We start from the raw sequence: 63,963 nt of genomic DNA on the forward strand, positions 1-63,963 counted from the left end.
CCACAAACAAACATTACATTTTTATATAGATAGATAGATTCTAATCTAATACAATATGGTTTAGGTTCCCAGGAGTTTTGGACTACAATTCCCACAATCCTCAGCTGCCTTGGCCAATGATGAGGGATCCTGGGAGCTGAAGTCCAAAATTCCTAAACGGCCAAAGCTTTCTATATTAGATTAATATACTATACATTATCATTCAAATAACCTTATATTATAGTATTTCTTACTGGTTTATACCTAAGGAAAAAAAGATTCCTCCGCCTTCCTTTGCTCACCATCACTTCCAACTTTGAAAAGCCACAGAAAGTGGGACTAAGCCCTGCCCATTTCTCGCCACGCCCAATCCCAGGCGCCAGGCACGCGCCGTCTCCATCCTCCGCGCAAGCGCACAAGGGTGGCGCCGTAGAGGAGGGGAAAAGAATAGACGCCTCGACGAATTACGAGCGGCGCCTCCAAACCCACGTGACGCAGCCTGGTGCTCGACAGGGAGCGTTGCCTTTTCTCGCGCCGCCCTCACAGAAAAGGGGCGGGGCTTGGGTTTAAAAAGGCGGGAAAGCGGCCGTTGGTGACAGTTGGTTAGATGCGCGCGCAGCTTGGGAAGGCGCGAGGTTTCCTGAGGCGAAGAAATTAGATGTTTCAAGCATGTGACAGTGGAAGTTAAAGCAAGGCACTGATATGGAAACACAGTTCAGTCAGTTATAGCATAAATATATATAAAATTATACATATAGATCTTATATATAAATACAATGTAATGTTCGTTTGTGGGATTCACATAACTCAAAAACCACTGGACGAATTGCCACCAAATTTGGACACAAGGCACCTAACAACCCAATGTATGTCCTTCACTCAAAAAAATTGATTTTGTCATTTGGGAGTTGCAGTTGCTGGGATTTATAGTTCACCTACAATCAAAAAGCATTCTGAACCCCACCAATGATGGAATTGAACCAATCGTAGCACACAGAACTCCCATGACCAATAGAAAACACTGGAAGGGTTTGATGTGCATTGACCTTGAGTCTGGGAGTTGTAGTTCACCAACATCCAGAGAGCACTGTGGACTCAAACGATGAATCTGGACCAAACTTGGCACAAATACTCCACATGCCCAAATATGAGAGCGGCTAAAATTATCAAGGGAAAACAAGCCCCATGAGGAGTGGCTTAAAGAGCTGGGCATGTTTAGCTTGAAGAAGAGAAGGTTGAGAGGAGACATGATAGCCACATATAAATATGTGAGAGGAAGTCATAGGGAGGAGGGAGCAAACTTGTTTTCTGCTGCCCTGCAGACTAGGACGCGGGACAATGGCTTCTGGCCACAGTGGCCCACGCTCTTGTTACATCCCGGACAGATTACTGCAACGCACTCTACGTGGGGTTGGCTTTAAAGACTGTTCGGAAACTTCAATTAGTCCAGTGGGAGGCAGCCAGATTGCTCCCCAGAGCATCATACAGGGAGCATACCACCCCCCTGCTGTGTCAGCTCCACTGGCTGCCGATCCAGTTCCGAGCACAATTCAAAGTGCTGGTTTTGACCCACAAAACCCTATACGGTTCCGGCCCAGCGTACCTGTTCGAACGGATCTCCCTCTACGTCCCATCTCGGAGTTTAAGATCTTCCGGGGAGGCCCTGCTCTCGCCCCCAACTCTATCACAAGTGAGATTGGCAGGGATGAGGAGCAGGGCCTTCTCAGTGGTGGCCCCTCACCTGTGGAATTCACTCCCTGGGGAAATTAGATCATCGTCATCCTGGGGACCTACAGGTTGAGGAAGATGTTGTACAGCCCTGAAAGGCCCAGTACAGAACCCAAATAGTCACTTCTTTCCATTGGAGAGAAGCACCCTTTGGGTTCAGTCGCTTAACCAATTACAAATCCACCTAACTGTAGTATTGTCTAGGCCACACTTTACTAGTTTGTTTGCATATGAATGAGGAAAATGAAAGCTACTTTGTTTAGGAGCACTGAAAGGCGTTGTGTTGAGCTGACCCTCTGAGAGATCTGCCACAAGGAACTTTCTTGACATTGAGCATGAAATAAAAGGGCAAGCTAAATCTTGATCAGGCACAGGAAAATTCAGCCCTCCAGGTGTTTTGGAGTTCAAGTCCAAAACACCTGGAGCGCTGAAGCTTGCCCATGCCTAATCTAGATGAACAGCTAGTCAATACACCACTCCATTAAACTACAGCCCCAAGCTAATTTCGCCAGCATTTAGGGTGGTGAGGAATGCTGGGAGATGCAGTACAGCAACACTCAGGGTGCCATACATTGCCCACCTGAAGACACTATTTCAGAATCAGTAGCCGTTGTTCAATTTGAATGGGAAGAAAGGGATACAGTTTACATCTCCCCAAAGCAGGTTTGTCAGAAAAGTCGGTTAAGTCCATAATGTGCTCCATGCCTTCCTGATCAAAATTTGACCCCAAACACAGGCTTTTGCACAAGAGGCATTGGCAGTGAGTAAAAATGGAAAGCCTCTCTTAGGAACCTGGTAAAAAGTCAGAAAGAAGGCAATCGGTGGTTAAAGTGAGCTAGACATGAGGCCAGTCCTGGGATGGGGCATACCAATTGAGAAATAGAGGCTAGTGAGCACTGAAGTGCTCTTGGAGCTAGGCTGCTTTCCAGTTTATTCTTTGAGAGAAGCAAAATCTTCCAGATAAGAGGCATATAAGTCTTTCCATCCAGTCTCTATGTCATGAACTGCCTTTGTGGAACCTGCCTATCCAGCCTACATTGGGAAAGTTCTGCCAAATGCCTTTACAGAACTGAATCTATAGGCAACACTGATTATGTCTGAAATATCCACCACCATATTATTTGGGCACCAGAGAACTAAAAAGTCACTCATTTTAATGGCCCAGAATCCTCAGATGTATGAAGGTCACAAAGAATTCCTCTCCCCATTGAGATCATGGAGCGTTTGTGTATGAATTGAAAGATGCTTGAAGTTGCCACTTGGTTAAGAAAAGAATGTTACGCTTACTGATAGCACCCTCTCCTAACTGTTAGCTGTAAACTGGACATATGGACACCACCTATTTCTATGAGCATCCGGGACTGTGGCACAGCTGTCTGAGTGTCAGCTGCATTAAGATCACTTCTGACCACAAGGTCATGAGTTCGAATCCAGCCCGGGTCGGAGTGAGCTTCTGACCAGTTGTGTAGCTTGTTGTCAACCTTTGCAACCTGAAAGATTTATTATTATTTATTTCGAACATTTTTACCCTGCCCTTCTCAACCCCTAGGGGGACTCAGGGCGGCTTACAATTGGCAACAATTCAATGCCGCTTCATAAAATACAATAAAATAGCAAAGATAACGATTAAAACCATGAACATTAAAATTAAATAGTATACTTACGATCCATTTATCTACTGCCAGTCTGGTGGCTATTTATCTAGCCATATACTAATGATTACTCCGCTTCACTTATCCAAATCCACTTCCAAGCCATAGTCAAATGTTTTCCATTGTCCTTTAACCTGACTGCCCGAAGGCTGGTCCCACAACCACGATTTTACCTTCTTCTGAAGGTGAGGAGGGATGATGATTATCTAATTTCTCTGGGAAGCGTATTCCACAGGCGGGGGGCTACCACCGAGAAGGCCCTGTCCCTCATCCCCGCCAAATGTGTTTGAGACAACAGCAAGGACGAGAGCAGGGCCTCCCCAGAGGATCTTAAGCTCCGAGGTGGGACATAGAAGGAGATACATTCGGAAAGGTACGCTGGACTGGAGCCGTATAGGGTTTTATAGGTCAAAACCAGTATTTTGAATTGTGCTCAGAATTGGATCGGCAGCCAGTGGAGCTGACACAACAAGGGGGTGTTATGCTCCCTGTATGATGCTCCAGTGAGTAATCTAGCTGCCGCCCGTTGGACTAATTGCAGTTTCTGAACAGTCTTCAAAGGCAACCCCACGTAGAGCACGTTGCAGTAATCTATTCGGGATGTAACAAGAACGTGGACCACCGTGGCCAGAACCAACTTCCCAAGGTACGGGCACAGCTGGTGCACAAGTTTTAACTGTGCAAAAGCTCTCCCAACCACCGCCGAGACCTGGGGTTCCAGGCTCAGCGATGAGTCCAGGATCACTCCCAAGCTGCGAACCTGCATCTTCAGGGGGAGTGTAATCCCATCCAACACAGGCTGTAACCCTATGCCCTGTTCGGCCTTACAACTGACCAGTAGGACCTCTGTCTTGTCTGGATTCAATTTCAATTTGTTAGCTCTCATCCAGTCTGACACAGCAAGCCAAGCACCGGTTTAAGGTTTGGAAAGCCTCTTTAGTAACAGGTGGAAAGGAGTGACAGATTTGGACATCATCCGCATAGAGATAACACCTCATTCTGAAACTCCGGATGATCTCTCCCAGCGACTTCATGTATATGTTAAACAACATAAGGGACAGTATAGAACCCTGTGGGACTCCACACAACAATGGTTGTGGGGTCAAACAGGTGTCACCCAGTAACACCTTCTGGGACCGTCCCTCAAGGAAGGACTGGAGCCATTGCAGAACAGTACCCCCAAGTCCCATATCCTTGAGGCGTTGCATCTGTCAAGTAGGAAAATTAGGTACCACCTATGTGTGGGGAGGCTAATTTAACAAAATTTATGAGGCCATAAAAAAGACTCCAGCAAAGTACTCCAGCAAAAGCATGCGGGGAATGCGGAAGTACTTCATCAGCGTCGCAGATGGACGATGAAAGCGACAGCTCCCCTGGCAGCCAGAAAAAGTTAAATAGCCTCTGACTGTGTGTATTTCTGTTGTGTATCTTTGGCATTGAATGTTTGCCATATATGTGTACATTGTAATCCGCCCTGAGTCCCCTGCGGGGTGAGAAGGGCGGAATATAAATACTGTAAATAATAAATAATATATTGAGCATTAGGCTGCCACTGCTCATGTACAACTAGAATGACTCCATTTTAATTCTGCCTGACGGTTTCCAGCAAAAGCAAATAGAATTAACTTAATACAGCACTAAAGGAATTCCCCTCCAACATGACACTGTCTGCACAGCCCAAATACTCTGCTTTTCCTTGAAACATAAAATTGACTTTATTAATTTCTCTCCAAAAAAGTTAAAAATACAGAAGGTTCATGGAACTTTTGTCTCTTGGCAGGTGATCAGAACTGCAACATGAGAAGACAATCCTTCACTGAAATGTTGTAATTTTATTATTATTATTATTATTATTATTATTATTATTATTATTATTATTTATCACAATCATCATCATTTAGGACCAAGGCTGAGGAGCAGCAACTCCACTATGGGAAAGGAGGTCATCTCCTTCCAGAATTATGTTTCCAGGTTCCACAAGTCCAGAAAGACCTCCACAAAGAGGGGGCTCCTGCTTTACTGCACAATGCAGTGGCCGTTGGCGTCCCGGAAGCGTAACCGCATCTTCGGCCGGTATTTCTCCAGGTAAAGCAGCTGTTTGGAGTTGAACGCTCCCCTCCTTTTCCTGAAAGGGAAGCACAGGCATCCAGAGAATGAAGTTACTACCCACATGAAGCACACATCTCAAACAGAATAGCTATGATCTGGCTTCCCAGGACCAGAAGCACACACACACAAGAGAGGATGAATGGACTATCTTTGGGTTTTAATTGGCAGATCAACTCAAACTGGTAAATCAACTCAGCGTTTTCACTATCAAGAACTCACTTCTTGCATTACAGGCAGTCCCCAAGTTACAAACATCTGACTTACAAACAACCCATAGTTAAGAAAGGGGATGAGACAACAGGAAGCGAGAGAAATCTACCCTTCAGAAGGGAAAGTCATCCTGGAAGAGTTGTTACCATGTCTAGATCCAGGGAAGTCATGCTACCCCTCTATTCTGCCTTGATCAGACCATACCTGGAATCACGCTGTGTCCAATTCTGGACACCACAATTGAAGGGAGATGTTGGCAAGCTGGAAAGTGTCCAGAGGAGGGTGACTAATATGATCAAGGGGTCTGGAGAACAAGCCCTATGAGGAGCGACTTAAAGAGACAGGCATGTTTAGCCTTCAGAAGAGAAGGTTGAGAGATCTGATGAGGGCCATGTATAAATATGTGAGGGAAAGTCATAGGGAGGAAGGAGCAAGCTTGTTTTCTGCTGCCATGGAGACTAGGACGTGGAACAATATTTTCAAACTACAGAAAAGGAGATTCCACCTAAACATTAGGAAGAACTTCCTGACTTTGAGAGATGTTCAGCAGCGGAACTCTCTACCCCAGCGTGTGGTTGAGGCTCCTTCTTTGGAGGCTTTTAAACAGAGGCTGGATGGCCATATGTCGGGGTGCTTTGAATGCAATTTTCCTGATTCTTGGCAGGGGGTTGGACTGGCAGGCCCATGAGGTCTCTTTCAACTCAAGAATTCTATGATTCTATGGGGAAAAGTAGTCTCCACTAAAGCTTTATCAGCAATCCTTTTTCTACAACAAGCCACATTTTCCAAAATCTAATGAACACAGGGACTAAAGTAAGATAAAATCTTCTGAACAGGATCATAGACGGCAAAATAAACTCCACAGGGGTACTAACCCTTCCCTTTGCTATCCTAAGCTAAAAGATATTTAGATTAGCTTATTTTTGGCTGGATTTACACTTTAAAATGTACCTGTTCTGACTTACATAAAGATTCAACTTAAGAGCAAACCTACACAACCATTCTTGTGAATAAGTTGGGGGCTTAGAGAAGTACTTCTGTCCCAAACCATGCTTCGAAATGTTCTGGAACTTCTTGTGTTAGTGTCTGCCTTGGGAAACTGGACCAAAGAGGGAGAGACAGGCCACAAACAGGCTCACAACTTATGAGCGCACTTGCCATCCTGTTCAAAAGCCACAGCCCTTATGCCAAACCTTGGGAAACCTTACAAAGCTTATGAGCGGCTTCTTACAGCTCTGGGCTTACATGACAAATGGGCATCTGGGCATTTGGGGCTCCAAGTCACACACAGGTCAAAACTGCTTATTATCCCCTTTGCTCATGGGATCAAACTCTTGCCACCTTGGCTAATCCTTGCAGTTGCTGGGAGCCATTGTAGTGAAGACTCACTGGCAACTACACTAGAGATAATTCATGGGTTCCTCTCCTGTCATCATGATTATTTTTGTGTTTCCTTATAGTGTGATAGAGTGGCTTTACTCTACCTAGAGAGGCTTATTTGAGAACCCAATCTGTGTAGAAGCATTCTCCCTTAACATGAGAAGGGAGGTGGGGAATGCACCATGGCCTCATGATAGAAAATGTTAAAGCATCTTTCTCTTTAATAATGAGTACCTGCTAAACTGCACAGTCTCTCTCACACTTCCTTCAGATCTCAAAGATGCACCTCCCCTGAAGTGTACATAATATGCAAATTTAATTAGGCAAGTAGTCAGAAAAAGAACAGATGATTAGCCAAAGCATTTAATGTATTGGCAGCCTCAGTTACGGCAAAAGCCTTGGTTCTTTAAGTAAGGCAGTGAGCTGAAACTCTGGACCATGCCAGAAGCTTTCCTGTGTCTATTGTGCGGAGAAATCTTCCTGAAGTACAACCCTCCAAAAGCTGTTGAAATGCAACTCTTCAAATTCTTTACTGGGAGTTGCACTTCAACAATCCCTGGAAAGCCACCCAAATTTTCTCTCCAGTATGAAAGCTTAGGGTGGCAACTTCGAAGGCCAAGATGCCGAAACTAGTGAGGGATAGATTAACTTCACAGCAGGGCTGTCTTTGCCTATATGGCTAATTATATTTTCACTCCAGAGGCACAGGAATCAAAAATGGTCTCCATTTTATCCACAATCCACTTTCCTGAGCCACAAGGAGATTGCAACTCATGCCAGGAAATAGTGTTCCTAACTGCTTGAAGCTTTCCTCTTGCCAGAGAGTGCATCATAATGAACTCAGGGCTGCATGCTGCATTAGGTTGCATTAAGACCTCACACAAAGCCTGGCTTCCATGGGAACTGGGGCTTATCAGGGATGAGCATCTTTGCTAGTGCAGCAGCTTTCCGTGAAATCGGGCTTAACAAGCCCAAGGCTTTCAAGGCCAGAGTTCCTTTATCACCATGCCCACAGGTGGAAAGAGCTGGCACCTCTCTCTTTCCCTCCCCCTCACAACAAGCAAGTATATTGCAGGGTGACGTTTGTAGTTTGTCAAAGCAGAAAAGGAAACAAGACTGCCAGCTTCTAGTGAAGGCAGGTGCCAAAATGAACAGATCAGAGACAGGTCTGCAGGTTGTTTAGCCACTCTTGACAGAAAGGAAAGCCATTCTTTAAAGGACTTACAAAGGCATCCCACTGTGCTCAAGTATACCATGGCCACATACAGACCTGACAGGAAAGTGTAGTTCTTCAAGAATAAGACTACATTTTGGGTTCTTACTTTCTATTCCTATATACACATAATAATGTAATACAATATAATACTAATAATAATACAATATAATAATTGCATATTATATATTACATGTAATATTACTAATAATATTACAGTGTAGTGGTATAGTACAATATAGTAATAAATACTTTATTGTGCTATGCTAATAATTATAATATATTGTATGCACATATAATATTGATCATAATATTGTAATACAATATAATAATAATAAAATATAATAATTATATATTTTATATTACATGTAATATTACTAATAATATTGCAGTATAGTGGTATAGTACAGTATAGTAATATATAATACTAATATTGTGCTATGCTAATAACACAATACATTGTATGTACCTATAACTTGTAAGCCGCTTTGAGTCCCCTTCGAGGTGAGATGGGCGGGATATAAATATTGTAAATACATAAATAATAAATAAATATCTTTGGGAATGGAGTGAGAAGGCTAAACATTCCCCAGACTTAAATAAAGCAGAACCATGGTCTGATATTAACTAAGATTTTGGCAAACCAGCTTTCCATATTTGGGCAGGAACGGAAACAAATTTATCCCAAAGTGCAACCTGGGATTCATGTTTCCTGTTCTGGCAGACCAAATGGAAAGTGCACATATATTGGCATCATACTTGATGAGATTGCTAGGAGAAAGGGAGAAAAAGGAGACCATGGTCTTAATTCTCTTTTTTGACTGGGATGCCAGGGTTGTAAGAGATGGGACACAATACAACACTGTGAGAGAGGAGCATTATGCTTTCCTTGCTTGATGTATGACCTCAGCCCACATCATGCTGTTCTGTGCACCTTCAGTAGGAACAGGAGTATTTAAACATGTAAATAAGTAAATACTGTGCAAGCGAGTGTGTCTCTGGATAATTCCATCAGGCTATACAGCAGTTCTGAGAAAAACAGATAGTATCTGCTCTCCTTATGAAAGGCAGAAGGATGCGAGATCCATCAGGAGAAGGCCGCTGCATGGCAAGCTACTCTGGATTTCTTTGGAAAGGCTGCCTCCTACCAACACAGCCAGGAATAGCAAAGTAATGTTTCTGATAAGCAAAGGAAAGTGACAGTGCCAACCAAAGTAAGTTATAAATATTTTGTGTGCTGAAAAAACTGGTCAGTCTTACAAGGCTGTTCTGGATCTGTCTTTTGCCTGAACTTGCTTGCTCTTACAAGTATTATAATTATACCAGTCAGAAGACTGGCTTTTTAAAGAAGTATAATCACCAGCTAGAAAAAGGAGCAGTCCAGCCCTCAAGCCTAAATACTTGCATCTATCATTTAGGAATGCTATGAGGAAGCTACAAAGCTGAAACAGTCTTGTGATAAGCAAACAATTGCTCAATGCAAAGAAAGACCCAAAATGAAAGAGGAAGGAAGCATCCAATGGCCCTTTGACTTACTGTCTTATAAACTGCACAGCATCCTCATACTTCATTCCACATTCAATGAGTGCGAGGGCAACCAGAACTGGGGCTCTGGGGAGAGAAGGTCGAGACAGGGTTAAAGCAGGTCCAAGATACACCTCAAGAATAATTCTTCTTTTGTCTTCTAAATATAAAACAGTACTAAAGTAAAGGCTTTGCAAGCGCACAAGATAGAATAGCAACCCAGAAAGTTTGCGGGGAAAGTCTACTGCCAAACAATGGGGCAGGATGGACCCAGCCATCTGCAGCTTTGTAAAGAGGGTTTTAAAGTCTTCCCACAATTCATCAGGGGCACCTTTTCAGTCAAACAGTTTTTGATTAATTGGATTATCAGCTCAACATTACAGCTCTGGCTATGAGCAGAATGAAGGGGACGAGGGCCAAAGTTGTTGGCCTCCCATCTCATCCAGACTGTTCCCTTACAATGTAGAACATGCTCAGGAGAGCAAGGGAAGAGAGCAAGACAGGAGGAGCGATCACGACAGAAGCTGGGATCACCAGGATACCACATTTTCAAAAGCAGCAGCACACACCAGGCTCATGGCACTAAGGCATATTAGAACCCCCACTTCATAGACATACATCTTTTTCCAAGGCAAGTCAATGTTTGAAGGTGCACAGATGGCATTCTTGTGCTTCAAGTCTAAAAGAAAGTTCACCTGAGGTAACCCCCCTGCCCCCCCCCCCCCAAAAAAGCTGAAACCATTTCCCCAAATCAGGAGTAGGAAAAATGTGCTTCACAGGCCACACAAGTTCCCTTCAGGGCATTTTTGTGACCCTTGGGACAACCTATGAATATTGAAGTGTTTTGGCCTGATTTGCCCCCTCCTGGGCCATTTTAGGACAGGAGAGGCTTTTAAAACCAGAATTAACTTTCAGTTGTGTCCTATTTTGAGAAAAGGAAAACCTGTGGCCCTGCAGATGTTTTGGACATCAGCTTCCAGGATTCCTGACCACTGTAACAAGCTGGCTAGGGCTTCTGGGAGATGGAGGCCCAAAAGTTGTACAGGCTTGTCCTAGAGGACACTGGGGACCTTTAGAAGGCAAAAATGGGGGTTGTGGTGGTGAGAACCTTTCCCTAAGTTCTCCAAGGGACAGAAAGCCCCCTTAGCCTCCCTGCCCTAAACGAAGTGTGTAGGAAGCCTACCTTCCCAGGCCGGCCACACAGTGTACAGCAACGCAGCAGCCGGGTTCTTCACGGAATTTGGTTTTCAACAGATTGAGCCAGTCGTCCACGATTTCACTTGGTGGCGGGGCTCCATCGTCAAATGGCCAGTCCTTTGGAGGAAGGGGAGAGAACGTGTTACTTATACTCAGTGCTCCACCTGGAAAGGGAGCATCGTGCTTCTTCTCAGAAAGAGCTTCAGCTTCTCAATCAGCCAGGGCTTAATCTGCCCTCACAATTTCCTTTTACCTTTCACTTTGGGCACTGCTTCCACTAAATAAAACTATGCAATAAAATTAGAAAAATATTCTGTTCCTGTTGAAAATGTTTTTTGCTATTTAATTGTGCAGTCCTTACTTTGAAAGCAGTTGTTCTATTCCAGACACTTCATATTTGTGGCTGCGACAAACTATGTTGAATTGGTTGAGACTCTATGACAGTGGTTCTCAACCTGTGGGTCCCCAGGTGTTTTGGCCTACCACTCCCAGAAATCCCAGCCAGTTTACCAGCTGTTAGGATTTCTGGGAGTTGAAGGCCAAAACACCTGGGGACCCACAGGTTGAGAACCACTGCTCTATGAGAATAGTCATTGAAACACTATAGCAAAATGTGCTGCAAGATGTCCTGCAAAAACAACATTTTTGCAGTTTTATAAACTTTTTCCATGCTTTTATGTCAGAACAAATTAGGAAATGACATTTATAACCCAGGAAGAAAAACCATGTTACATAGTGTAATTCAGGGTGGCTACAAATCTGTATCAGAAGCCATGAGCAGGTGAATTAAACCAATTAGTCAAAAGCATGAAACGGCTAACTCGATTTCACAGAAACCACACCTTCCCATTTAATGACTGCATTAAGCAGGACGGGAAAGACATGAGCAGACGTCTTTAAAGCAGCATTACAACCTTGAATAATTAGTTCGGTTTTATTGCTTTAGTCATAGCAAATTAGTGTGCATTTTACGGGTGCGATGCGAGCAGAGTCGGCATATTCAAAATCAGAGGGATGCAAAATGTACAGGGAACTGATGCTCTGCTCATCCAGGAGACTCTAAATGCAATTTAATTAATAATGTGGTCACCCACATTCAGACTCAGGAGCTTCTTGGAAAGAGGCAGCTGCTGATTCTATTATATCAATTTTCTTGGTTACAAGAAGGAATTAAATTTAAGATTGGACTGAGAAAGATGGCTTTCAAGAAGTACTTCTTTACCTTTGAGTGAGCCAATAGGCAACATGCATCTTCCAAGGGAATATTGAAAGGGTGGGGAGAGATGATGACCAGGCATAACATAAGTAACATAAAACTGATGATATAGACACTGAGAAAGCTAAAAAATCTTCTACACCTCATCTCAGACATAAATCAAAATTTGTCTGTACTCAAGAAATCAGAAGCAGACTAAGACTTGAAAGGGCCACTATAAAGGAACTAGGTAATATCCTTCAGAATAAAGATATATTACCAAACATCAACTTCAGGACCATCTGTGCCACAGCAGTTTTGATTTTAATGTACAGCTGTGAAAGGAAGGCAGTTAAGGACATTGACAAGAAGAAAATGGGACTCATTCAAAATGTAGTACTGGAGGAAAATTCTATGGATGCTATGGACTGTCAAAAAGACAAATTGCTGGGCCCCAGAGCAAACCCAGCCTGCTCTCTCCCTAGAAGCCAACATGACACAAGAGAGGAGACTGCACTCTGGATGTGTAATGAGACGCATGGCACACTGAAAAAGGCCGTAATGCATTTTGGGACCATCCAAAGGACATTCCTGTCACCTACAATTGGAAAACCCTGCCTAGATGATACTCATGCTTCCTTAGATCTATCTGGAAGAGCCTGAACTGTGTCAGTCACACATTAGAACTAGATCATGAGAGCAAACCGTAAAATAGAGATTGATCAAGATCACAAGTGTGGAAGGAAAGAAATCTCTAGTTTGCTTTGAAGGAACAGGTTTAAAGAGGCATCCAGTGTGACTTAGAGAAAACAGATGATGGACAGGCAAAAGACAATCCTTAGGAAAGAAAGGAAGTGGGACAGAAGGACAAAGCACATTGTCTACTTTGAACATTGAGGGAAACCAAAAGCTTTGACACATTTCTAATGGAAAGGATTCTTTTCAGTCTAACCAAAAACACACAGTGTTATCTTGGCGGAAACAGACAAGATCACAGTTCCTGGAAGAGATCCCCAGCAAGGAAATAAAATACCCAGCACTCAGAATGCAAAGCCTGGGGTTTTTCACAGGTTAACAGCTCCCTAAAGCTGTGGTTGCTATGGTTTATCTGACCAGATGCTGGTGCGAAGCGGTATTTCCAGCTCCCAGATGAAGAGAAGTACAGGAAAGCCACTAAAACTGAGCTTCCCTTCGCATCAGCGCATTTCAGTTTCACCAGATCCAGCAGTGAAAAGCCTTTTTTTCACAAATTGAATCAAACCACAGAAATTTCACAGCTTGTAAGACTGGCTTTTACAGTCAACACAAAAGGTTAGATGCTGAACTTATTTCTGTTGACAACAATGGGTACAGGTTTTTAGGTTTTTGAATTAAGCTGAATTACAGACAGTCCCTGAGTTACAGACATCCAACTTACAAACAACTCAGAGTTAAGAACAGGGTTGTGACCCCAGGAAGTGGGAGAAATCTATCCCTCGGAAGGGAAATCCTGAAAGACTTATGGGGAAAAGAGATCTCCACTGAAGTTTTATCTCCAATCCTTGTTTCCACAACAAGCCACATTTTTCAAAATCCAATGATCACAGGGACAAAAAGTGGGGTGGAATCTTCTGAACAGGGGCACAGACAGAAAAACAACCACAGGGGTGTTCACCCTTCTGTACGCAACCCAAAGTTAGTATTTATGTACATTTGGTTGGAGTTAGGAATAAAAAAGATTCCTGTTCTGATTTACATACAAATTCAACTTAAGAACCTACATCCAGAACCTATCTTGTTCGTAATTTGGGGATGGCCTGTATTTGAATTCCTATGAAACTGGTGATCATTCCTCCCATTTACTGTATTTCTTCTTTTCTAAGACACATTCCCCCCACCTACCTAAACATCCCTAAAAACCAAGTGCATCTGATTATTATTTCCGTTGGTGGGGTGCTTCTTACAATCAATGGCATCTTAGAATCGAAGAAATACATTATCTTACACAAGAGCCTGAACTAACAAGAGCCACCTGGGGCCACAAGATTCTCCCATTAACCAAAGGCTACATCTTCAAGTTTATTTGGGACCAACCCTGAGCCCATAACAGAGGAAAAGCATGTGTTTTCTCCTTACATTGAGCGATTTCTCTGCAGACACCCTATAGTGAACCCAAGCCTCTTCAGAAAAGTGCCCAGCCCTTGCGTTTGCTGTGGATTACCTTCAAGTCACGCCTGCTGTTCAACAGGAGGCTATTTTTGAAAGACACATGAACCTGCAAACGCTTTGGCAGCTGGCAGGGCCTGGTGCCAAGGCCACCCTCCCACCCCCTCACCCTCTACTCCACTTAATCCCTTCACTGCATGCGCTTGTTTACCAACACCGCCAGAGCAAACAAGCTGGGCCGAATGCTGATGTCCTCATCAGCCATCTGCCAGAGGAGGAGTGAGCACTGTAGGCGATTCCCATACACCCCTACAAGTAGCATCTCGAAGGATCACATGTATAGCCTTATCCTCAAGGAGGGTGGACAAAATGGAACTCGTATATATCCCGCAGGATCATCCCGCGCCCTGTACCTCTAGCAACAAGTCGTAATAATGAAATATGCTGGGGAAAAACAGTGAAATTGTTATTTGCTCATCCTAGGGTACATCTACATTGCTGAATTAATGCAGTTTGGCACCACTTCAACTGCTGTGATGCAATACAATGGAATCCTGAGAGGTGTAGTTTGGGGGAGGCACCAGGACTTTTAAGGCAAAGAAGGTTAAAAACTTTGTAAAACTACAACTGTCATGATGCCATAGCATTAAACCATGTCACTTCAAGTGGCTTCAAACTGCATTCATTCTACAGTGTAGATGCATCCTTAGATGCTTACAGATGTAATCTGAAGGAAGGGGGAGATGCTTTCTCAAAGACGCAAAAATTGAAACTGGTAACTGGAAGGGTCTGCATTGGCTCCAATTACAATAAACACTTAGAGAGATAGAAAGAGTAATGGAATGTCCCCAAAAGTTATGGGGAGCAACTCGGCTGCATTTTGGACTCTTACGTCCATTTTAGACCCACTTTTTTCTGCCATTCCAACAGGACACTCAATAGCAGAATAATAATATAATAATAATTATAATAATAATAATAATAATCTTTATTTATACCCCACCACCATCTCCCCCAACAGGGACTCAGGGCGGCTTACATGAGGCCAATACAATAAAATAAGATACAAATTGCAATAAAACAACATAGCATTAAAATATACAACATATAAGCATAGAAACAATATACACAAAACATAAAGAGAAGAAAAAAATACTGTAAACCAAACATAATGACAGTGAGCAGGCCACATGTACATAAAATGATTTAAAAACTCAGGGTGAGATAAAGGAGCAGGATTATTTGTAAGGGTGAAATCATAGAGAGACAGGGAAATAGGGAAATGACATGGTTTGAATCCAAACGTAGCGAAATGTAGGCCATGCCAGCTCAGCAGAGCAAAACTTGAAAAATGAGGCTGGACCCAGAATGATGACCGATGATGGGAAATCCAGAGAGTAGCAAAGATGGATCTGCACACAAATGTGATGCACCTTTTGCTGCCAAGGCAAAAAGAGGGTGAGTGCTAAGAGAAGATCATGCCGTGGCAGAAAAACAGATGCCGGTCAACACAGTGCACATCTCTTCTATGAACGATCGCTTGCAAGTTCATTGTCCGGCTCAAAAAAGTATGAGAAGGGTTCAGCCCCGAGGTCTAGTCTAGAGGCCATGGGCAACCAGAGGAACTGAAAGTAGACAGCCCAAGTTGCTGTGGATAGGCACATGTTGATGTCTTGTTGTGTTGGCTCAACAACTTCGTTGTTGAGCCAACACAACAAGGCATCAACATGCTATCTGGGGGCATGTGCCCATCCTCAGCTGCTTTGACTTAAACCCCTTGACATCCTTCTTTTTTTAACCCTAGTAATGCTCTCCCTGAGAGTGTGTTTAATGAGAACGAGTTCTTCCTGGAAATATAATCCAAGAAGAAACGCAGGACATCCCTCCCTAAGACGACCCAAAGTGAACTTCCTTCTCTCAAAAGAACAAATGCTCTTAAGGCTGTCCTCCAACAGCCCCAGCCTCCACCTTCTTCTCCATAGAGTGAAGAGGGCAGAGACTGCTGCAAAACCCAAAAAGGTATATATGGCTCTGTATTGTAATTTTCTTGAAATATAGTGGAAACTGGATTGCCATCTTACTGGGGAGGGGCTTTGATTATGCTTTTCCTGCAGGGCAGAAGAGGAGTGGATTGGATGGCCCTTGGAAGTCCCTTCCAACTCTATGATTCTCTGATTCTCACATGACGTTATGGCAGTGGTTCTCAACCTTCCTAATGCTGTGACTCCTTGGTACAGTTCATGTTGTGGTGACCCCCAACCATAAAATTATTTTTGTTGCTACCTCATAACTGTCGTTTTGTTACTGTTATGAATCGTAATGTAAATATCCAATATGCAGGAGGTATGTTCATTAACTGGGCCAAATTTGGCACAAATACCTGATATGCCCAAATTTGAATACTGGTGGTGTTGAAGGAAGGATTGATTTTGTCATTTGGGAGTTGTAGTTGCTGGGATTTATAGTTCACCTACAATCACAGAGCATTCTGAATACCAACGATGGAATTAAACCAATCTTGGCACAAAGAACACCCATGACAAACAGAAAATACTGGAAGGGTTTGGTTGGCATTGACCTTGAGTTTTTGAGTTGTAGTTCACTTAGATCCGGAGAGCACGGTGGACTCAAACAATGATGGATCTGGACCAAACTTAGCACAAACACTCAATATGCCCAAATGTGAACACTGGTGGATTTGGGGGAAATAAACCTTGACATTTGGGAGTTGTAGTTGCTGGAATTTATACTTCACCTACAATCAAAGAGCATTCTGAACACCATAACTTTTGGGGATATTCCATTACTCTATCTCACCAACAATCAAAGAGCATTCTGAGCCAAACTTCCCACAGAGGACCCCCATGACCAACAGAAGATACTGTGCTTTCTGATGGTCTTTGGCGACCCCTCTGGCACCCCCCTCATGATCCCCCCAGGTGTCCCGACCCCCGGTTGAGAAAGACTGCTCTATGGTAATATCTGGGGGGAGCATACCACAGAATGGCCTGGAAGATGTAAAAAAAATTTCTAGAGGGGATATATTTGTTAGATAGGTACAAGTCTTGCAGTCATGGAGTCTCCCCAAGGGCAATTCTGAGCTGGGGTGCCTTCCCTACAAGCCTAGATGCATTCGCAAGGCGTTATTTCACTGCATTAGAGAGCAATATATTGTTTTATTAAGCACAGAGCGACACTTGCCGAAAGCACAGGAAGTTGCTGGTGCAAGGCCACAGATCCTAACCGCGTTGTGTCAACAACAGAACAGCTAACACTGAAAAATGGATGCCATTCCAAGGCTGCAGCGAGTGCGCTGAAGAATGAACAATTTTTAGTGGAATTACACCTCATGCCGATTTTGCGCATTATGCTTGATTGTTATAAAATGAAAGAGCGACAGTCTAATCATTTCAGCACTTTCCTCTTCTCTAAAAAACATTTTATTGATTCTCCTTTTATTTGGGGTTTACACTTTACAGAATAAATGCTGGGGCAGATGGAAATGAAGGCATAAGAATGATGAATACTCTTAGCTAAGAAGCAGAACACACAAAGAAGCTGCTCGCAGGTGAATTCGAGACATTTAATCATTCCTCACAAGCTTTTAAAAGAATAACTTCAAAAATTAGGTGGAAATGAAATGACAGATAGACTTCTGAGATAGGTGCAAAGTGAATGATGAACAATTACGCAGAAAACACTGCGCTGAAGAAGCGAAGGGGTATCAAAAGGAAGCGTTTGATTCCCTACAAAGATATTCAAACGCCCGAAGCCCCTGCTTGAAATAATGGAGACAATTATCACTAGATTTGAGGAACGTTTAGAAACTTAAGAATAAAGGAAGCAGGAAATATCTTTTGAGAATTAGAAGCAATTTGGTTAAAGGTTCAGACACACTTTTTGCCTCACCGTCGCAGGCAGAACCCGATTATGCGATTCTGCTCTGATTTAATGAAGCTCAATTTTGTGAACAAAACTTAAATAGCTGTTATCAGGGAGGACAGATAGGAAGGAGTTTTTAACTGGATTATAGAAGGTTTCTTTGGAGTAATTTCAAACTTCTTGATGAACCCTGAAAATGGTGTTTCAAGAGTGGGGAATTAGCAAGGATTTCGGATATCTTCCATATTTACTCGAATCTAATACTCACCAATTTTGGTTAAATTGCCTTCTCAAAATTAGAGCGCACATTAGATTTCCTATAATAATGGTATTCTTAGTGCTGAGCCAAAGCAAAAAGGCAAGATGCTACACCTGGAGCTCCTCATTTCAGGGACCCCATCTTCAAGGACCCGATCTCTCACTGAATGGCCCTGGCTCAAAATTATGCTATCCTGGGATTTGTAGTTTGGTGAGGCATCCGCATTCTTTGGCAGAGAAAGTTCAAGACCTTGTAAAATTACATGATTTCATACCACTGAGCCAGGCAGCATTGCCTCCAAAAATCCTGAAATCTCTTGGGAAGACAGGTAGACAAATGTCAATGTGCTGGAAGAAACAAAGACCATTAGCACTGAAATGATACTCCTACGCCATCACTTCCGCTGGACTGGCAACATTGTCCGAATGCCCGATCACCATCTTCTAAAGCAGTTACTATACTCCCAACTCAAGAACGGGAAACGTAATGTTGATGGACAGGAAATGAGATTTCAAGATGGGCTTAAAGCCAACCTTAAAAACTGTGGCATAGACACTAAGAACTAGGAAGCCTTGGCCCTTGAGCACTCTAACTGGAGGTCAGCTGTAACCAGCATTGCTGCGGAATTCGAAGAGGCACAAATGGAGGGCGAAAGGGAGAAACATGTCAAGAGGAAGGTACCTCAAGCCAATCCTGACCCGGACCACCTTCCACCTGATGTCCTCACTGTGGGAGAACATGCAAATCAAGGATAGGGCTCCACATCCACCTAAATACCCACCGCCAAGACACTACACTTGGAGGACCATCATCCTCGCACTATGAGGGGTTGCCTAAGTAAATAAAAGTAAGTAAGCCAAGGCAGTAAAAGTGGATTCATTCTACAGCACAGATGCACCCCAAGTTTTTCCTTTAATAACAATAACAACATTATTCTTATATCCTGCCTCCAAAGGGACTCGAGGCAGCTTACATAGAGACTAAGCACAATATAAAGAAGGTTGCAAAGTAACACAATTAAAAACATATAACAATCAAACATATTAAAACAATAAAACCAATAAAATCTAAGACATCATAAACATAACCAAACAAGAAACAACCAATGGCTGAGAAAAGTGGGCATGCGCAGATTTGAGACTAATAGGGCAGGACTGGGCTAGTACAGCATTAAGTCCGGGGACTGGGAATAAAGTTCTGGAGATCCTACCAAAAGATGAGGGCCAGGCAGACTTTATCAGTAGTTGAACCACTATTTAAAGGCACATTGGAACATCCAAGTCTTCAGATCTTTCCGAAAGGCGGACAAGGTGGGGGCTAATATAATCTCCCTAAGGAAAGAGTTCCAGAGCCGGGGACCCACCGACCAGAAGGCCCTCTCCCTCATCCCCACCAACCATGCTTGCAAGAGAGGTGGGAACGAGGGAAGGGCCTCACCAGCAGATCTTAGCGCTCGCTATTTCATTTCTGGAAGCTTTGGTCTTCTAAAACTTTTGTTTTTAAAGCAGAAATTATAAACATGTAGTCACTGTAATGCACACAATTTTTGGCCAAATTACAAAAAGTGCACTTTTTGCCACTATGCATGACATTCACCAACAAATACTTTTTTGGAGGGCGGTGGGTCCAGGGTTTTGAAAATTGAGGTGTGCATTAGATTTGATGATGCATGAGACCCTAGTCAAGATGGTATTAAGTATTGTATTTTGGTATTTTGGCACAGTGAAATAATACTTGGGACCCCCATCCCATTCACTATGGGAATGGAGGCATCCTTCCTTTTCGGGCTGTGATCTAACCAAAGAAGTCATAAGGGCAATCTTCCATCCCAAAATACATTATCATGCCATTTGCTGGAAACACAGCACTCATCGTGAATTTAAGACTGGCCTGACTTCTCTCCTGGAGACCTAACTGACAAAAGGCTGGGAAGCTTGTTTTATGGCCCATCTGGCTAGAAGTGGGCAATATATCAGAATTCCCCCTAAACCACCAGATAATAATAAAAATAAACTTTATTTCTACCCCACCACCATCTCCACGATGGGGATCCCATTATGAACGCATTATAGTCCTTTACTCTGTTCCAAGGTGTTCTCAAGCTTATTTGGTAGGACCTTAACAGAGGCCATTCCCAGACTCTGGACAACTCTCACTGAGGAGGCTGGGGTGATGTTGTTCTTACTCTGTCAGAAGGTTCAACATTTTTGAGCCAACAGTAAGGTTTATTATAATTTCGTGTCAAAAGCATTGCATAAAATAGTTTATCTAAAAGTGATAAAATAAAGGGACCACAAGCTGTTGGATAGTTTTAGACCAAAAATGGGCAACAGTGACTGCACTGTCTGCAGCTTTAAAGAATTCTTCCTCTGTGCATGAGGCAGGGAATTGTGGGCAAGCATACAGATGCTGAGTTGTTTGTTCTGTTCCACATAGAATCATAGAATCAAAGAGTTGGAAGAGACCTCATGGGCCATCCAGTCCAACCCCCTGCCAAGAAGCAGGAATGTTGCATTCAAATCACCCCTGACAGATGGCCATCCAGCCTCTGTTTAAAAGCTTCCAAAGAAGGAGCCTCCACCACACTCCGGGGCAGAGAGTTCCACTGCTGAACGGTTCTCACAGTCAGGAAGTTCTTTCTCGTGTTCAGATGGAATCTCCTCTCTTGTAGTTTGAAGCCATTGTTCCACATCCTAGTCTCCAAGGAAGCAGAAAACAAGCTTGCTCCCTCCTCCCTGTGGCTTCCTCTCACATATTTATACATGGCTATCATATCTCCTCTCAGCCTTCTCTTCTTCAGGCTAAACATGCCCAGCTCCTTAAGCCGCTCCTCATAGCGCTTGTTCTCCAGACCCGCACAAGGTGGAGGGTTCTTCTAAGGTAGTGCCATTTGGCCAGGTTGTCTTTTAATCTGCCCATTCCACTTCTGAGTCCCTTCAGGGACTTCCAAGTTGTCCATTCTTGGTTTGCCCCTGGAGGAAGACTCCTGTGGGGGGCAGCCAGTTGGAATTGCCTGATTTTACAAACAGTAGGTTTTCATACTATTTTAAAGGTTTATATTTGTTCTCTTAATGAATGCTAAAGTTTTTGCTGTTTAACCTTTGAAAATAATTCTTTTATTTAAACTTTCATTACATCTTTTGCAGGGTTTCAATCTATTTTGTTAACTATGTAGTTAGCCAGCCTGAATTTCATCACTGAAAGAAAGGCAGGCTATAAATGAATAAAGTCATCATTTGAGTGACTCTTCCCATCTGACAGAACGTCATTCCTCATTATTGGGGATTAGTGCCCCCCCCCCCGAGAAACTCATCAGCAGGGCTTATACTTTTACTTTATACCGTATTTTATATTTTGAAGTCTACTTCTCAAGATGGTGCCATTCTCTAGAGTTGGTATTGTGTGTGTGTTGAACACGCACAATGTCATCACTAGAGAATGGCACCATTTTGGGCAGTAGTCTTCAAAGTGAAAATTGCATGGTGAGGCACAGAGGGCAACTATTGTAAATGACCAACTCCTCCACAAATGCAGTTCTTGCCAAAGACATGGCATAACAAATAGCTACTGCATTAGTCGAATCTAATGTTGACTTTTTTGGGCTAAATGACTTTGCCAAAATTAAGGTGCACATTAGATTCACGTCATATGGTCATCTTCGCACTGAGCCAAAGCAAAAAGGGAAGCTGCTCCAGGAGCGGCACCTGGAGCTCCTCTTTGGGAGATGCCATCTCTAATTTGATGGTCACGGCTCAATGCTATGGGATCCTGGGATTTGTAGTTTGCTGAGGCATCAGCCTTCTTTGAAAAAGAAGGCTCAAGATCTTGTCAAAATACAGCCCCCATGACTCCATAGCATTGAACCAAGGCAGTTAGAGTGGATTCATTCTACAGCACAGATGCACCACAAAGTTTTCCTATCCATTGCTGGAAGCTTTGGTGCTCGAACACTTTTGTTTTTCAAGGAGGAATCCTAAGCAGGGAAAAACTGTAATGCGCACCTTTTTTGGCCAAAAAATAAAGAACACACTTTTTGCTGCTGCTCATTACATTGGGCAGCAAGTACTTTTTTTGGTTTCGAGGTTTTGAAAATTGAGGTGCGCATTAGATTCGATGGTACATGAGACTCACGTCAATATGTGTATTTCAAATATATACTCAGGTAGCTGGGGAGGCAAATACTCACAAGAACTTGGATTCCTTCTTTTTCAACAGGCGCTTTGTCATAGGTGGCATCACAGACTCGCACCAAGGTGGTTACTCCGTACTTCTTCAGCTCCTTTGAGAAGAAAGACAGAAAACATGTCGAGTTGACTTCTCTAAGCAAGACTTAACCACACACAAAGGAAAAGACTCTTTTGCCTTGAAGGCTTGATCGATCCCTGATGACAGACAGCAGTTTACGTCGCCTCCCAAGGGACAACAGCTTTTTTTGTAGTGGAAGCGAGCGACTGCCCAGTGCCATTGTCAACTGTCCAAGAACATCAGGATACAAAGGATGAAGGAGTGGATAATGAAAAGAGGACCTGACAAAGAAAAGGGGCACATGGAAGCTGTCAGTTGTTTCAGCCACAGGAGGCAAGCCTGCATTCACTGTGAAGTAATTGGGGGACATACTAAATGCCAAACATTGACAGCTGCCCCTAAAAGTGTAAGACATCAGCATCAAACTGCCCTATAACAGAAGAAAAAAGACATGGAAAAGCAGTTGAGAGGTGTATTAATATATACAGCAGAATCTTGCTTATCCAACATAAACAGGCCGGCAGAATGTTGGATAAGCAAAAATGTTGGATAAAAAGGAGGGATTATGGAAAAGCTTATTAGACGTCAAATTACGTTATGATTGTACAAATTAAGCACCAAAATTGATAGAAAAAGCAGTTCAATACATGGTAATGTTATGTAGTAATTACTGTATTAACGATTTTAGCAGTAAAACATCACACTATATTGAAACAGCTGTGGATCCAGGCGGGAGACAGACTGCATTGGATAATACAGAACGTCAGATGAGTGAAGGTTGGATAAGCAAGACTCTTATTGTACCACTTACTGGGAGCATAGAATAGGGCCTGTGGGCATAGTTCCAAGGTTACGAACCAACATAACTCCCTACTGAAAACAACATGGAAAAAGAGCCAACCACACAAAAAAAAGGAACCACACTCGTTCTACAGCATTTTCATTCAAGTATAAGAGATGGTCCTTAGACCTTTTTTCCTGTTTATCTTCTGTCAGTCTTTCGCTCAGACCTCACCTGGCATCTTTATGTCCAGTTCTGGGCAACATGATTCAAGAAGGCTATGGACATGACACAAAATATCTAGAGAAAAGGGACTAAAATGGTCAAAGATCTGGAATCCTTCTAAGGACTAGCTTAGGGAGCTAGGCACATTTACTGTGGAGAAAGCAGGCTGAGAGGCAGGGGGACATTAGAGCCACATTTGAACGTGGAAAAGGTTTCCACCTTGAGAGGCCAACCTTGTTTGTTGCTGTTCTGGAGGCTACAACACAATGGAGCAACTGATTCAAACTACAAGAGATGCTACCTAAACATGATGAAGAACTTCCTGAAGGTCAGAGCTGTTTTAACAGCAGAGCATGTCTGATAGAATCTCATTCTCTGGAGGTTTTTAAGCAGAGCCTGGATGACAATCTGTCAGGAGGGCTTTGATTGGGTTCTCTTGCATGGCAGAAGGGGGGTTGGACTGGATAGCCTTTTGGGGTCTCCTTCAAATCCACGGTTCTATTATTCTGCAGCCATGAAGATTTGACATTTTCAGTGGGCAGGGACCTTATGTATGGCTGGACAAAAAGCCAAGGTTGAAATACGGGATAATTAGATACCAATACGCCAACCTGATCTTTGTCTGTACAAATGGTTTTGAAAATTGAGGTGCGCATTAGATTCGATGGTACATGGGACAATGACAATTTCTTGGCCAATGAATAAAGGCCATATAGGTCTCACTTTATGGGTAAAAATCAGAACTATCCCAAGGACCATCATTCCAGCATCTGAATCAGGGACTTACAAAACATATGCTTTGCTTTAGATGTTTCATACAAGCATAGCGAAGATGAAAAAACAGTATATTTCGTTCCACTCTTGCCTCAGAATTCTCAGCAAATAATAAAAATAGGGCGGAGGGAAAGGTGTTCTTGCAATATTCCTCCTGGTGCATAAGTTCTGATGGCCTGCAACAGTTATCAAACAAGCCCCAGGAAAAAATAATAACTCCTTTGATGGCACTAAATGAACAGAAGCTTCAAAATTACACTGATTTTATCACTGTAGAAACCTTTTGTTTTTCAATATTAGTTCTTTGCTATCCTGACAAGGCTCACAAGATATAACAGTGGCATAAAAGAAACCAATTTTTAAAATGAATTTTTAACTGGAAGGAGAGGGAATGTAATATTGTTAAGTGGTAAGCCTCCAGAGCGGGATTAAGAAATGCGGAGGAAATATGGAACCGCAAATAGAACACAAAACACCTCTCTAGCCTTCTTTCAATGGCAGCATGCGGTTGTCTGGTTGACCCAACCCTCAGACAGTTTACGTCTGAAAAAGAGAGAGCCTTGTCTTCTGGCAATGCCCTGAAGGGACAAATTACTATCTGGGTAAGCAAACACTCCAGTTTGGATGCAAAACATGGAAAATAAGTAGTCTTATTATTCCTACCAAGAAAATTGCATCACTATGGCTGATGCATCAAGCTCTCTGTTTACTTTTTAAACCCACGGTTTCTACCAATATTTATACTGAAGGGTACCAACTCTATCAGATGAAGCAGCAAAGGAATGTTCTACCGTATATTCCGGCATATAAGACGACTGGGTGTATAAGACGACCCCCCAAATTTTCCAGTTAAAATATGGAGTTTGTGATATACTCGCCGTATAAGACCACCCCTCTTCCAACGCACACCCAATAAAAATAAAAATAAATCAGATTAGATTTCAATATGGTAATTTTAATGCAAATGCTTATGACATGTAGGCTCTTAGCAGGAAAGCTGTCACTTATAAACTTAAGGCTGCTTGTCATCAAACATGTAAACATAAAACAGTTAAAGTGGATTAAACTTTTCCTAATTCCCTCTAAAATTGAAAGGAAGGATAAGACAATAAACCCATGGGAGCTGCCATGCTGTGTGTTTTCTAAGCTGTCAACCATGTATCTTACCAGCAATTGCCTGATTGTTTTATACAATGCTTGCTTGAATTGGTCAGTTCTTCTTGCCTGCCCAGCCCTCCCTGTCTCCAAGATTTTACCTTACCTAGAGTGAGCCCAGGGCCGGGTCCAATGTCATAAAATCATAGAGTTGGAAGAGACCTCATGGGCCATCCAGTCCAACCCCATTCTGCCAAGAAGCAGGAAAATTGAATTCAAAGCACCCCCAACAGATGGCCATCTAGCCTCTGTTTAAAAGCTTCCAAAGAAGGAGCCTCCACCACACTCCCTCCGGGGCAGAGAGTTCCACTGCTGAACGGCTCTCACAGTCAGGACGTTCTTCCTCATGTTCAGATGGAATCTCCTCTCTTGTAGTTTGAGGCCATTGTTCCATTGTGTCCTAGTCTCCAGGGAGGCAGAAAGGAAGCCTGCTCCCTCCTCCCCGTGACTTCCTCTCACATATTTATACATGGCTATCATGTCTCCTCTCAGCCTTCTCTTCTTCAGGCTAAACATGCCCAGCTTTTTAAGGTGCTCCTCATAGGTCTTGTTCTCCAGACCCCTGATCATTTTAGTCGTCCTCCTCTGGACACATTCCCTACTCACTCCTGTCAGGCAGTAAGACATAATGCAATAGGTGGTCGTCAAGTTTTGCTTGATAATAATAATAATAATAATAATAATAATAATAGTTATTATTATTATTATGGAACCCTTGAGTTGGAAGGAACTCCAATGGCCATCCAGCCCAACCCCACTCACTCCTGTCAGCAGGAAGACACATGCAAGCCCTGCCAACAGGTGGCCATCCAGTTCTGCTTGATAATGATGATGATGATGATTATGGAACCCATCAGTTGGAAGAGACCCCAATGGCCATCCAGTCCAACCCCACTCACTCTCCTTGATAACAACAACAACAACAATGGAAACCCTAATTTTCTGGTTAATCTTATCACATGATTTTGTAATGCTGGCTTTCTCTTTTTGAATTATCTTTCATTCTTGTTGGATATCTCTGACATATTTTTGATTGCCGAGATTTCTTCTTTGATTTCGCTTATTAGTTTCCCTGTCTCGTCTTGGAATGTTTTTTGCAGACTTTCCTGCATTTTTTCTTGGTTATCCTGTATTTTCTGTAATTGTAACATAAGGTCTTTTAGAGATGGTTCCCCTTGTATGGAGAGTCTTCTTGTTAGTGTGGTTATTGTGTCCTATTTTGGGCACCACAATTGAAGAGAGATATTGACAAGCTGGAATGTGTTCAGAAGAGGACGACTAAAATGATCAAGGGTCTGTAGAACAAGCCCTATGAGGAGTGGCTTAAAGAGCTGGGCATGTATAGCCTGAAGAAGAGAAGGCTGAGAGGAAATATGATAGCCATGTATAAATATGTGAGAGGAAGTCACGGGGAGGAGGAGGGAGCAGGCTTCCTTTCTGCCTCCCTGGAGACCAGGACACAATGGCCTCAAACTACAAGAAAGGAGATTCCATCTGAACATGAGGAAGAACTTCCTGAGTGTGAGAGCCGTTCAGCAGTGGAACTCTCTGCCCTGGAGGGAGTGTGGTGGGGGCTTCTTCTTTGGAAGCTTTTAAACAGAGGCTGGATGGCCATCTGTCAGGGGTGCTTTGAATGCAATATTCCTGCTTCTTGGCAGAATGGGGTTGGATTGGATGGCACACCAGGTCTCTTCCAACTCCATGATTCTATGGTTGTAAGGTTTTTGTTCATTTTAGGAGTTGTAAATTTGTCCATATTAATGTGTCTGCCCACTAGCTTGCTTTTAACCTAAAAGCTTTCTTCTGTAATTGTCCCAAGCACCCTCCTAGTAATTGCTCTTTCTTGATTAGGATGTAAAAGGTCCCACCCTGAGGATTCTTCTTTTTGTATGTGATGGACCAGGGGAGTCTCATTAATTAAATTCCCCAGCTGATTTCCTTTATTGTCTTTTCTTCTCCTCACTCCCTCTCTCCTTTTTTGGGCATCTGTATATTCTTTTTACTCATTTTGTTATTTTTTCTTTATTTCTTGCTGTTTATTATTTTATTGTTCTTTTTATTATGTTTATTCTTCAATATCCCTCTCAGGCTCTAGACCCTTTCTCTTCTCCTTTCCTTCTTTCCTTTTTTCTCCTTTCTTGAATTCATCAGTTCTCTCCAGAGCTTATCTCTCCACCTCTTACTTCTGCCCTTACTGACCGTGCTTCTGCCTTTACTGCCTCCCTATTCTGTCTCCTTCCCTTCTTCCATATCCTTTTTGGCTTTGGACTGCCCTTCTTCCGCACTCCTTCGCCTCCCCTCCTCCTCTGGAGTCGCGACTCCTCCCCTTTTGCCTGCGTTTGCCGGCTTCAGCTCCTTCCTGGTTCGGAGCGTCCCTTTTCTCTTAAAGGAGCCACACAATAAGCACAGCACACACAGGAAGCCCATCTCCTTTTTTGCATTTGTATTGCTTCCCTGGTTTACTGCTTCTTTCTCTCCTGTCTCTCTTCGTCTCTCTTTCCAGTAAGCACTATCTGTGCTTTACAGACCTTCTTGGATTGCTTTTTCTCTAGTTCTCTCCTCCTCGGTTCCTTTAAATTCCTTTAATTTTCGTCCCTTTCTGCTGCAAGCTCTCTTCTCTGTTTCCTTTCTCCTTCTTCTGCTGTGGTTTCTAATAATTCCCCCTGTTCTGCTTCTTTTTTAAAAAATGAAGGCGATTGGCTTAGCGAGGCTGTTCAAGCCTCGTTCCCTCCCTCCAGGAGCCTCTTCTGGGGGAAAGCTCCACAGGCGGTTTTGCCGGTCTCCCTGAAGGAGACCCGCTATGAGGTTAGCTTCCCAGTTTGGGGAGTCCCTTTTTGAACTCTGTTCCTTTTGAGGGGAGGAAAGACTCCCCACATTGCCTCCCCCCCCCGCCTCTCTCCCCCCCCCTCCGGCTTCGATTCCCAGCACTCCTCCTCCTTGCCCCCTCCCTTCACCTCAGGCAAGGGAACAACAAGAGTTACAACGGCGGCGAGGTGCTGCCTGGGATGCAAGGAAGGCAGATTCAGTTGATGGAGTGGCAAATGGCATTCCAACACACTGTTATGCTGGTATACCCGGCGTTTAAGACGACCCCCCCATTTTTGAGATGACTTTCTTGGCTTAGAAAGTCGTCCAATACCCCGGTTTTTACGGTAACCACCAGCAAGGAAATCCCTCCGCAAAGAGTAATAAACACATGATTAAGCAAAGGAATTTGGTGCAGCAACTATAATGTATGATGTATGAAAAGGAGCGGTGAGAAATTAGGTCACTTGTGCCAATGCAGGGTGGCATCCGCTTATTTGACACAAAGAGGATGAGGGAGATGACCTTCATGACATTGTCATCCATGCTGCAGGGCCTCACAGACATTGAGGTCACCAGGATCAATAATGGCTGGTTGGCAGGCAATCAACATGGGGGAGGAGGCAGCTCTGGGGATTTCTAAACAGAAAAAGCACTAGACAATGTTAACACGCAGCAGGGAGAAGTTAGCAACCGGGGACTTTGGGTGCAACTACATTTCTCATCCTAAATATGGAAGCTGAACTGCACAGGAAGAAAGGGAAGGAAGGAAGGAAGGAATCCATGGACGCATCAATACTGTAGAAGCCATGTAGTTTAACACTACTTTTAACTGCCATGGCTCAACCCTGTGAGTTGTAGTTTTACATGGCTGTTATAGCCTTATCTGCCAAAGGGTGCTGGTGCCTCACCAAATGACAACTCTCAGGAGAGAAGGAAAAAGAAAACAAAAAAACAGGAAAGGAAGGAAAGCGGTTTGAGAGAAAGAAAAAGAGAAAGGAAGGAAAGGAGACAGAGAAGGAGAAATGAGTAGAGGGAGAGAGGAGAGGGAGGAATGAATAGACGAATAAGGAAAGAAAAAGAGAGGGAGGAAGAGTTACAGGAAGGAAGGAAGGAAGGAAGGAAGGAAGGGAGAGAGGAAGGAGGAAAAAAGAGGAAGAGGGAAAGAAAGAAAGTGGGGGAGGGAGGGAAGGAGAAGGAGGAATAAATAGAGGAAGAGAGAAAGGGAAAAATAGAAAGGGAGGGAAGGAAGCAAACAATAAGAGGAAAAGAGAGGGGGGGGGAAGGAAGCAAGCAAGGAAGAAAGGAAAAGAAAGCAAAGCTAGTAGGACTTGTGCTTTTCAAAGATTTGTTTTTACCACGCTGAAAGAAACGTTAGGAGCCCCTGGTGGTACAGTGGGTTAAACCACTGAGCTGCTGAACTTGCTGATCAAAAGGTCAGCGGTTTGAATCTGGGGAAAAGGGTGAGCTCCTGCTATTAGGTCCAGCTTCTGCCAACCTAGCATTTCGAAAACATGCAAATGTGAATAGATCAATAGGTACCACTTCAGTGGGAAGGTAATGGCACTCCATGCATTCATGCCGGCCACATGACCTTGGAGGCGTCTATGGACAACGGCAGCTCTTCAGCTTAAAAATGGAGCACCAACCCCCAGAGTCGGACATGACTAGACTTAATGTCAAAGGAAACCTTTACCTTTACGAAAGAAATGTAGCAGTGCCTGCTCCAAACCATAGTCAACATTCCTTCACCCTGTGTTTCCTGTACCCATTCCTTACCTCCGTGAACTTGGTGAGGGTGGCGTTGGTTGGGTTGTGGGTGATCAGGAAGCGCATACTCTCGTAGGTGATCTCCACCGGAGCGGGACGGTTCATAGTGGCGAAGGGAGAGGGAATGTGTCAGGAGGGAGGGGAAATCAAATCTTGCAACGTTTCACAGCAGAAAACATTAAAAAAGAGACCACTGAAGTGTCCAGGGATCGATCAGAGCTTTTCCTCGTTGGGTTTGTCCTTCAGGGTGATTCTTCACTTCCAGAAAAGCCGGTTTTCCTTGGGCATCTGCTGGGGTTCGACTTCAGCCTCGGCAACAGCAGGTAATGCTCCCCTTCAGGTTCCTACTACATGCAAACAAACGCAGGAGGCGGCCTTTTCTACATTTAGGCACTGGTGAGGCACAAAGAAAATGTAAGGGCAGGTCTTCTCTCTCCCCTTGGGTTCAGCCAGGCTTGGCTTCTCTAGCGTCACTAAGAGGAAGAGGTTTCCAATGTGCGGGAGATAACCCCATATATTTGAGGCGTGTGTCTCGGTGTCCGGAAGACTTCTTCAAGGCAAAGTTCACTTATGGCACGAAAGACCCTGGTCCCCGGCTTACTTCCCGGCCAGGGAGCGGTGCTGGGCCCGGCAGAAGTCGGCCCGGACTCTCAGAATCGCCATAAATGTGGGGCGGAGACTCAAACGGAAAACCTGAGAAGAGGAGGAAAGAAAACACCCGAGTTTAGAAAAGAAACACACCAAGAACCCATCTACACTGACCACCGAATGCAGTCTCAAACTGTAATTGAAGGAGATGGTTCCAGAGGACATCCTGCAACCATTTTCAGGCCCGGATTGGGATCACATAAACAATGGTGCACTGATGCGCATTAAGGCATTTCTTTTGCATGCTTTTGTGAGAGCATGTTGCAGCTCATAAGAGTATGTTGCAGCTCATGAGAGCCAGCTTCAAACTGCATTAAACTGTCAGTATAGACAGAGCCTAAGAAAAAGTGCGGACAAAAGTCAAAACACTCAGAAGTGTTACCATTTAGGAAAGAAAACTCGCAACCTGAGAATATTTACCCATACTACAACAACACACTAATTTTTATAAAGGGGAAAAGAAAAAACAATTAAAAGCAACAGTAATACAAAGAAATCAGATTTTCATACTATATAACACTACACCTTACAAAACCAAATCCAAAACAAACACAATAACCTAAGACACATCTACACTAATAAACACATACTAGACACACAACTACAGAAACTATGCTGTGAACCTCACACTTTCTATTGATTGTTACCCCTTGTTATCCTCTTCCCTTTAAATAATACTTTATATCACACTTCTGACAGACATCCCTCTAATTCATTTATGGGCAAACTTTGGCCCTCCAGGTGCTTTGGACTTCAACTCCCACAATTCCTCTCAGCCTGCTGAAGTCCAAAACATCTGGAGGGCAAAAGTTTGCCAATAACTGATTCATCAATCCAACAGTTGAAAGTTTGCCCCATCTTGCAGTCCAGCAACATTCCTGTGATTTCAACTCCCCCCTGGTTTTGATTAATCAAGACTAGTTTTCTGACTGATGACCTACTTTGCAGAGCTTTGCACCTGTGGCTAAGATGGATTATGTTATCCTATCCATTCTTAGTTCCCAAAAAGCCCATCGCAATTCTGTGAGAATCAGGCCTTTCAGCCGCAAGCCTTATACTGGAATCCACATGCAAAGGCAACTGATAAAAACCTGTTTGCTGCTCCTAAGCTGCTCCGGGACAACTTGGTTTCGACAGAGACACAGCCAAGAGGGCTTCACGAAGTGCTCCCTTCTCCTCCGCCCAGGCTGCATGCACATAAGGCATGCCAGGAGGAAGCTGAAAGCCAAGGGCCGCCCGGCTCACTGCTTTCACAAGGCAGAGTGTGTTCCATGACGCACGACACAAGACAAATACCAGGAAACGCTAACCTGCATCGCTCCCGTGTTGATCTTGGCCGAGGCGATGACGTACGCCGTCTAAGACAATGCATTAAGGAAGGGATTGCTCTCCAGTAACCTGGCGATGAGGGCCAGCTGAACCCTTGGCGCAATCGCAAAGCGATTCCATCCACAAGCAACAGGCTGGAAAGAAGCGCTCTCTCCTGGAACAAGCCATTCGATGCCCCTGCCACAATTTCACAGCTCTAGGCACCTTCAAATGCCGACTTTTCAACTGAAAGCAGTCAGATCTCATGTTCAGCCATTGTGGGAACAGAACGGCATACAGCTTTCTATCCCTTCCGGCCTTTGAGAGGCATGGTTGGATTTTAAAACTAGAACACTATGTAACATGATTTTTGTCCCTCAGTCATACATGTGATTTCTTATATTGGAAATTCCATAACCTATTGGAAATAAGTACACCATAACCTTTTGAAAAAGCAAATATGATGTCACATCGGTTTGGCAAATGTGAATCTCCATGAACATAGAGACCACCTTTTGAAAACAACTAGTTAAGAAAAGCACGACCTTGCTAGAAATCAACTCTTTGAACAAGTTATATTCATAAGCATTTGTGTAATGGCACACAGTTAACTCAGTTGTTAAACTGAAGAACCATGTCTTTAAACTGCCAAGGATAAAGACATGTCACTACAAAAATATATTTGGTTAGCAGAGGATGGTTCTTTCTTTGAAGCTGAAGTTGCTCATCTACTCTCCCTTAAAAACCTCTTGTTTAAAATATGCACTCAGGAGACAAAAACAAAGTAGTCTTATTTAAAAATAACATCTCAGGTTTACTAACAAACTTCTTGTATACATTCAGCATATTAGTCCATAGTCCAATGTCTTTAAGCATATATAGTCCAAACTGTATAACTGTGCTCACTGAAGTCTGAAATGAGACAAACTGAATCCACCTCTATTGAGGTCTAAAAGCATACTGTATAACAAAAATGGAGTCCTGTGACTGAAGCCCCTCCCACACCAAAGAGGTACAGTCAAACTGGCAAACAAAAATGTACATGCAATATAGGTTAACAATTATACACATTTACAAACAGTTAGTGGAGGCATGTACGGTTGCTATTCCCAAAATCCTGATTGGTTCTATCATAAAAACATGGAAAAGGGTTTATTAAACTACACTTTGTTTTTTGTGGAATGTCTTGAAGCACATTTTGCTTCAGTTTTTCAATGAATATCTCATCGAATAGCAACCAATTCAACGTAGTTTGTGGCAGTTACAAAAACAAAGTTTCTGCAGTATAACATTTCAGGAGATCTGCTTGCAAAACTGCTGCTTATCTCTCTTGTGACATGTCAGCACTGTATGCTTTCAAAGTCTGTTCCTGGTTTGAAAGTGTTATTTCTTGTTTAATTGTGCGGTACCTTTTTTTAAAGTAGTTTTATTCCAGAAACTTCATTTTTGTGACTCACATAAATTATGTCAATGGATAGAAACTCTATGAAATAGTCATTGAAAAACTATAGGTGCTACTTGATGTCCCTCCCACACAAACGAGTCATGTTACATAGTGTTATTCTGATACCCTCCAACTTTAGACAGGCGTGGTTTGGATTGTAAAGCCACGGCACTTGAGGAGCAAAGGTACACCAAACCTACACAAAAATGGAGTCAGGATGAGTAGCGATTGCAGGAACGGGCAGGCAGAGAAGCAAAACAGGCAGGGGACCCATTTCAGGAGATCTGCTTGCAAAACTGCCGCTTATCTCTCTTGTGACATGTCAGCACTGTGCGGCGCAGCAGAATCCTCCAAAGATCACTGCCAACTTTATGTCGCTGGAATTAAAATGCACAGAACATGAAGCGGCCCCTTATCAATTAGCACTACGAGGCAAACATGCCAGGTGGAAAGGACTGGAATCGCTCTTCCGTTTCCATCTCTTTAGATTACAGGAACTGCCTTGGTTTCATGGGCTGGTGGCAAGGCGGGGGGTGATGTGGATAAAAATGACTTAAGTAACACAGCAACTGGTGCTTTCCGAGTTAAGAATGGGGCTGAGACAACAGGAAGTGAGAGGAATCTCTCCCTCAGAAGGGAAACCCACTTCTGGAAGAGTTATAAAATTTTAAATTTTATCCTTAAATTTGGCCCTGCCCCATGTAATCCTGTGTGTTTAATGTCCGATTTTATACTGCTGTCTCGTTTATTATTTTGGTTTTGCATTTTATGTTTTTATCTTTTAGTTCTGTTATGCTTTGTGTTATGCTTTTGTGTAATATTGTGTTTATTGTATTGATGGGCATGGCCTCGTGTAAGCCACCCCGAATCCCCCTGGGGGAGATGGAGCGGGGTATAAATAAGGTATTATTATTATTATTATTATTATTATTGGGAAAAGGGGTCTCCGCTGAAGCTTTATCACCAATCTTTATTTCCACAAGCCAAATTATCCGGAATCCTATTATCAGGTAATCTTCTGAAAGGGGCACAGATAGCAAAACAAACTCTGCAGGGTTGTTCACCCTTTCCTATGCTATCTAAAGCTTGTGTGTGTGTGTGTGGCTGGAGATAACCTTAAAATGTACCTGTTCCTACTTACATACAAATTCAACTTAACAACCATACAGAAACTATTTTATTTGTAACTTACAGACTGCCTGTACTGAAGTCTACATAGAATCAACAAATCAGAGCTAAAAGGGACCCTCAGGGCCATCCAGTCCAACCTCCTTTTGCCAGATAGGAAGACACAATGCAAGGACTCCCAACAGATGATCATCCGGCCTCTGCTTAAAAACGTCCAGAGAAAGCAACTCCACCATGGGCAAACATCCTTGCTGTTAGTCTCCGTCATTTCTGCAGGACAAGGTTCCCCACAGAAAACAACCAGTCTAAACATAGGCAGTGCTTATCAGCTTTCCCACCTGCGCTCCTTCATCAAGGCCAGTAACATTTACATCTATGGGACTCTCAATAAATGGCAAGAATGCCACCTGCAAAGACCATTCTAACTACGGCAATAACAATCAGGAATGCTTCAACTAAATCATAAGCTATACGTTTTCTTTTCATACGAGACTTGCCAGACAGGCATGCTTATACTGAATCGATTTATATCCTATTTTTCCCCAAAAGTGACTCTCAGCTATTCAGACCACAAGAGGCAAGCATCACATGCGAAGTAAGATACAACACAAAGCTGGGATTTCCGAAAGGTTGGCTTCTTAACATCTTCCAGTAAAGTCAAAAAACCTTGTCCCACCTCAGTGACTAACTGTTTAATTGTGCCGTTAGATTTCAGAAAGGATAGGCCACTTTATCAGATGAACACAACGTTGTTCTCAGCAGTGACATCAGAGGAAACGATTCTCTATTTACAATCCCACCCCAAGTATGTGTATATACATACACACACACATACACATATACTATAAATACCATCAGAAGTGAGAAGTCACTGGATAGCACTTCATTCACAGGAGTCACGGGGGAGCCCTTCAAGGTTATGCCACTGCAACGGTGCTTGTGTTTTAAGATGTGGAAAGTCCCTGCTCTTTTTGTTATAAGTCAGAAATACTTTTAAACTGAGAATGTGTTGTATTTTGGCATTACAGTAATAAGTAGTTTTGTCAAATCTTGGTTTTTCTGGTTTCTTTAGCAGATTGTCCACAGGGCTACAATGCTGGCACAAAAATTCAGGCAGATTTACAGTTAGGTAAAATATACTCTGTATTTTATTATCACCATTTATTGCAATGAGGTGCTGTTAGTATTTTCAAGCAGACAGCATTCTACAACCACCAGATCTCTATCCATGGATTCAACCATCCACAACTTGAAATATATATTATATTATATTACATTATAATATATTCAGTATACATAATATATATCCAAAAAGCAAACCATAATTTTGCCATTTTATAGAAAAGACTCCACTTTACTAAACCACTGAGTATAATGGAACTGCATGTGGGGTCCACGAACTAAACTCCTATGGATATTTTGTGTTCATATTTTAGCAATAATAAAAGCATCGTATGTGACTGTTATTTGAACTGCGTCTGTTTTTGTAACTTGCAAACCAAATGTTCTTTGTTACCATTCTTCTTCTTGATCATTTCTCAGTTTATTTTGGGGTTTTCCTGTTGACTCCATTTCTCTCACCAATTCTCTGAAACGCTGCACAAAAACAGTTTACAGACTCTCTAAAGCAGGCATGGGAAAACTTCGCCCCTCCAGATGTTTTGGACTTCAACTTTCACAATTCCTGACAGCCGGTAGGCTGTTAGGAATTATGGGAGTTGAAGTCCAAAACACCTGAACGGCTGAAGTTTGCCCCTACCTGCTTTAAACTCTTGATGGCTGCAGCAGCGAAGGCAAAAATTAATTGGAGTTCAAACCTCATTTTCTTAGTCTCAAGGTAAAACAAACAAATATTCAAGGAGGTGAAAGTGTATCTTACAAAGACCACAGTCACAGGACACAGACAATGGCATCACAGTGGATTTGGCTACACTTTCTGAAATTTGACCAGTACGAAAAGGATACGAACAACAGAGCTTTGTACAACAAAGCAGAGGCTTTTAGTCCAAAAGTATCAGGTGAAATCACTAACTAGGATGACATTACCACTGAAGGGAAGGTATTGAATAAGTTTGTAGTCTGAGAGCTAGATTCAAACTGAAGTTACTGAAACCGAGGCTTTGAGGGAGTCTCCAGGGACATAATAAATAGGAACAAACCACACACCAGAGTCTCTGTATGGCCATTGCAAGTCATGTTTGTGCTTCTAAGGATTTTTTAATCTTGACTCAAGCTCTGGGGCGAACACATCCTTTGCCCTTTGGATGTCGAATTCAGAAAGGAGACTGACAATGCAGTCCTTCTCAGACACGGTTGCCTGCAAAGTACCTTTTGATTTTGTGTTCAGAACAACAGCCAACATGAACAGAAAACAAGCACATCTCTTCCTACAACACCATTTGAGCAGGAAAAATCAATGATTTTATTATTTCTTTCAACTGTTGCTATTATTGTTATTACCATGGGCTTCTGGTATCCACTGGAGTTGGGTTCCTGGACCCCAATGGACAACAAAACCGGTGGATGCTCAAGCTCCATTATATACAATGGAGCAATAAAATGGTGTGCCTTATATAAAACAGAAAAATCAAGGTTTGCTTTCTTTAAAAATATATTCAGGCTGTGAATAGTTGAATCTATGGATACGGAGGACTAGCTAAATATATACTATGTAAATATTATATAAATTATATAAATAATGTGTATAAATATAAATAAAGTAATTGTTGTCATTATTATATTTCTATTCCACCTTTTTCAAAAACACACACATTCCACTATCTTCTTATTATTATGCTATGGGTCTGGGACAGGATCTTTAAAAAGTAACGCTACAAAATGTCCTAATAGAGGGGCATCATTGTAGTCGCATATTATAGATCATTTATAGGCCATTCATTGCTTCCATGAAACAAAGCTCTCCAAGGCAATACTTTAAAGCAGTTGCCCAGAGGGTAGACCACACATGCAGTCCATGACTTTAAACCAGGATCAGTCTTAATCTGAGGAACTGAAACCCAACTGCCTGAGGAATACCCAGATTCACCTGTAAGCTCTCACATGCAAGAAGATTCAAACTCCATTGTCAAACTTCACACATCAGCACCTGATAAGAGCTGCATTTCCATTAATTTCACAGCAAGATAATTACAGGCAGTCCCCAAGTTACGAACAAGATAGTTTGAATTTGTTTGAAAGTTGGAACAGATACATTTTTAAGTGTAACTCCATCCAAATATCTATCTATCTATCTCTCTCTCTCTCTCTCTCTCTCTCTCTCTCTCTCTCACACACACACACACACACACACACAAGTTTTAGGTAGCATAGGGAAGGGTTAACACCCTAGTGGTGTTTCCTTTGCAGCCTATCCAGAAGATTTCATTGAGATTTCTGTCTCTGTGATCATTGGAGTTTTAAAAATTTGGCTTCTTGTGGAAACAATAAAGCTTCAGTGGAGACCCCTTTCCCTCTTGATAATAATTCTTCCAATAATGGATTTCCCTTCTGAGGGGTAGATTTCTCTCACTTCCTGTTGTCTCATCCCTGTTCTTAACTACAAGTCTTTGAAAGTCAGATGTTTGTAACTCAGGGACTGCCTGTATGCTTTAAGAATTTCTATCAGTGAAAGGAAAATACAGCCAAATGTGGAAGAGATATCAAAAATTCATTCTTGGGAAATACCATTGTTAGACCCGTCGCAAACTAGGTTCCTGAGGGAGAAAACCTTGCTAGCATGTCCCTGACGTCATGAGACTCCGCCTCTCGCCCCGCCCCTTTCTCTTTGCCAGCGTGGTTTTTCCTTTGCTAGGGCAGCATTGCCCGCATTTTCTCTCAGTTGGCAGAATTCAACTGAGAGAAAATGCGGGCAATGCTGCCCTAGCAAAGGAAAAACCACGCTGGCAAAGAGAAAGGGGCGGAGAAAGGGGCGGGGAGAGAGGCGCAGGCTCATGACGTCAGGGACATGCTAGCAAGGTTTTCTCCCGCAGGAACCTAGTTTGCGACGGCTCTTAGGTTAACAAATTAGTGCTTTTCAAAGTATTTTGTGACTAAAGCTGCCACAGTAAAGGTATTATCTCAAAATGGGTTTTGGATTCCTGTAGGTAAGTCAGCTCTTCTTACCTTTTGGGCGGTAATGGTATTTATTTCAGGAAAAGTACTGGGCAAACTCCAATCACACTCCGAACATGCCCAATACTACAGGAGGATACTACAAGAACAGCCCGGCCGGACCAAATAAGCTCTGTTGAGAAATCACTTCCCCCCTGTTCTATCCAAGCCAGAACAGGCGGTTATTAAAGGCCTGGGTATTTTGTGAAATATCTGAAGGAAGAAACAGGTCTGGTAGCATTCCCTTCAAGTCAGTGAATTGCCTTGGAGCTTCTCTTCCGTTAGATTGGCTTTTTAAAAAAATTCCTGTCTTTTTCCTATAATTCTGGGCTGGAAACGGAAGAAGGAAAGCAGCAAAGAAATGCCTTTCCCTTCCAGAAGTATCAATAGAGGCAGCCCCCAAATTACAGACAACATAGGTTCTGTAGGTCTGTTCTTAAGCTAAATTTGTATGTAAGTCAAAAACAGATAAATTTTAAAGGGTAACTCCAGCCAAATGTATAAGCTTTTGATAGCATAGGAGAAAGTAAACACCCCTGTGGTGTTTGCTTGCTGTCTGAATTCCTGTTCAGAAGATTTCTTCTCGCTTTCTGTGCCTGTGAGGATTGGATTTTGAGAAATTTGAATTGTTATGGAAACAAGGACTGAAGATAAAGCTTGCACTGAGACCCCTTTTCCCCATGATAATAACTCTTTCAGGAATGGATTTCCCTTTCAAGGGGTGAGTTTATGTCACTTCCTGTTGTCTCAGCCCTGTTCTTAACTAGGAGTCGGATGTGAGTCGGATGCTTGTAACCTGGGGACTGCCTGTATTCACCCATACATATTCACAGGACAGGACAGGACATCATTTCAAGCAATTAGATGCTGAAGAAAACCGAAAGGTTATTCACTTACATAAAGGGAATGCTGCCAGACCTGTCTCCTTATTTCTGCCTTCCAAAAATACCTGTTTGAAGTAAGTGGAAATCTACTCCTCCCTGAATCAATAATAACGGGCAGTATGAGGATTTCAGCCAGCCAGCGTGGCATAGTGGTTTTGAGATTTGGACTTTGGAGATGAGGACCCAAATACCTACTCAACCATGGAAACTTACTAGGTGATCTTCGGGAGGCCACTCTCTCTTAGCCCAAGGGAAACAAAAACACATATCCTGCAAACAATCTTGCCAAGAAATCCCCATGAGAGATAACCAGCACCCCACAAGGACGTGGTTAGCAAGTCAGTTTTAACAAGTACGAGACTTACAAAGCTATTCATCCAGAAATACGTGTCTGCAAGTATTTAAAGCCACTGAAGCTCCTTGTCACCCCACCAGCACTATAAGAACCCCAGTGACATCAACAATGATGCCCACCGAGGTTGAGATTCTGAAGCTTTGCCTTTCCGAAGAAAAGCTACAAGTACACTCATAAGTGATAACAAAATCATGGGGTTAAGTTCTAGATTTATTATACACTTTCTAAAACCAATGATAAATTCCATCTGCCACCTACAAAATGGAAGTATTAACCAACACTCCTTACAAGAACATATGTGTATATGTGTGTCTTCAGGTCACCCAAAGACTTGTGGCAACCAAATGAATTTCACAGGGTTTTCTAGGCAAGGAATACTCAGAGGTGTTTTGAACCAGTTTTCTCTCCTAAAATATAACCTATAGAACTAGGGGTTCGTTGGTTTCCCATCCAAATACTAACCAGGTCCAATGCTGTTTGGCTTCCAAGATTAGACAAGATAGGGTGGAATCAGAAGTGGGTTTTGCTGTAAAAGGATTTAGGATCTTCATATATGTATTATGGTGGCCAAATGAAGGCAGTGACAACTCTGGTCTTAGGATGTAACACTCATGTCATGTGTTGTCTGAAACAAAGACAGCTTGAGAATAATGAATGAACAAAATGTACCTTTGAGCTAAAAATATTCACACATATAAACTCAGAGGTACCGTTCTTTACAATCAAAGACTTAGTCCTAAATTCTCAGTACATTTCACACTGACTGGCTCCTTGTATTTTTTATGTAAGGCAAACCTATAATGAGAGTTTAATTAGCAGAATATATTCATTAGGAGCTTGCCCTTGGCTTCCTGAGGCTGAGAGAGTGCAACTTGCCCAAGGTCACCCAGTGGATTTCCATGGCCAAACAGGTATTCAAACCCTGGTCACCTAATACCCTAGTCTGGTATTTAAATCACCACACTTCACAGCTAGCTATTTTAAAAAGTCTTAAAACAGCTCAACCCAGAGCCTTCCAGCTTCCTAAAAGGGAGGCACCCAAGAGCAAGGCAATATTCAGCAAATGAGTGTGGACAGAGGACTCAAGGAAGTTGCCCCACAGATTTTGGACAAGCGAGAGCTGATATGATTGGGCAGAAAAGCACTGACAGATTTCAGAAAAGCAAGAGAGCGGCTGCATGAGCCCAAACCTTATTTGCCAGGCTTCTGGTCTCAATAAAACATTATTGCACAGTTCTGCCTGGTATATCAGGCTCAGCTAAAATAACTTGCCAAAGGTCCAAGGATTGGCCATGCATTTTGAAACAGAAAGAGGGTTGAGCCAGGATCACTTCAGGAGAATCACACTCTTTTGCATGCTTTTGTGAGAGCCACCTACACCATTATCCTCTCATTGTCCAGATGAGTTTCTTACTGAGAAGGAAGTCTTACCCAACCCTTCCTGCCCTTAAAGACTTATTGGAACCTACATTTCAGCTTGTTGCCTGGGAGGCTCTGCGGCTGTGAGACAGGCTGCAGCAGCTGCTGTTTCCAAGGACTGTGAAGACAAATACTTTGGGAAAGGTTAACCAGATCATCTTTCCAAATAACAGAGCAGGGCAGTGGGGTACAAAGCAGAACCTGCTAATTTGTCAGCCAGTCATCAAAGATTAACCTCCAGTGTGTGCAAGCAACACCTTGCCGTTTAGCTTATCTGAACTCATTTTTCCTTCAGCTGAATTCCATGCTTCATTACATTGCATGTGCTCAGGATGCTGGAGAAAGAAAGGGATGAAAATTTTCTCAGGAGTCTTCTCATTTCCTCAAGGCAAGAAGAATAGAACATGGGCCAACACTCCCATGATTCTTGGTTCCTTGAAATTTAGCTGGTGGGATCACTGAGGAATGAGAGCATGGGTTTTGGAATGTTGTTAAGAGATCATCTGATCATGTCACATCTCAGCAAGTTATTGATGAAGAAACAACTCCAGCATCTGCCAGGATTTCTAGCAATAGCCAGCTTTTTTTTTTCATTCAGAGTAGTGCTTAGCTTTAAGAAACATAGGGGGGGGGGGTGTTAACTGAATTTGAAACAAGTTGTAGAATCCTGGAAGGGAAAGGGACAGAACAGCTTCAGGAGGCACCCTTTCAAAGAGGCACTTCCTATATCTCCACATTATCTGGGTTTGTTTCTTAAATAAAAATGAGAAGTGATGAAACCACAAGAAGTACAGGACTTATTTTTGTACCGAATAGAAGAGAATGGAAACAATGTTTGTGCACCAAGCAGCTGACAGAGGACACCAATAGCCATGTAACAGTCTGCAAATAAAGGCAATGCACATGAATGTCAAAAGGAAGTGAATTTAAAATAATGAAAAGAGAAGTTGTGGGATTCTCATCTGAATATCTCCAATTATACAAATGTGTGCTTCCGGTACCGGCAATGCCCAATTGAGGGAGAGGCATATGGGTGGAAACAGGGCCGTTTTTGTAAGTATAAAATCCATTCCGCGCCTTGAGCCAGATGTCAGCCTGGAGCAACCTGATGACCCACCGCCCACAATCTTCCATGACCTGTGTCAACAAGTTCTGTTTGTCCAAATGAGTAATTATTTGTTGTCCCAGATGAGCGAGCAGAATGTATTTCCAGAAAGGAGGTCACTGGAAAGAACTGTGAGAAAAAAGTTCAAACTCAACATAAGAGTTTAAAAGATTATATAGAATATACAGACAAGGATTTATAGAAAATAGTTGTGTGTGCCTTCATTTCGCCTGTCAACCTATGGCAACTTCGTGGATACACACATACAGGCAAAATGCTGAGCTTAATAACTTTGTGCTGTATCCAGTCTGGCACAACAGAGAAGCAATTTCAAGTGCTCTTTCCATGTCAGACCACACTGAATTCACCACACAGAGTAAAGTTTATTTAGTTCAGCATTTTGAGTATCAGAAGGAGCCAGGATGATAGGCGAACCACAATGAATAGACACTTGATTACTTCATCAGCATCTGGCAGTCCAAGATATAATACTTTCCTACAGTTCAGACTAGGTCCTATAGTTCAGACTAGGTTATTTGATACCATCCTAATTTATTTCAGATTCACTAAAGCAGTGGTTCTCAACCTGTGGGTCCCCAGATGTTTTTGGCCTACAACACCCAGAAATCCCAGCCAGTTTACCAGCTGTTAGGATTTCTGGGAACTGAAGGCCAAAACATCTGGGGACCCACAGGTTGAGAACCACTGCACTAGAGTTTCTTACTCCCATGGAAATAAGTGTAAGACAGCCCCTAGCAACTTTTTAAATGGTGTTGTGCTCAAAACTTTTCCACGCAGGTCTTTCTTTACTCCAAAAGCACTTTTTCGTAGGTGGGTCATGGGATCAGATCTGACATGCTTTTACAACAAAATTAAAGCTGAACCTTTACTTCAAACACATCAGATCGAATTTTACTAACATGTTTATTCCAAGCTATTACAAAGCATTAGTGAAGTGCTTCCACATTAAAGGTATTTCTGAAAACATACCACAGCACCTAAAAAGGACTCATCTCCTTACGTACACAGAAAAATCAGGAAGCTTACCTGTACTTTAAAAGAAATTACAAGCAGGAATTGCTGAAATGCTGTCTCCTTTCCCTCCCGAGGCCCCTCAGTATTTCACCAGCAAAGCATTCCACAGCAGGGCAAAGTACAACAGCAGGGACAGCAGAGATATTACATGCAGTTCAGCTTGATATGAAACAAGTGCTTGTTCAGTTTATGAGCACCACACTGAAAACTATCCACTGAGCATCCACAGCAAGTCATTTAGCCATGTCTATATGTCTCAACCACGAGCTGTTTAAAACATGCCATGGGCTACCAAAAAGTTGCTGGGAGTCTCAGAAGATCGCTTGACTTGCCTTACACACACAAAAACGCAGTTATTTGCAATACTGTCTCACCTTTCTAACTCAATGGAAAGAAGGAAATATCACCTTCACGGTTAGTATGGATGTTAAAACCAATGAAGCATTGTGAAATCTCTCAGACCTTAGGCTAGGCTGACAAATAAAGGAAGATTACTAGACACCACAAGCAGTTTGTTCTGAGAATCATAAACCCTAGGGCAGGGCCCTACTGGACTGCACAGTGACAAAGATCTGGTCAAAACAGCCTCACTCAGCCACGAGAAAAAAATAAATCAAGCAGAGCCAAGCAAGACAATCTTGATTATTCCTTGCACCACCCAAATGAACGACAGTCTGATTCTTATGTGAAACCCACTTTAAACACTTCAATGAGAACAGGCCCTTGAACCTTCCCCCAAAGAAGAACAAACCTATGTGTTTTAACTGGCTTCTCCTTCTTCCAGCCCCAGAGAAGCAAGCTGGTCCCATGGAGAGCTGACCAAAGATAACATGTCTGTGCTTTGAGTCACAGAGGGAGGTGCTTCATCTTCCTTACTACTGCAATTCTGAGTCACAACCTGCTCTATTCATTCAAGAACAAGAAGGTGTTTTTTTTCTAATCACGCAAGAGCCAGGGTGCCGAACTGTTTCTGGGTACTGGAAATGAGAACCAGACACCCAAGGAAAAGGGCTTTGTGAAAAACTGATCCAATTAAACAGAGGATCTAGCAAGGGAATTCAAATCTCTGCTGTCATGTTACAAACCCCTGTACACACTGAATTCTACCTCTCTGTCACCACAATTCGCTTCCTTGTAACTGCTTGGTCCTTTACCACCTGGCCTGCTGTACTTCCACACCTGTATTTGCAACTCTAGGTGTTGGCCATTCAACAGAATTACCTGAACGTACTCACCTATGGCACACATACACCTATGCCCTTCCACTGAATTCCCAGCATCTTATGCCCCAGGGCTTACCTTCTATTACACAATCTTGCTACACTGGCTTCCAATGTTCTTTGGTACTCCAGAGCTGTTCTTCACTTGGAAAGGCTTCATCACCTATACAGTCCTGCCATAACCCCCCTTCTGTGCTTCCAATTTAATTCCTCCAGCTACAGGTATTTCCATTTATAGGCAGTCTCCAAGTTACAAACAAGATAGGTTCTGTAGGTTTGTTCTCAAGTCGAATTTGTTTGTAAGTCAGAACAAGTACATTTTAAGTGTAACTCCAGCCATATGCTTTGGGAGCACAGAGAAAACGCCCCTGTGGTGCTTGTTTTGCTATCTGTGCCCCTGTTCAGAATATTATACCTCACATTTTGTCCCTATGATAATTGGATTGCTTAAAATTTGGCTTCTTGTTGAAACAAGGATTGGGGATAAAGCTTCAGTGGAGCCCCCTTTTCCCCATGATAATAACTCTTCCAGGAGTAGATTTCTATTCCAAGGGGTAGATTTCTCTCATTTCCCATTGTCTCAACCCCATTTGTAACTGAGTCATTTGTAAATCAGATGTTTGTAACTCGGGGACTGCCTGTACATCTTTTCTACTACTGGCTTTGTAGTCATCTTTATTCTCCCTTCATCTTCCAAGAGACCTGTAGGTTTCCTCATACGAAATCCTTCAGTATAATCCTACTTCCTCCATACTTCCCTTGGTTAGATCTTTGCTGCTGGCTTTCTGCATGCAAGTGCAAGGAAATCTGAGGCGATTCACCCTCTGTAGTCTTATCCTATAAGTAACTCCCTACTGCTCCAAAGACTGGTAGTATTTCCCCATTCTTGGGTTTCCTGTTCCCTTCTGGCATAGCTACCTACACTATTCCTTGATAAGCCTATAAAATCGCTACTGTAGCATCTAAACCAAATCTTTTTCCTAATGCTACTGAGCAAACAAACACAACATCACAACACACCTCTACCAGATTTGCTAAAGGGATTGTTTCACAAATTCTTGGGAGACAAAAATAAAACTTTCTCCACATAATACATAAATATTTCCATTATAAAGTATTTTCATTATCCATCATTTCCATTTGCGCTGGCATTAATTTCCAAAGCAATGACTGGGCTGTCTGTTGCTACAAAGGCAACCAAGAAATCTATGCCTCAACTTTTCATGAAATGCTGTTCACTTCATCAAATGTATGAAGTCTTATCTAGAACTTCTGACACACATACGCTACAGGTCGTGGTGATAAACAGTAAAGTTCATGAGTATTTTCATGCAGAATGAATTGAAAAGAACAACAGTGTTACTGACAAGTGGCCACTCACAAATGGTGCTGCTGATAACGAACATCTGGGAACTAGCAAGCCAACATAGAAGCTGTGATAAGAAACCGCTATACAGATCAGAGTGTGAGTAACAGCTAGAATGTATATTTTCAAAATGGGGCTTGCCATTTTTTTTCCTTTTTAGTAGCCAAAAGAGATTTCCAGGTAGTGTAAATCATCTCAGATCCTGATAGGGCCTAAATTGAATGTGCATAGTTTCCTCTACTTTCTGTCCCCATGCAGTAACCAACTGTAGGCACCAAGTTTGAAAACATCAGCCTTCACTTTCCTATCTAATTTTGCCTAAATCTCTTCTCTGATGGAAAACTTGAATGCTTGCATAATATGTTTTGACCTTTTCTATGTTTTTATTGATTTCTAACTTAGCGCCTTCCTTGTGAGGAAAAAGCTTTCCTCTCTACCTGATATCAAATTTCTAGCCTTGTTTTTGCAGAGGGGTTGCCATATCTGACCACTGCAGAACCTGCTACACATCAGAAAAAGCAGTGAGAAAGCATGTGTCTTCTATGACACTGTCTCTGACTTTGAAGTGGCCATTGTGGAGGAAAGAAACTTCAAATGGAGATTAAAACAAAGCAGAGGTGAACTGACATCCTGGACTGTTTCCAGAGATCCTAACTGGGATACTACATGTGTTAATTGGCTCGTCTCTCAGTCCTCCTTACATGCAATTCCCCGCCACTTAATTGCCTACAATTCCACACACACACATCCTGTAGGCACATATACAGGTAGCCGTAAAGTTACAAACATCCGACTTACAAACAACTCTTGGTTAAGAACAGGGATGAGACATCAAGAAGTGAGAAATCTACCCCTCGGGAGGGAATCCACTCCTGGAAGAGTTAGTATCATGGGGGAAAGGGGTCTCCACTGAAGCTTCCTCGCCAATCCTTGTTTCCACAACAAACCAATTTTTCCAAAATCCAATGATCACAAGGAAAGAAAGTGAGGTGAAATCTTCTGAACAGGGCCACAGGCAGAAAAACAAATGTCACAGGGGTGTTAACCATTCCCTACGCTATCCAGAGCACACACACACACACACAGAGAGAGAGAGAGAGAGAGAGGCAGGCTAGAGTTACACTTAAAAATGTACCTGTTCTGACTTACAAATAAATTTATCTTAAGAACAAACCCATGGAACCTATCTTGTTGGTAACTTGGGTACTGCCTGTACTTGAAATTCTAGGTAATAGTTCACCAACCTGATGAAACTGACTATAATCCACAAATGTTTATACCATGGCACAGCTGTTAGTCATTAAAAGGACTCTTTGTAGCTCATTCTCACCGTTTTGCTTCTAGTCTTGGGGCTTCCCTGAAGGACCAATGCCACTTCCAAGTCCAACTAAGTGTCTTTCAGCATCACCCTCTTCAAGCTTCCTCCAACACTGCCCAATGCCATTATCTATCCTTACCAAGCTTAGCAACACTCCCCCTAACCTCCTGTTCCAAGCTACATGTTCTTATCACTCACTCGCCAAAGCAACCCCACCTCTTCTGCATTACCTCTAAGTTAGGTCAACCACCACTACTTAAGGCGACAATTCTAGCCCTCACTAGATTTCCCTTTCATCTGTCCTCCCCAATTTCTCCAATGCCGTCCTACGGGGTATGCCCCTCATTCATTCGCGTTTCTGCCCATCAACATCCCACCCACCCACATACATAAACCCATCCACTACCACACCCTGTCTGCTGTTCATGGTGCTCTGTCAACCCCATCACCTTAGACCAGGCACATGGCCCCTTTAGACAATGTTCACAGCCTCAGAGATGGAAAAGAGACCACAACCAGTCCAACCTTCTTCTGCTAGGCAGGAAGGCACAAGCAAAGAACTCCTGTCAGATAACTGTCCAGTCTCTGCTTAAAAGCCTTTACAGAAGGAGACTCCATAGGACACTAAAGCAACATATTCCACTGTTAAACCCCTTTTCTTATGGTCAGGAAGTTCTTCCTAATGTTGAAGTGAAATCTCTGCTCCTGCAATTTGAATCCATATTTTTTCATGTCAGGAACGTCTTGAAAAACTGCAAGTCGCTTCTGGTTTGAGAGAATTGGCCGTCTGCAAGAATGTTGCCCAGGGGATGCCCAGCTGTTTTACCATCCTGTGGGAGGCTACTCTCATGTTCCCGCATGGGAAACTGGAGCTGAGAGACAGGAGCTCACCCCACTCCCCAGATTTGAACCGCGGACCTTTTGGTCAGCAGTCCTGCTGGCACAAGGCTGTTAGAAATTGTGGGAGTTGAAGTCCAAAACACCAGGAGGACTGAGGTTTGTCCATGCCTAGTTTAACCCATTGCACCACCGGGGGGCTCCTGTATTTGAATCCATAGCGCCATTGTGTCTTAGTCTCTGGAGCAACAGAAAACAATAGTACCCCCTGCAACTCCCAGTATTTTCCACTACTAGCTCTGCTGGTTAGAGCTGATGGGGGCTGCTATCCAGGAATGTCAGAAAGGCTGCCATTTCCCCACAATTCCCAGCCTAAACAACTCGTCCCTGCACTTCTCATCACACACTGAAAGCCTGTCTTCTTCCCCGACTTCAAAACCTCATAGGCATGAGAGAAAACAGAAAGAGTTCAGCCATGGTTTTTCCATAATCTCTCCCACTTTAGCCTGCCCAGCCCAAGTAAAAAGTGCTGGATTTGCTTAATTTTTGAAGTTGCGCTTTTAGGAATTTCTTCTTTCTCCACTCAATCTGACCCCCTAAGATTCCCCCTGACTCCCAGAAATTTTGGATTTTGAAAAAAAGGCTTGTTGTGGAAACAAAGATTGGCAATAAAGCTTCAGTGGAAACACCTTTCCCCATGATACTAAGGCCCCTTCAACACAGCTGCATAAAATCCCACATTACCTGCTTTGAACTGGAATATATAAGTTTATATAAGTTTGTCCATGCCTGCTCTATCATATCTTCACCTGTGTGAAGAGAAAGCATTGCCTTAAACCTTCCAGTAATACTCATACTCTTTCCCTAGTCTGACCACACAACTGTACTGTTGTGAAAGACCTGGGTTGTAGAGAGAGCACCACAATGTCAAAACAGTGAGCAACCTGAAGTTTTGTCCAGATTTCGTGGAGTTCTGCTTGGCATCAACTGTCTTGCCTTTCTGACATGAATATTTACGCCCTATCATCAAGAGAAACGGCCTCGCAGTCATTAGAAGCCATATCACTGCCACAGTTAGTCACCTGGCGTGTGCCTTTGGTAAGAAATGTGTGGTACAATTCTGGGTCCAGATGGGAAATTAAAGTCTTCCTTCTTACCATGTTTCTGTTCGCAAGATGAGGAAGTCAGCTAAAAAAATTGGTCATTCATTGAAAATTATGTATCTGCACAGTGACAAATGCCTGCCATTTGTAGATGGCTGCATTTAATGAGAGCAAAGCTTGGAAAAGTTGCTTTTTTGACCATGTTTCCCAGAATCCCCAGTGCTGACTAGTAGAGTCAGCACTGGGAGCCCCTGGTGGTGCAATGGGTTAAACCCTTTGCTGGCAGGACTGCTGACTGAATCTAGGGAGAGCAGGTTGAGCTCCCTCTGTCAGCTCCAGCTCCCCATGTGGGGACATGAAGGCAAAGCTTGGAATAGTTGCTTTGTTGACCATGTTTCCCAGAATCCCCATTAATGACCAGTAGAGTAAGCACTGGGAGCCCCTGGTGGCCCAATGGGTTAAACCCTTTGCTGGTAGGACTGCTGACTGAATCCAGGGAGAGTGGGTTGAGCTCCCTCTGTCAGCTCCAGCTCCCCATGTGGGGACAGGAGACAAGCCTCCCACCAGGATGGTAAAACATCAAACGTCCAGACTTTGCCTGGGCAACAGCCTTGCAGACTGCCAATTCTCTCACACCAGAAGAGTCTTACAGTTCCTCAAGTCGCTCCTGAAATAAATAAATAAATAAATAAATAACAACTGGAATATATAGAAGTGTGGACTCAAGGCCCTTCCATACAGCCATATAAGCTAGAATATCAAGGCAAAAAAATTCCCACAATATCAGCAATATCTGAGTCCACACTGGCATATATTCCAGTTCAAAGCTGAAAATGTGGGATTTTATTCAGCTGTGTGGAAAGGGCCTAGGTTATATGGCTGTGTTGAAGGGCCCTGAGACACTGACAGGGAAGGGTAACATTGAGGCCCTCACACACACAAAACAATACCAAAACATGCCATGGAGAACAAGAACTAAACAGGTTCCTGGACCATCTTAACAGCATCTACCCAAACATCCAATTCACCATGGAAAAAGAAAATGAAGGAAGACTGCATTTTCTAGATGTCCTAGTCATCTGTAAACCAGATCAACAATTGGGTCACACCATTTACAGAAAACCCACACACAGAGATAGATATCTACATAAAAACTCCAAGCATCACCCAAGTCAAAAAAGAAGCACCATTAAAGCCTTGGAAGACCGTGCAAAAAGAATCTGCGAACCCCACCTCCTCCAAGATGAACTGAACCACCTCAACTGGGCTCTCCAGGCCAATGGATACTCCACCTCAGACATCAGAAGAGCTGCAAGACCAAGAACAAGCCATGAGAGTAAGGACAAAGATCCACCCAGAGGAAAAGTGTTCTTGCCATACATCAAGGGAACCACTGACCGCATAGGGAAGCTGATGAGGAAACACAACATACAAACTATCTACAGACCCACCAAGAAAATCCAACAAATGCTACGTTCAGCCAAGGACAAGAGGGATCCTCTCGCTTCTGCAGGAGTCTACCGTGTACCATGCAGCTGTGGACAAGTCTACATAGGGACCACCAAATGCAGCATTGCCCAAACACAAATCAAGGAACATGAAAGGCACAACCAGAGAAGTCAGCCATAGCAGAGCACCTGATGAACCAGCCTGGACACAGCATATTAGTTGAGAACACAGAAATGTTGGACCAATCTAACAACCACCATGTCAGACTACACAGAGAAGCCATTGAAATCCACAAGCATGTGGACAATTTCAACAGAAAGGAAGAGACCATGAAAATGAACAATATCTGGCTACCAGTATTTAAAAAAACAGCAAAACAACAAAGGAAAAACAATCAGGGACATCTAATCACCTCTCAACAAAAGATTAACCGGTATTGCACCACCTGACATCCGCTGGGAAGTTGCATCCAATAGTGAAAGGACCAAGGCAGAGACATCTCCAGCTCATCCCTTGTTTGGGTATCAGCCAGCATGTCAATGACTTAAATCTAGAAATAGTTTTCTTAGATCTACAGAGACACTCGCTGGAACACCTCAGCAAGCGAGAGTTCAAAAGTGGCAGGCTCAAACCCAGCACCTCAATCCATGGGTGATACCAGATGAGAGACTCCCCAAGGCTGGGCGACTTGGCAGGCGCTGAACAGACTGCGCTCTGGCACCACGAGATGCAGAGCTAATCTTAAGAAATGGGGCTACAAAGTGGAATCCACGACATGTAAGTGTGGAGAAGAGCAAACCACTGACCACCTGCTGCAATGCAACCTGAGCCCTGCCACATGCACAATGGAGGACCTTCTTGTGGCAACACCAGAGGCACTCCAAGCGGCCAGATACTGGTCAAAGGACATTTAATCAGCTACCAAGTTTGCAAAATTTGTGTTTTTTTAATCTGTTTGTTTGTTTTGTTCTGTTAGAAATGTAATACAATGTTCTGGTTGCGGATGACACGATAAATAAATAAATAAAATAAACAAAAGATTGCCCCAGGCACTGCCAGGCCATCAAATGCTAATCAAGGTGGGTAGTTGAAACATTCACACGTAGCTACAGCAGACAAGAGTCCTTTCTCCCACCCTGGTCATTCCACAGATATATAAACCCTTTTTCCTACTTCCAACAGACCTCACTACCTCTGAGGATGCTTGCCATAGATGCAGGCGAAACGTCAGGAGAGAATGCCTGTAGAACATGACCATACAGCCCGAAAAAACCTACAACAACCCAGTGATTCTGGCCATGAAAGCCTTCGACAATACAAAGAACCAGGAAAATAGGATTCTGACTGTAAATAGAAGGTCAGCTGCTGTCCTCACCTTTTGCTTTGTTTTATAGCCCGAAAAAACCTACAACAACCCAATACCAAAACCAACACACAGGCTGGCAACCTGTGAGGCCCTGCATGCTACGCTCTCTCCCTCAGGCGGCAAACGGAGGCCTCGCTCGCCCGCCCTCCGCCTTCCTCTCACCCACCAGGAGCATCGGCTGCGGCCTGCCTGCTTCCTTCCCTCGAGGCCCGGGCGGGGAAGCCCCTCTCCCTGGGCAGGAAAGCGGAGGCGACTGAGGGAAGAAGCAGAGGCAGCCTCCCAGAACCGGCCTTGACTGGCAGTCGACGAGGCGGTGGTGACGCAAACACGCACATTCCCCGCTCGGCGCAGAAGACGGGCAGGGGGCCGCCCACCAATCAAGAGCCCCGCCGGGGGGTGATTCTCCCGCCTCTTTTCCCCCCACCGCGCAGGCGCGCTCGACGCGGAGGACCCCACCTTCTTCCTCCGCTTGCAGACTCCCTTCACCCCTTCCTTCTCCGCTCACCCTTTCCCCCAAACTCCCCGAATGGTACGCCCCGCCGTTCTTCTCACCTCATCTCACCGACGCTTTCGCCTTTCTGTTCTTCTCCTTCTTCCCCTTCCTCCTCCTTCTCCATTCGCCATAGGCTGACGCGCACAGCCCGCCCCTTTGACGACTCTTTTCCCTCCCCTTTGGGAATGGTCTCGCCGGCCCCGCCCCCGTTTTGTGACGCAAGCCGTTCTTCCTCCTTATCGTCCCTTTCTACCCCCCCTTCCTAAAGAGAGAGTGGTACATTCCGCTCTTAAAGGGAAGCGCACGCTGTCAAGAACTGAAGTGTGGCCCAAGTTTTGTGTCTCTTTGCCACGTCTCTCTTTCCTTCCTTTATTTCTCTCTTCCCTTGCTTTCCATCACACACCTTCGCCCCTCTACTTACTTCCATTTCTCTTTCCTTCGTTTTCTTTTTTCCCCCTCACCTTTTTCCCCTCATCTGGGCCAGAGTGAAGAGAGAGGGGGGCAGAAGACAGTTCCACCTTGTCTCCTGTGCTATTCTAATAATGTAATGTAATGTAATCTTCTATATAAATAAAAATGTAATGTTTTTGTGCTACCATCAGAACTCAAAAACCACTGGGGGAATTGACACCAAATTTGGACTCAAGACACCTAACAGTCCAATTTATGTCCTCCACTCAAAAACATTGATTTTGTCATTTGGGAGTTGTAGTTGCTGGGATTTATAGTTCACCTACAATCAAAGAGCATTCTGAACTCCACCAATGATGGAACTGAACCAAACTTGGCACACAGGACTTCCATGACCAACAGTCCTGTATGCCATGTTTGGTTCAATTCAATCATTGGTGGAGTTCAGAATGCTCTTTGATTGTAGGTGAACTATAAATCCCAGCAACTACAACTCCCAAATGTCAAGATCTATTTCCCTTAAACTCCATCTGTGTTCATATTTGGGCAAGTTTGGTCCAGATCCATCATTGTTTGAGTCCACAGTGCTCTCTGGATGTGGGTGAACTACAATTCCCAAACTCAAGGTCAATGTCTACCAAACCCTTCCAGTTTTTTCTGTTGGTCACGGGAGCCCTGTGTGCTAAGTGTGGCCCAATTCCATCACTGGTGGAGTTCAGAATGCTCTGATTGTAGGTAAACTATAAATCCCAGCAACGACAATTCCCAAATGACAAAATCAATGTTTTTGAGTGGAGGACATAAATTGGACTGTTAGGTGTCTTGAGTCCAAATTTGGTGTCAATTCCCCCAGTGGTTTTTGAGTTCTGATGGTAGCACAAACGAACATTACAAGAAATACTGTTTACTCATAAGCATAAAGGAATTACATATATTAGAAACCAACACTTTCTCATTACTTTATTTTCCAGATCACTAGACTGGGCCACAGCAACGCGTGGCAGGAGACAGCTAGTATAATATGTATACATAGACTCATCACTTACGCTTGAAGCTCAGGTGGTGGCCAGGAGGACCTTTGCACAATTAAGACTAGTGCACCAACTGCGACCGTACCTCGTGAAGGCGGATCTGGCCAGGGTGGTCCATGCCTTAGTCACCTCCAGATTGGACTACTGCAATGCAGTCTACGTGGGGCTACCCTTGAAAACAGCCCGGAAATTTCCATTGGTTCAACGAGCGGCGGCCAGGTTGTTAACTGGTGCTCCTTACAGGGAGTGGTCAATCCTTCTGTTTAAGGAGCTCCATTGGCTGCCATTCATTTTCCGGTCCCAATTCAAGGTGCAGGTGCTTACCTACAAAGCCCTAAACGGTTTGGGAGCTGCCCCAGGGTGACCGCATCTCTGTGTACGAACCTACACGATCTCTTTACCTCGCGCTCCCACCTCCATCGCAGGCACGATTGGTGGGGACGAGGGAGAGGGCCTTCTCGGTGGTGGCCCCTCGAATCTGGAACTCACTCCCCAAGGACATCAGGCATGCCCCAACTCTGGCAGTTTTTAGAGGAGCCTGAAAACGTGGTTGTTTCAGTGTGCCTTTCCAGAATAAGGAAACTCCCAGCAATATGTCCCTAAACGCACTTTATTAGTGATGTAGGATTGTCTGCACATTTCATCCCTCTCCAAAACTTCAATCCTAGTTATATGTCACCTGGTCATGCCCAGCATTATTTTTTAAATTTTTATTATTACATTTGGCCCAGCCATAGGTTTTTAAACGTCGTCGTGTTATTGTTAATGTTTATTGCTCATTTTTGCATATGAGTTTATTGTTTTGTATTACTGTTGCTATTGTTTTATTATTGTATTGTGGGCTCAGCCTCATGTAAGCCGCACCGAGTCCCTTGGGGAGATGGTAGCAGGGTACAAATAAAGTTTTATTATTATTTATTTATTATTATATTATATAATAATTATAATACAATGTAATGCAATATAATACTAATGATTTACCCCCTCGATGGACTGTCACCTTGTCGTGGTGAGGGGGCTTGCGCGTTCCGATGAACCTGTAGGCACAACAACTGGAGTCGTGCACTCCCAGGAGTGGCCGCGGGGAAGGTTCCAGACCAAGCACAGTCCGAAGACCCAAAGACCTCAACGGCGGAGCAGGCAGAGGATAACATGGCACATGTTATAATGGCTGCGAAGGCAGAAGAAGGCTGCAACAGACTGAGAAGCCACGGTCATTGTGCTAAACTACATCACCAGTGGAACCTCACTCTGTGAAGTCTGTGTGTTGATCGGTTGTGCACTGACCTCCACACATTAAAAAAACCCACGCACAGGCGTCTTCCAAAGAAAATAAAAACAAACCAACCAAAGTCCCATGGCGATCAGCGAGTGGCGACGGGGGCAGGACTGTGAAATCTGGAAGCCCCTAGTCACAGACTGGCACATGGGCGGTGGGTACGGACTCAGTCGTTCTACCTCAAGGTCCGAGGCAGTTGAGTAGTTCGGCAGCTGTATCCGCGACTGAGCAGCCCTTTTGAGGACCCACTCTGCTCACCCCACATGGGGAGGGAGCTAGAAAAGGTGCCCTAAACATAGTCTGCCTCACTTATCCCTGACTGGACTGCCGCGTCCAATGGGGTCACCACCCTGCGGCCAAAAAAGGAAAATGAACTTCGGTACATGGAACGTACAGACTCTGATGGACAACAGTGGCAGTGAACGCCCCGAACGCAGAACTGCCATCGTTGCAAGGGAGCTGGGACGCTTCAACATCGACATAGCAGCCCTTCAGGAGACCCGGAGAGCAGGAGAGGGACAGCTGAAGGAAGAAAAAGGAGGCTACACCTTCTTCTGGAAGGGACTGCCCGAAAAAGACCAAAGAATGCACGGAGTTGGCTTTGCCATCAGGAATGATCTGGTGAAACATCTGTCCGAAGCACCCACTGGCATCAACGAACAACTCTCAACCCTCCGAATCGATCTTGCCAAAAACCAACGGGCAACCATCATAAGTGCCTATGCACCAACACTAGATGCTGACAAAGACATCAAGGAGAAATTCTACTGTCAGCTGGACACCGTCCTATCGGGGATACCTAAGGAGGACAAAATCATCCTCCTGGGGGACTTTAATGCAAGAGTCGGGCGAGACTTCGACCTGTGGCCAGGGACCATCGGAAAAGACGGGGTTGGAAACAGCAACTCAAACGGCATCCTGCTTCTCACCAAATGTGCAGAGCATAACCTTGTCATCACCAACACACTCTTCCGCCAGAAAAACAAGTTCAAGACATCATGGAAGCACCCCCGGTCAAAGCATTGGCACCTCTTAGACTATGTAATCACACGCGCCAGAGACCGCTGTGACGTGCTCCTCACAAGAGCCATGACAGGTGCTGACGACTGCTGGACTGACCACAGGTTAATTCGATCCTCGATGGCTATCAAGATCGCTCCCAAGCGCAGACTCCAAGGAAGGAAGACAAGGCGCAAAATGAACACCCAAGCCCTTCAGGAGCCCTCCAGACGAGCCCATCTCCAAACAGCACTCAAGGACCATCTACCCACAGTACACCCCGAAAATGTGGAGGAACATTGGAACAAACTGAAGACCTCCATCATCTAAGCCTGCGAAGAAGCTATTGGATACCAAGCCAAGAAACATCAAGACTGGTTTGATGAAAATGACATCGAGATCCAGCAGCTAATTGACAAGAAAAGGAAAGCCTTCCAAGCATGGCAGAGAGACATCAACTGTGCTGCTAAGAAAAAGATCTATGCCAGTGCAAAAGCTGAGGTCCAAAGAAGGACAAGAGAACTCAAGAACATCTGGTGGACAAAGAAGGCCGAAGAAATCCAACACCTGGCAGATACCCATAATGCTCAGGGATTTTTCAAAGCCACAAAGATCATCTACGGACCAAGAAACCATGGCATACAGCCTCTACGCTCATCAGATGGAACCAAATTCCTGAAGGACCAAAACTCAATTGCACTACGTTGGAAAGAACACTACCAAAGCCTCCTGAACCGCAGCTCCAATGTGGCTGAAGAGGTCCTCTCACAAATCCCACAACAACAAACCAGGGATGAGCTTGCAGCACTGCCTAATTTGGAAGAAGTCAGCAATGCCATCAGCCAACAGAAGAATAACAAAGCCAGTGGACCAGATGGGATCCCTGCTGAAATCTTTAAAGAGGGAGGACCTGAGCTGACACACCAACTCCACCAGCTCATAGAAAAAGTGTGGGTGACAGAGAAAATCCCAGCAGATTTCAAGGACGCTACCATCATCACCCTCTTAAAAAAAGGGGAAAGAACAGACTGCGGAAACTATCGAGGTATCTCCCTTCTAACCTCCACTGGGAAAATCCTCACAAGAATCCTTGCAAACCGCCTTCTGCCCCTCTCAGAAGACACCCTCCCAGAATCTCAGAATGGCTTCCGCCCCTCCAGAGGAACAGTGGACATGATCTTCACTGCACGACAGCTCCAAGAAAAATGCAGGGAACAAAACCAACCTCTCTACATGGCATTCATCGACCTTGCAAAGGCATTCGACACAGTGAATCGCAGCGCTCTCTGGACCATCCTCCACAAAATCGGGTGCCCAAACAAATTTGTGAACATCCTGCGGCTCCTCCACGATGACATGATGGCAACAGTTTTGGACAGCAGTGGCTCCCAAAGTGACCCATTTAAAGTGGAATCGGGTGTCAAACAGGGATGTGTTATTGCCCCAACTCTATTCTCCATCTTCATCGCTATGATACTTCACCTTGTTGATGGGAAGCTTCCCACCGGAGTGGAAATAATCTATCGGACAGATGGCAAGTTATTCAACCTCAGCAGACTGAAAGCCAAAACCAAGGTTACAACAACAGCTGTTATAGAACTCCAGTATGCTGATGACAATGTCGTCTGTGCGCATTCAGAAGAAGATCTACAAGCCACTCTAAACACCTTTGCAGAAGCATATGAGAAGCTTGGGCTGTCACTGAACATTGAGAAAACCAAGGTGCTGTTCCAGCAGTCACCAGCCAATCCCTCTCCAATGCCAGAGATACAGCTTAATGGTGTAACATTAGAAAATGTGGACCATTTCCGCTACCTTGGCAGCCACCTCTCCACCAAAGTCAACATTGACGCTGAAATACAACACCGCCTGAGCTCTGCAAGTGCAGCATTTTCCAGAATGAAGCAGAGAGTGTTTGAGGACCGGGTCATCCGTAGGGAGACCAAGGTGCTTGTCTATAAAGCTATTGTCCTCCCAACCCTGCTCTACGCCTGTGAGACGTGGACTGTCTACAGACGTCACATGCAGCTCCTGGAACGTTTCCATCAGCGCTGCCTCCGGAAAATCCTGCAAATCTCCTGGGAAGACAAGCGGACAAACGTCAGTGTGCTGGAAGAAGCAAAGACCACCAGCATTGAAGCGATGGTCCTCCAACATCAACTCCGCTGGGCCGGCCACGTTGTCCGGATGCCTGACCACCGTCTCCCAAAGCAGTTGCTCTACTCCGAACTTAAGAACGGAAAACGGAACGTTGGTGGACAGGAAAAGAGATTTAAAGATGGGCTCAAAGCCAACCTTTAAAACTCTGGCATAGACACTGAGAACTGGGAAGCCCTGGCCCTTGAGCGTTCCAGCTGGAGGACAGCTGTGACCAGCAGTGCTGCAGAATTTGAGGAGGCACGAGTGGAGGGTGAAAGAGAGAAACGTGCCAGGAGGAAGGCGCGTCAAGCCAACCCCGACCGGGACCGCCTTCCACCTGGAAACCAATGCCCACACTGCAGAAGAAGATGCAGAGCAAGAATAGGGCTCCACAGCCACATACGGACCCACAAGGAAATCCATAATGGAAGACCATCTTACTCGTCCAACGAGGGATCGCCTAAGTAAGTAATGATTTAATTAATTAATTAAATTATATATACTTTAATAAAATAATTTAATAAAATTAAATTATAGTAATTATTTATATTAATATGCATTTCCAAATGCAGAGTAACTGACATAAGAAAATGGAACGACGGCAATGAGACCGGACAACATTTTTAACAAGGAGACACTATGAATTTATATTTTACTAGCTGACCCCTGCCATGCGTTGTTGTGGCCCAGTTTCGTGAGCTGCAAAATAAAGTAATGAGAAAGTGTTGGTTTCTAATATGTGTAATTTCTTTATGCTTATGGGTAAACAGTATTTCTTGCTGTTTCTTTGTTAGTGTTGATGTCGAGATTGTCTGGTTTGCCTGCTCTGGAACATGCAACATATATTGTCCTTCTTTAGGGGTCCCTTTCAAATATACGCTATTATATCTGTGTGTGTGTGTGAATCATATATATCTATATCTATGGCTGGATGGCTCTTTGTCAGGAGGGCTTTGATTACGTTTTCTTGCCCTGATGAAAGGAGTTGGACAGGATGGCTTTAAGTATTTTCTGTTGGTCATGGGAATTCTGTGTGGGAAGTTTGCCCCAATTCTGTCATTAATGGGGTTCAGAATGCTCTTTGATTGTAGGTGTACTTTAAATCCCAGCAACTACAACTCCCAAATGTCAAGGAGCGACTTGAGTAACTGCAAGTTGCTTCTAGTGTGAGAGAATTGGCCATCTTAAGGAAGTTGCCCAGGGGACACCCAGATGTTTTGATGTTTTACCATCCTTGAGGGAGGCTTCTCTCATGTTCCCTCATGGGGAGCTGGAGCTGATAAAGGGAGTTTATCCGCGCTCTCCCCGGATTCGAACCTGGGACCTGTCGGTCTTCAGTCCTGCCAGCACATGGGGGTTCCTATACTACATGTAATATTACTAATAATGTTACAATATAATGGTATAGTACATTATAGTAATATTTAGTACTGATATTGTACTATGCTAATAATATAATATATTGTGTGTGTGTATACATATATATGTATGTATGTATATACCTTTTAAGTCTCTCCGAGTCCCCTTTGGGGTGAGAAGGGCGGCGTATAAATGTCGTAAATAAATAAATAAATAAAATCTTTGACTCCTTCTTTGGAGGTTTTTAAGCAGAGGTTGGATGGCCATCTGTCGGGGGTGCTTTGAATGCAATTTTCCTGTTTCTTGGCAGATTGGACTGGATGGCCCACGAGGTTTCTTCCAACTCAATAATTCTATTATTCTATCTCTTCCCCTCTTTCTTCCCTCTCTTCTCCTACTTTTTCCTTTTTCTTTCTCTCTTCTCTTCCCTTCTCCTTTCTTTCTTCTCCTCCCCATTCTTTCTTCCTTTCCCACCCCCATACCTTTTCCTTTCCCTTCCTTTCTTCCCTTCTCTTTCCTCCATCCCTCCCACCTCACTCCCTTTTTCCTTTCTCTTCCCTTCCTTTTCTTTCTTCCTTGCCCTTCTCTCCCCATACCTTTTCCCTTTTCTTCCCTCCCTCCCTCTTTTTTTCTCTTTTCTTTCCTTCCTTCTTTACTTTCCCTCCTACTCAATGGCAATGTAAAATAGCCAATCTGCTTCACTCGACTTCTTTCCCAGTGACATCACAGAGGGCCACTTCACCTAGCCCAGGAATGGACAAACTTCGGTCCTCCAGGTATTTTGGACTTCAAATTCCACAACTCCTAACAGCCTACCAGCTGTTAGGAATTGTGGGAGTTGAAGTCCAAAACACCTGGAGGGCCAAAATTTGCCGATGCCTGACCTAGCCAGTGCCAATCTTCTTGGTTCTCTTTCTCTCTCCCCTTGCCTGAAAGAGGTTATTATAATTATTTAGTTGTTGTTATTGTTGTTTATCTGATCAGTCACTTCTAACTCTTCGTGACCTCAAGGACCAGCCCAGGCCAGAGCTCCCGGTCGGCTGTCGCCAGCCCCAGCTCCTTCAAGGTGAAGACAGTCACTTCAAGGATACCATTCATCCATCTTGCCCTTAGTCTGCCTTTTTCCTTCCACTTTCCCCAGCATCATTCTCTTCTCCAAGCTTTCCTGTCTTCTCATTATGTGGCCAAAGGACTTCATCTTTGCCTCTAATACCCTTTCCTCCAATGAGCAGTCAGGCATTATTTCCTGGATAGGCTTGGGCAATCCATGGTTCTAAATGGTTCTAAAGTACTTCCAAAACTAAAGTTCTGGTGGTGAAAATTTCAGAACTCTAACAAAACTTTCAAAATTTAATTATTATTTCATTATTGGTGATTTTAATGACAGAACCAATTAGGAACTGCCATTTATTATGAAATTTTGAGAGTTTTGTTAGAGTTCTGAAATTTTCACCACCAGAACTTTAGTTTTGGAAGTACTTTAGAACCATTTAGAACCATGGATTGCCCAAGCCTATTCCTGGAGTATGAACTGGTTTGATCTTCTTATGGTCCAAGGCACTCTCAGAATTTTCTTCCAGTTCAAAAGCCTCTATCTTATTAAGATTTTTTATTTATATCCCTCTTTTCCTCTCCAGAAAGAGACTCAAAGCATCTAACATTAAAAGCGTTACCATTCACATCAAACTCTTCAATTATTTTAAGTTGGACTATGAAGAGTCTGTGTGCCAAGTTTGGGTTAGATCCATCAAGCCACAGAGGAGCCTTTGTGGGACATACATACATAAATACAACTTTTATATACGTAGATGGTTTGGAGAGGTCCTTTTGCATTGAGACTCAATGCACAGTGGATTCACTGGCAGTTCAAGTGGTGTCAAATTGCATTAAATCTGAAGTGTAATTTCACTCTGGATCAGCTAAAATGCCCAAATAAGGACAAAGGCCTGGGAACTTTAATTTTGCGAGGCACCAACACTCTGGCAGAGGCGGCTAAAGACTACATCTCCCATGATTCCATAGCATTGAGCCATGCCATGCTTGTGCGCCAGCTGCGCCCGTATCTTGGGAAGTCTGATTGGTCACAGTGGTCCACGCTTTGGTTACATCCCGTTTAGATTACTGCAACGCTCTCTACGTGGGGTTGCCTCTGAAGACTGCCCGGAAGCTTCAATTAGTCCAACGTGCGGCAGCCAGGTTACTAACGGGAGCGGGGTACAGGGAGCATACTACTCCTCTGTTGCGCCAGCTCCACTGGCTGCCAGTCAGCTTCCGAGCACAATTCAAAGTGTTGGCCTTAACCTATAAAGCCCTAAACGACTACGGCTCAATTTACCTGTCCGAACGTATCCTCCCCTATGAGCCATCAAGATTACTAAGATCGTCTGGAGGGGCCCTGCTCTCGATCCCACCGGCCTCACAGGCGCGGCTGGTGGAGACGAGAGACAAGGCCTTCTCGGTGGTGGCCCCTCGACTCTGGAACTCCCTTCCACTGGAGATCAGAACTGCCCCTTCGATCTTAACGTTCAGGAAACAGGTGAAAACCTGGCTTTGGGGATTGGCATTCAACGAATGAGCCATGACGACGAATAATGACTTTGATGACGACTGACCACTGTAATCATATGATCGTATTTTTGCCATTTTAATTGTTTCAATGTTTTAATGTGATTTAGAAATATGATGTTTTAATGACGGTCTGTAATATTGATGTTGGAAACCGGCCCAAGTCCCTCGAATGGAGGTGAGAAGACCGGTATACAAAACTACCAAATAAATAAATAAATAAATAAAATTGTTTGGTTTTAATTGTATCTGTTCTGTGCTCAAATTTAAACATATTTTATTATTTTAGGAGCCCTCAGTGGCGCAATGGGTTTAACCCTTGTCCTGGCAGGACTGAAGACCGACAGTTCGGAGATTTGAATCCAGGGAGAGTGCAGGTGAGCTCCCTCTGTCAGCTCCAGCTCCCCATGTGGGGACGTGAGAGAAGCCTCCCATGAGAGAAGGATGGTAAAACATAAAAACATCTGGGCGTCCCCTGGGCAATGTCCTTACAGATGGCCAATTCTCTTACACCAGAAGTGACTTGCAGTTTCTCAAGTCACTCCTGACACGGAAAAAAAATTCCAGGAATGGGGCAAATTGAGCCTCCACCCGGACATTTGATGACTGAGCAAACATTTATATATCTCTCATATAAGTGGACGACTGCCACATCATTGCCATACGATGCAGGGTCTTTTTTTCTTTCTTCCTCCTGATACTTGTCTTGATGTTATCGTCTGAAAGCAGGTCGTTTCCCAGCCAACAGCAAAATGGAAAATTACCGGCGGCCTGCTTTGGTAAGTAAGGAGAAAGCAGGTTTGGTTTTATGGGGGTGGAAAGTTTCACCTTCCTCAAGGAAGGAAAGCGTGAGGGTAGAAGAGAGAGACAAAAATACAAGTTTTGCCAAGTGTCCTGCCTCACACACCCAGATTTTAAAGCACATTTTAAAGCACACCTTAGGCTTTCTAAATAGAGAACCTCTTGGCAATAACCATCAGTGGGCAATGGGGCAAATGACCTACAGAGGTGTCTCCTTCTCTAAAGTAGAATTAAGCTGGACAATTACATGCTGGGGGATGATTTATTCTTTGGAAATTCAGTGGCCTATGGAGCCCCTTCAAATTATGTGAGTCTGATATGCATTCTCATGTATACATACATACATACATACATATATTAACCTGTATGTTTGAATAGTTCAAAAGAAAGGCAAGGGAGCTTATTTTATTTTTTGTGCCAGGAGCAAGCCAAACAGTTGTATTGCATTTTTTAACAAACAAACAAAACACAAAGTTTGCAGACTTGGTAGTTGATTAAATGTCATTTGACCAGTAGCTGGCCACTTGGAGTGCCTCTGGTGTTACTATAAGACGGTCCTCCAT

The 63,963-nt window shown here is 43.6% G+C and overlaps 1 protein-coding gene across 5 annotated transcripts; it reads right to left on the reverse strand.

Annotated features, from left to right (window-relative positions):
• Positions 1–5,049: 5,049 nt before the first annotated feature.
• On the reverse strand, positions 5,050–53,000 carry PTP4A2 (protein tyrosine phosphatase 4A2). Of its 5 annotated transcripts, none has more exons than XM_060784149.2 (6): positions 52,876–53,000; positions 30,238–30,921; positions 22,660–22,752; positions 10,979–11,109; positions 9,808–9,882; positions 5,050–5,484 (listed from the first exon to the last, which is right to left on the reverse strand). In XM_060784149.2, exons 2-6 carry the CDS (start codon positions 30,331–30,333, stop codon positions 5,376–5,378), a joined length of 504 nt encoding a protein of 167 aa, XP_060640132.1. In that variant the 5' UTR covers positions 30,334–30,921; positions 52,876–53,000; the 3' UTR covers positions 5,050–5,375. The 5 variants fall into 5 exon arrangements, with proteins under 5 accessions (XP_060640132.1, XP_060640135.1, XP_060640133.1 ...); XM_060784152.2 differs by lacking the exon at positions 52,876–53,000 and adding an exon at positions 52,780–52,799; XM_060784150.2 differs by lacking the exon at positions 52,876–53,000 and adding an exon at positions 52,490–52,643.
• Between the last annotated feature and the right edge of the window lie 10,963 nt (positions 53,001–63,963).

This window comes from Anolis sagrei, chromosome X (genome assembly GCF_037176765.1).
Source record: "Anolis sagrei isolate rAnoSag1 chromosome X, rAnoSag1.mat, whole genome shotgun sequence".
Taxonomy (NCBI): domain Eukaryota; kingdom Metazoa; phylum Chordata; class Lepidosauria; order Squamata; family Dactyloidae; genus Anolis; species Anolis sagrei.

What these genes read in the sequence shown, in the direction of transcription:
- PTP4A2 (XM_060784149.2), bottom strand. Translation starts at nt 30,333, where the DNA reads ATGAACCGTCCCGCTCCGGTGGAGATCACCTACGAGAGTATGCGCTTC. An exon ending in AAGAAGGAATCCAAGTTCTT is followed by an intron (nt 11,110 to 22,659) that starts GTGAGTATTTGC and finishes CTTCCTCCAAAG; the next exon opens with GACTGGCCATTTGACGATGG. An exon ending in TGTGTGGCCGGCCTGGGAAG is followed by an intron (nt 9,883 to 10,978) that starts GTAGGCTTCCTA and finishes TTCTCTCCCCAG; the next exon opens with AGCCCCAGTTCTGGTTGCCC.